Below are 63959 nucleotides of genomic sequence, written 5' to 3' on the forward strand. Positions count from 1 at the left end.
TAAACGTATTACGGTGGGGGCGTGGCCACCTTGTTTTAATGAGAAATAAACACATTTTGTTGTAATTAGATCAAGTCCAGTAACTAGAACAGATCCTGACAACATTTCCCAATTTCAAGTAATAAAGTTCACCTTAAGAAATCATTCTCTAACTAAACTCTTCCTCCTGCTGTCTTGATGCTTTCCTTAAGAAATCTCAGGCTGTCATAATGTCAGCCTGAGCTTTTAACAGCTCAACACTTTCTGAGCTTCTGCTTCAGCATCTCCCAGTAAGGCTTCCATGCTAACCTTATAACCTTAATAAGGTGTTTAATGACATCTATATAGACTGTGGAAGAACCTCAGTCACTGCAAAAACAATCTAGAAATAAGTAAATATTTCTTAAATTAAGTGTATTTATCCTTATTTTAAGTAGGTAAATGAGATAGTTTGCTAGTGGAATGAGTATTTTTACTCTTAAAATAAGATAATTAGATAAAATGCACTTGAAATAAGACAATGTAATTGTGTTTTCTTATTTTAAGTGTAAATTGTCTTGTTCCATTGGCAAAATGTCTCTTTTACCTCCTCAATCCAAGAACAAATGCACTTATTTAAAGAAAAAATTACTTATCTAGATTTCCATTTTCTCCAGTGACCTTAGTGCAGCATTTAAAACTGTTCATCACTCCATTTTATTAAAGGCAGGAAACACTGGGTTGGCCTTTCTAGAACTACGTAAAGGATAATTTTTTATCAGATAATTTCAAATCAGAGACCAGAAAATGACGTGTTGTCCCCGATGGTGAACCTTAGAGCCCCTTTTATAGGGCAGCTTTTAACTTAATGTTATTGTGCGGAGGATTGTGTGCAGATGTATAACTCAGTGGTGCTGATATTGCATCAACATTCTCCTGTTGCAACTTGCAGAACAATGTAGTTACCAAACAAAATGGAACACAGGCGATAGTTCACTAAAGACCCTATGAGGAATGTTCAAGAAGTAGCGTCACCCTCTCCATGTCACCAATCAATCACACGCCTCACAGGCAGGGGCGGATCTAGAAAAATATTTATGGGGTGGCAAGAGGGGGGCAGGAATTTTTTAGGGGTGGCAACATATGGCATTTGTTTACACTGAATTTAATCACAGTTATCACAGTTTGGTGAGAATAGTATGTACAGTACTAGTGTTTCATGTGAAACAGTTCATATTAATAATACATCGTACAATGTGATCTCACTTAATAGGAGATAGAAGAATGATAACACTACTTCTAGAGGGGCCTTATGATAGGAAAGGTATTAAGGTAAGACACAGGTGCTGAGTCGCAGATGTGTGAGATTGACTGTCAGAGGAGCAGCTTTGCAGCATTTGCACAAGAAGAAACGATAGAAAGAAAAAGTTTCCCATCAGAGATCTATGGACTGAGCTGGAACAAAGTGAGCAGAACTACACAGTAGAAATAAATGGGTCAAGGCACCCGAACAAGGTACCAGACATCTATGTAATGTTTACTCTGAACACACATTTACCCCATTTGTTCCTCAGTAACTTGACATACAGCAGTTAAGGCAACATGAAAGGGACATTTCATGCATGTAAATATGATGTAGATAGAGCTGGATATGGAGGACCAACTCTGCCATATTTAAAAATAAATACAGAAATAAATAAATGCTCAATAAATAAATAAGCATACAATTAATTGCCACCAAAAATACAATCAACAAATAAATGTAATTAGAAATTATATTATAATGGCAGGCAGAAATGTTAAAAGGGCAGGCAGAAAGAAATAGCGGCGAAGAAATAACTAGGGTAAAAAAATACAAAGGAAGAATAAAACAGACAGAAATATGATAACATGCACATAAATACTTAAAAATATAAGTAATTAAAAAATGAAGTTGAAGATAATAAATGACAAAAAAAATAAATAAGGTAAATATTAAAAAGGCAAAGAAATAAAGAAGCCAATTAAAAGAGTTATATACCTTTATGACTAGCTGTATAATTTAATTTCTACTTACATTTATTTGTTGTTTGTATTTTTGGTGGCAATTAATTGTATGCTTATTTATTTATTAAGCATTTATTTATTTCTGTATTTATTTTTAAATATGGCAGAGTTGGTCCTCCATACTGCTGTATCAACAAATCAACAAAAAGGCGGGTTCTGTATGTTACATCAAAATCTCCACAAATCTGAAAAGAAGCAACATAAAAAAACATTTTGCTTGTGAGTAGGTTCATACAGGTCATTTCTGGATAGTTTCATATTATATATACAAAAAAAGAAACAACAACACTGCTTCATATTAAGCAGGATTCACACCAGTATCACATTTTTAACTTTTAACACTTTTGGTTTTATTAAAGGAAAAATCAGATTTTCTCAGGTGCCAAAACAAAATGTAGCAGCTCTGTAAAGGCTCACCAGAGAGCATAACATAAAGTTAACATGACTATAACAGCTGAATGCAGTGATTTCCATGTTGCTCAGCAAAACGCTTCACAACTTTATTTAGATCCAATGCCTTTGTGCGTTTTGATTTGAGTACAACCAAACTTGATCGTCTCTTTTCTGACATAGTTGACCGCAAATATGTCTTTATGAGGCTGAGACTTCAGGCCTAACTAACATCATAGTTAGAGAAATAACGTTCTGCAACCTGATTTTTATCATCTCAAAATCAGCATTGCAGCTATGCTAGCAACATTGTGCTTTCATTATGATTTAAGTTCTCTATAGATAGTTAATCAATTTTTACCTGTTTCATCCCGTGTCTCCTCTCCCAATGACCCCTGGCTCCCTCGCTTTGCCCCATTCGGTTTTCAAAACAATCAGTCTCAGTCGCGTCATCTCGTGCTGCATTCACTGCAGTCCGACATTGGAAATTAGCTGTCGTAATTCTCAAATGATCCATAATTTATAAGCCTCGCCAGCCCTACCGCCAACTGGGGTGGCAGCTGGGGTGGCAGCTGGGGTGGCATAGGGTGGCATTTGCCACCCTATGCCACCCCAGTAGATCCGCCTATGCTCACAGGACAGACGGGAAAACAACAAACTCCACATATCCTCAGTTCTAAGGTTCATTTTGAGACAACAACGTTTCTGAAGAACCCAGGCATGCACAAAAAAACAAAAAAGGGTCAGGATTCAGATCCAGGACCTTCTTCCTGCAAAGCTACAGCAATAACAGCTGTTCCACCGTGCATCCTGAAAATGAACCAACACATCTGATTGTTTAAAAAAGAACGGAAGCTGCTTCTTTCAGTAAACATTATCAGACAAAAAAAAAGAAGGTAGAACATTTTCCAAAACCCTTGTTCCATTACACTGTTACAACCTAAGCCCTATGCAAAATGTATGTTTGGTGATCCATCTCTGCAGAAATGTGCTTTCATTTAATTCTTTTAATGCTACTGGATAAAACAAAAGCTTTCTGAAAGTATAAATATTGATAAAACATTGAGCTGGAAATTGACACCCAGCTGGGCTTGAAATCAATGATTTTTCTCCATGTCAGCCATTTTGCTTAGTGTTAGTGTTTCTGGCTGTAGGGTCATCGTCGAATTAAATTCTTGCTCACTGGATCCAGTCCTGACGCTGACATTATTTTGTGCTCCTTCAGACTGTTGCCCCTCAGTGACAGAAACAATGAGCTTCACTAGGCAGAGCTGTCGGCCTCCGGCAAACAGCCGCTACCAATCTGCAGCTCTGTGTTGTTCCTCAGCCGCCAGTCAGTGGCTAACAACCTCCTCCACAGCTCGCTTTGCTCTACACATCATGTTCACTCAGAAACACACACACATCATCACTCAGCAGCGCGGCGTGTTTGCACTGTTCTGATGAGAGACTGTTCAGGCAGAGGCTCCCTCTGCACCCTCAGCAGTCCACCATTATTTAGTTCAGGACCACAGAGCTTGTCACACCATGCAGAACCACAAAGCCTTGGTTGGATCATTTTCTGTCTGTACTCTATTCAGTCACTGCACTCCTTCAAATATCGTTAAAGTATCACAAGGCTTATGCTCATGGTAGAGAAATGCAATTATGATAGATACAGTTACAGTATGGATGAGATATACCAGGATAGTTCCTGGTGAAATAAACTGGCCACTGAATATATTGGTTTATTCACCGAAGGCTGCTTGGTAAGAACGACCTTGTTAAACTGATATTATAATCAAAGTTATTAGTGCAAGCAGACGGGTCGATGTTGGTTACTTTCTGTGTCTCTAGGAGCCCTGAAGGGTTTTCAGTTAGAAGCACAGGGATGCTAAAAAACTCTAGTTTGTTAAACATTTTTCTGTACTTTAACTTGTACCACGGTAGGTGTTTATCAAAGAATATACATCATAGTGTTAGTGAACATAAATTAAAGTAAAAGACAATAAGAACTTGCAGAACATTACATTTCTTAGAGTTATTCTCACTCTGTCATTGTCCTTTCTATTTATTCATATATTTTCATATTGTTTCTATTTATCCCATTTTGCTTTAAACTTCCCTTCCTGTACCTTCAACACATGTGAACAAATCAATGTCAAATATTTGCTCCACTGTTTTTAGCCATTGCCTCCCCCCCCTGTACGGGGCGCCTCTTTTTGCCAATGTCTTGTTATAGTTTTCCTGCTGGCTGCTAGTACTGTAGTAGAAATTAAAATTTCCACACATTCCTTGATGGTTCCTTGGCTGGTCCTTGGCTGGTCCTTGGCTGGTCTTTGGCTGGTTCTTGCTTGGTCCTTGGCTGGCCCTTGAATGGTCTTTGGCTGGTCCTTGGCTGGTCCTTGGCTGGTCTTTGGCTGGTCCTTGGCTGGCCCTTAAATGGTCTTTGGCTGGTCCTTGCTTGGTCCTTGGCTGGTCCATGCTTGGTCCTTGGCTGGCCCTTGCTTGGTCCTTGGCTGGCCCTTGCTTGGTCCTTGGCTGGCCCTTGGCTGGTCCTTGGCTGGCCCTTGAATGGTCTTTGGCTGGTCCTTGAATGGTCTTTGGCTGGCCCTTGGCTGGTCTTTGGCTGTTTCTTGAATGGTCTTTGGTTGGTCCTTGGCTGGTCTTTGGCTGTTTCTTGAATGGCCCTTGGCTGGTCCTTGGCTGGCCCTTGAATGGTCTTTGGCTGGCCCTTGAATGGTCTTTGGCTGTTTCTTGAATGGTCTTTGGCTGGCCCTTGGCTGGTCTTTGGCTGTTTCTTGAATGGTCTTTGGCTGGTCCTTGGCTGGTCTTTGGCTGGTCTCTGGCTGGCCCTTGGCTGGTCCTTGCTTGGTCCTTGGCTGGTCCTTGCTTGGTCCTTGGCTGGCCCTTGCTTGGACTTTGGCTGTACCTTGGCTGGTCCCCTACAATTCCTTTTTAAACATCAGTCTTTGTACTAAAATATTCTTTCTGTCATGATTTGTGGACATTAAGATCTAAAGAGAAGCGCCATCTCCTGATCAGACCCTGTAATTCAGTGAAAGGGTGTAAGAGTAAGAAAATATATGCAAGAGGGGGTCACTGCAGTGGCTAGAAGTTGGAGGGGATTTTGCTTGGAGTTGGAGGGAAGTGGGCTGCCATTCGGCTGCCGTTTGACTGGGAGGGGCCATTTTGAATGGCTTCTAGTATTGCTTTTACTAACTATCAAATCTAAATGCGCTTTCTTCTGTCAAATTCTCCAAATATAGGATAGAGCCTATGTTTTATACATATATTTATATTCTTGGACCTCCTTTAACGCTCGTCATTCTTCTTCTCAATATTACTTCAGCTTTGGGGTTTTGCCAGAAAATTTCTGCATGATCGTCCTTTGGCACATATTCTGTTTGGTGTTATATAAGAACAAATGATATATTATTATTATTGACCAATTTTCCGGGTGTCGTACTCTGCAAATGTTATTCCAATCTTCCTCTGTCATCTCAATTTCAATTTCTCTTTCCCGCTTTTCTTTTATATATAAGGTTGAATATCTATTACCCTGTTAAACATTTTCAAACACATTTGATTTGTCCAGGTTTGAGACAGAGCAAGATTTCAGCAGAAAACAGGAGGACTAATGTACGGAAGCCCAGAGCGGTCATGTCCTTCAGATACTTTTTCACAGTGGTTTTCTGGAGAAAACGAGTTAATTTTCTCATAATCTAAGGATAACGGAAGCAGTTTTCTGGTGATAATGAGATGGTTGGTGTTAAAACTGATTCCATCCTTCAGTCCCACAGCAGCAGCAGAGGATTAGAAGTCATGGCAGCCTGTGTGTAATCCTGTAAATAATCCTGTGTTTAACTTTTAGGTAACGAGACGTCGTTGTTGGTTTGATGATTTGCTTCTGCTCCATCAGCAGTCAGCCCTGTGCCTCCAGGTGTTTCTGAACAGCCCTGGTGTTACGCCTGGAACAGCTAGAAGATGCATTAACCCCCAAAATGAGTCCAGATGGAAGATTTTCATTAAAAAACAGTCAGAGTTGTTTCTACTGTATTCCATGCAATCCAATCATCCACCAACTTAAATGAGGGAAAAGAAAAAGGAAACTAAAAAACTGATTATTTTTGCAGACGAGGTACAGCGCCTGCAGAACTACGGGCCCCGCAGGCATGGATGGACTGGGAATCCAGACTGGGAATCCAGCCTCCTTCATTACTCAGACAGGTTCATCATCTCATTATCTCCAGAACAAGATAGTTATGTCATTATATCCAGAAGGCAAAGGGAAAAAATAAAGTCAATTGCTTCCGCTCTAGGCTTCCGTAGTAATGAGAGAGAGATTGGCAGTTTTCCTATTTTTTTATTAAAAGAGTTAAGATATTTACTTTCTTGAGAACAAACATAAAGACTGCTGCTTTTGAAATTCTAGCTGTTCTAATAATGTTACCCAGAGTTTCAGTTTCACCTGAACAATAAACTCAACTGGAGATGCAACTGTGAAGCAATCTAAAGGAGGGGACAAAGAACTTCTTAGGGAGCTTAGGTCCCTCAGTATTTGCAGAAAGATGCTGCATATCTTCTGTCTGAGAGTCTGATCTCTTCCTCCATCATCTGCTGGACTAACAGAGTCAGAGTTAATGACTGAAAGAAGCTCAACAAGCTGATAAAGAACTAAGTTTTAAGAACTCCTCTAGAGATGAACAAAGAATAATTCTTTATAAAATGAAAAATGACCGCTAAATACGGTCTTCAGTCAGATGCTTCTCCAGATCAGATGCAAGACAGGCTGCTATAGGAGACACTTCCTTCCTGCCTACAGGTTCCTGCCTACATCTACAATAACTCGTAAAAATAAAAGTCTGTGAGTAACTCAAACAATTAATTTTGCTTTTTAAATAAAAAAGAAATTGAATTGACTTGAATTTTATAATAATGCACAAAGAAACATGATAAAAACAACAGACAGAGAGACATGGCGTTAAAATGAAGCCCCAGTGGATACTGATCACTGACTGAGAGCCTAAATAGGAACAAATCAGGTGTGAAAAATAGATGAAATGAGCGACGCAGGTGCAACGAACAGCTAATTACCACAACGCTCTGACAGAGTGAGAAATGATTAGACAGGGTTAAATGCTTTAAAGAAACTTTAAAATCCTTAAGAAAGAAAAACTTTTTGAAGGAAAATACAGAAACTGTGATTAAAAAAAACACGAAACACAAGAAAACAAACAGAACGCCTGGCAAAAAGTAACTGAAATAATATGACAAACTGAAAATGGTAAAAATAGAGGAATAAAGGAAGCCATCATGAAAAGATAAAAGGCCTAACTTAAAACCTAAGTTAAACTAGATTTCACTTTAGCATCTGAGGTATATTTATTTGTTTTCTATGTCATGCAGACAAGTTTCTTAAACTCTTTTTCTTGATTAACTCCTTAAAACCACTCAGAATGTCTTAGTTCCTGATTCGCTCAGCAGAGTTATGTTGCACTTCTGTGTGAACAATTAAAGAATCAGTCACTAGGTCCGTTAAACACATTAGGTGTTAAACACACATACATTGCACGTCCTTTAGACCAGGATCCAATCGATAAAGAAGCAACATTCATTCCATTCAGTATTTTCTATTCCTTGGTTTATATATTCTTTCCATTTCATGCATCCTCACCTTATCTGTCCTCACATTTGCAGCATTAAACAGACTTCTTCAACAGGTAGCTGGGGATACAGAAGGAGGACATTAAAACAAACCGTTGCATATGAATTGCTCAGAACGACCCTCTCATGTTTACTAAGCATTTCTTTCTCAGAGTGTCAATCTGTGCGGTGGGAGTTGAAGGAGCCTCCTGCTGCTGCTCAGCCGCGCTCCGCTAACAGGGATGAGAATATGTTAATTCCACAGTGGAGGCTCCTCGCCTCCGTTAGTGATGGAGGTGCTGGACCGCTACCCATTTTATGGCCGAGAAAAGTCTTTGTTAGTTTAAATAAATATTAATATATAACAGAAGGTATCAGTGAGGGCGCATTGATGTGTGATAAAAGCATTATAGAAAACATCTGTACATCCAGACAGACACTTCCTATTCCTGTGGGTTGTTGGTTCTCCAAGGATAATGAAAGAAAAAGTGTGAAATCATACAAAAATATAAAACATTTTTAAAGCTTTTCAAGGTGTATCTAATTTTTTATCACTTCATTTATGTAAAGTTTTGTTGTGGACTCCAGAATATTCACCGACTTCTTTTTATTTGTGGGATTTAACCAAATCCATTTAAAAACCAATAGACTACCTGGAAGAGAGCAGCGATTACCTGAGATGGACACATTTGTTAGATAAACGTAAACTTGTCTGCAGACAGAGCCTTTTCTTTTTTTTTGAACTTGCTAATCAAAAGTATCAGGATTCTATGTTGATATCACATTTTTTATTTTTTTTATGCTCCACAAAGTAAAACCTACAAGATTCGATGTTACAGAGACAAAGCAGGACATGATTGCAGCAGATGGGTGAACGTGCTGCTCTCTGCCGCGTGTGGAGCCAATTAGGGCCGTTTGTGCTTTTAGTTTCAGTGCTGCTGAAAAGCCCTCAGAGGCTGAAATATCTGAGGCCCTGATCTTGTTTATTATTTGTTTGTCTAATTTTGTTTATTAATAAAAAGAAAACATGTTTTTTTTATTTCCAGAGTAATATTTTAAAACTAAAACCATCATATTTATACAAAATTGTGTCCTAAGAACCTAGAAGATGGAGGATCGTCTGCACGGAGACAAAGTTAAGATTTGATCCTCATGTTTTAGTCGCTTTGACTAAACGTTCTGTGCTGCTCTGAAGATTAACCTGATCCATCATTCCAAGGAGAAAAAAATACATTAGCTAGTATATTTTTGAGTTAAAGCTATAGAGGATCTTTTATTTCCGGGTGGATCATCTCAATCAGTGGTCCTCCTAGCTGTCAATCATTCTGGCGATGTGTTTACGTACGGACGTCCTACGCTCTCATATCTGTGGAGAGCTACAGTTTCAGACGGTCATTGAAGCTCACCTTTCTCACCGCCGTTCTTTGAAAATGACCAAAGGTCGGAAGAGAAAAAGTGTCTACGCAGTGGATGAGAAGAAAAGAAAGGCCTCAGAAGAGGCAGATATTTCCCAGAATGCTTTGCACGGAGAGCAAAGCATTCTGGGATTTGCTGTTACAGCGGCCCGCTGTCGCCACAGGCTGCCGCTACCCGACAGCGGTGAAGAATGACCAAGATGGCGCAGGCACCGCGTGGTGGAGGAGGAGGAGGAGGAGTTTAGTGACCAACGGAGCAAAAAGCAGTGATCATCTGTCTGAACGGTCAGTTAACTGAGTTCACTATAAAGTTCACTATAGAGTCCCCGCTCTATAGTGATGGAGGGATTTAGGGGTTAAGGTCAGACACAGTTAGCTTGTATGAGCGATGAGAACAGAAACTTTTAAACAGAGCGTGCATGAGGAGAAATGGGCTCTCTAACACGCTCTCGCACACGTTTTGGCGTTCCCTAAACGGGTACAGGGTTGTGCATGTGCATTTTATTTCTAAGGTGGAAAAGGTGTGTCTTAAAGGTATTGTGAAGGATTTTCATGATTTTTTTAAGTTTCAGAATTAGTTATTCAATGAGCAATTAATTACCATGATGGGACATCAGCCACATCCTAATCTCTGAGGGCTTTGGAAAGCTCTCAGAATAGTTGAGGTTGAAGATGCTCTGAATGTTCCCTCTCCAGCTCACTTTATTATACAAAGACAACTAGTCATGATTGGGCTGGGCGTACGAGAGAAGGGCAAAGTTTACTGTAGGAAATAAAACAGCTCAACCATCTTTTTAAACGAAACAGGAGGTAAGGGTTTCTAACTAACGTTATTCTTGTTTAAGGAAAAAAAAGACCTGTTTCAATAGAAAAAAATAGAATTCATATGGGCTTTAATTTTAGAGCAGTTTATACAGAAAGTTATAATTATATAATAAGATATTTTCTTGAATCTTTTTATTTTGTCAATGTTTAACAGCCTAATTCATTCAGTTGTACCAAATAAAACAGAACACTGCTATTTAATTCTGGCTTTCAAACCAAACCCACTATATGAGGCCCTCATAGCAAAGTTCAGCCAATAGAGCAGATTACAGACATTGAAAATACAAGTTTAAGAACCAACAGAGTCGCTCAGAACAATTGAGCTATTGGGACAGAACTTTGGCCTCATGCAGTGCGATAGATGGTGACCAATGAGGAGCCATTTCTCAGGAAATGACCTCTACCTGTTTGGTTGTTATGGAAAACCTTAAATTGTCTCTTTTAAGCATGCATTTCATTTGGCACTAGTGTGCATAAAACCTGAGGACAGACTTTAAGCTAACGGTAATAGAACAGACCCACCTTGATGGTACAGGTGTCTCTGAAAGGTGTTTCTTTCTGCTAACTAACATGAAGGACGGTCAGGTATGTTTTTGTTTTTTTAAGACTGATCGTTGCATCGATTTAACTGAATTTATTACCACCTGCTACATGATACTAACACAGACAGATACACAGAGGACACAGCTAAATGTCAAAGCTCATAAAACAATAAACTGACTCTGCTTGCTTCCTGCCTCAGCGCCACTATCATATTATCAGTCAGGGAAAATTAAAATCTTTCAGAGTCAAACCTGATTAGGACTAACAAAGGTCACTGAGGGAAAACAAACCAACTAATTCTCTAAATAAAGATTGACTTTTATTGCTTTACATTATTTTCCAGTTTTAATTTATTGCAATATTATACAGCTGCACAGGGACAAGGTTGTGTTTGATTGAATGTTTAAACATTATTTAAGAGCTTATTCCAGGGATCAGATGACTGTCACCTTGAGATTCACTAATGAAGAGAAAGTTAAAGGTTCAATCACCGTGAAACAGGAAGACATTAGTGGGAATATTTAACCTTGAAAGTAGATGTTTGACTTGGAAAAACTACAAATATGGAGGTGCACTTTCTGTTGAGCCTAAGTGCATTTATTTTAAGAAGAAAAAACAGTTTTTCATCCAAACAGGCAAGAGCTAAGTTCATGTAATGTATTTTTTCACAGATCTTTGCTTAAATAAGGACATTGTGACTTTGTTCTTTCTAATTATGTAAATAACAGAATATTGTAGCTTATGTTTGATGGCTGATTGTAGCAATCAATCATTCATAGCACCACCAACGATGACAACTGTATGACACACCTATTAAAATGACTATCTGCCTGAATAGTTGCTGAATGATTAATGATGGAACCAAAAAGCACAGACTGCTGAGGAAAAGGCTTTGGAGAAAAATCAGAAACCTGCAATTTATCTCTTCAACTCCCCGAATTATTAAAAATAAATTTTAAAAGTAGAGAGAACAGCAGTAAAAATCCCCCTCTAATTTAGCAAAACTGAATTTTAAATGGAGACCATTTAAATAAAGAACAATCCTTTTCAGTTTTTCCATACTTCTATTTTGTATAAGATCTTAAGTCAAGCCGTTAAATTAGAAATAAATGATTCTTATTGCTGTATATGCTGCCAATGGTTAATATAGGAAGGATCTAAAAGCTGCATTTTTCAAACATCATTTAGCTGCTGTTAAAACCAACCTTTGCTAATGCAGGTGGATCTGAGGACTGATTACTGAAAGAAGCTCTTAGCTCATTTTGTCAAATTCACTTTGTCTCTCACTGATAAAAAAGAAACACACAAAAAAACAACATTATAACAGTAAAGAATGACTGACCTGTTCAATCATTAGAGTAATGCTAGAATATATACATATATATATATATATATATATATATATCATATGCCCTTTTCCTATAGAAATTTCCTGCCAATTAACTCAACAGATTAAGTTTCAAATGTCAGGTTAGTTTAAGTGGTAAATGGTAAATGGCATGTACTTATATAGCGCCTTTATTCAAGTTAGGAGACTTGACCAAAGCGCTTTACACTACATTCATTCACCCATTCACATACACATGGTGGCAAGCTACATTGTAGCCACAGCTGCCCTGGGGCTCACTGACAGAAGCGAGGCTGCCGTACACTGGCGCCACCGGGCCCTCTGACCACCATCAGCCATCAGTAGACAATGCAGGTGAAGTGTCTTGCCCAAGGACACAACGACAATGGAAGTCGGAGTCGGGGCTTGAACCGTCAACCCTTCGATTAATTCAATTCAATTCAATTCAGTTTATTTATATAGCGCCACATTCACAACACATGTCATCTCAAGGCACTTTACAGTTCAACCAGATCATACAGTCAAATTGATTCAAAGTTTTCTATCTAAGGAAAACCAGTTGATTGCATTGACTCATTGACTCAAATACAATCCCCCACACTAAGCATGCTTGTAGCGACAGTGGAGAGGAAAAACTCCCTTTTAACAGGAAGAAACCTCCAGCAGAACCAGGCTCAGTGTGAGCGGCCATCTGCTGAGGCCCACTGGGGTTCAAGGAGACAGAAGCAGATATACAAAAAGCAGCTGTAAAAGGCGGCCCCGTCCAGGAAACACACAGCCAGGCAGACGAGCTCCAAGGCAGCTCCCATGCCAGAGGACGAAGAGAGCACATCCACTCAGTCACGGTCAGAGAAACAGGACCACACTGGAAAACAGGCCGATCTCCAACATCTATTAACAAGGGTGTTGATAGAAGCAGCACAGCTGATGTTTTTTTCCAGGATGACGTCACAGCCAAACAGGAACAGACGAGGCAAAGCTACTCTGAGGAAAAGCAGAGAGAGCAGAAGGTTAGAGATTGAACTAACAGATTCTGCAGAATAGGAGAACAGAGAGAGAATGAAGCAGAATGATGAAATGGGGGTCCCTATGTCCTCCAGCAGTCTAAGCCTATAGCAGCATAACTATAGAGATAGCTCAGGATAACCTGAGCCACCCTAACTATAAGCTTTATCAAAAAGGAAAGTTTTAAGCCTAGCCTTAAAAGTAGACAGGGTGTCTGCCTCACGGACTAAAACTGGTAGTTGGTTCCACAGGAGAGGAGCCTGATGACTAAAAGATCTGCCTCCCATTCTACTTTTAGAAATTCTAGGAACCACTAGTAAACCTGCAGATTGAGAGCGAAGTGCTCTGTTAGGAACATAAGGAACAATCAGATCTCTGATATCAGATGGAGCTTGGCCATTTAAGGCTTTATATGTGAGAAGGAGGATTTTAAATTCTATTCTTGATTTAACAGGAAGCCAATGAAGAGAAGCCAGGATAGGAGAGATATGATCTCTCTTTTTCATTTTCATTAGAACTCTGGCTGCAGCATTTTGGATCAGCTGAAGGCTTTTAACTACAGTTTGTGGACTTCCTGATAGTAAAGAATTACAATAGTCCAGCCTTGAAGTAACAAATGCATGGACTAGTTTCTCAGCATCACCCCTGGACAGGATATTTCTAATTTTTGCAATATTCCTCAGATGAAAGAAGGAAATTCTAGAAACCTCTTTGATATGGGATTTAAATGACAGGTCCTGATCAAAAATAACACCAAGATTTTTTACTTTATTATCTGAAATCAGTTTAATCCCATCCAAATGAAGTGACTGACTAATCAGTTTCTTTTTCAGAGACTCTGGTCCAAAGACTATAACTTCTGTTTTGTCTGCATTCAGAAGCAGAAAGTTAAGAGTCATCCAGGTTTTTCTGTCTTCAGACATGCCTGTAATCTATGTAATGGGTTAGCTTCATCTGGATTTATAGACAGATATAGCTGGGTATCATCAGCATAACAGTGGAAATTAATCCCATGCTGTCTAATAATTCTACCAATTGGGAGCATGTATAAAGTAAAGAGAATTGGTCCTAGCACTGATCCCTGTGGTACTCCACAGGTAACCTTTGAGCGTGTTGAAGATCTATCATTAACATGAACAAACTGAATTCGATCAGATAGATCAGATTTAAACCAGTCTAGAGCTGTTCCTTTAATTCCAACAAAATATTCAAGTCTTTCTAAAAGAATATTATGGTCAACTGTATCAAATGCAGCACTAAGATCCAACAGGACGAGCACAGATACAAGTCCATTATCTGAGGCCATGAGAATATCATTAGTGACTTTCACCAGAGCTGTTTCAGTGCTATGATGAGCTCTAAAGCCAGACTGAAACTCTTCAAAAAGTTCATTATGGTGGAAGTGATCGCAAACTTGTTTGGCAACTACTTTCTCAAGAATTTTGGATAAGAAAGGAAGATTGGATATAGGTCTATAATTGACCAAGTCATCTGGGTCAAGAGACGGTTTCTTAAGCAGAGGTTTAATTACAGCAATCTTAAAAGCTTTAGGTACATATCCCTGTAACAGAGATAGATTAATCACATCTAAAATGGAGGAGGAGATCAAAGGGAATACCTCCTTATTACAGGGCAAACTCCTCCATCCAACGCCACTGTTGCCCAGTTTAAGTGGGCAAGTGGTATTTTGCTCCCATTAAGACCATTTTTAATTGGTATGCTTTTCTGCAGCTTTTAGCAAGTTGCAAAAGGTCTAGTATAAGGGTCCGTTAGTTTAAGTTTGCAGGTCTGTGTTGCTTTTTGCAGCTTTAATTAGAGTTTATCAAACATTATGTCTTATCTGACAAATTTACCCTTAAAATGTTAAATAAAGGGAGTTTGGCAGAAAAATGCATCTTTGAATCTAATTGTTTCAGAAAAAAACAGGAAACTGAGGCTCTCAAAAAGGGGCGTTTTGTTACGAAGCCTTTATTAAAGCAAAAGTCGGTCAGCAAGAAATAATCAATGGATCATTATTTGTAACTAAAACTAAAACGCTCGCAGAGATTTAATAATTTAGTGTTAACCAGTAAAGAAAAATAAAACAATAACTTTCATCGCGATCACTGAGTCTGGGAGCGGCCATTTTTGCCCAAATACAGTAGCCCCTCCCTCCTGCCATCTTTCAGCAGTGACGTCACGGTGCGGTAAGCCTAGCGCCATTCTCCCCGCTTTACAAGCTAAATCAATGGGAACTACTAGACACATCTGCAATCAACAACAATTATTGAAGATTTCCAGAGGACTTCACCATTGAAATTCACCAGAGCTATAGTGAAACTGACAATGCCCACGTGCATGGCAGCTGGATGCTGGAATACATCGGGTAAAAGTGAAAAAAAGAGTTCTTCCACCTTTCTGATTCCTGATCCTCCACGGACGGGTTGGTCGTTGGATCGCCAACTTGAAGAGGGAGGATTTGCCATCGAACTTCTGGCCAGAGAAAAAACCCGTAATATGTGGCCAACATTTGGAAGAAGAATGTTTTCTAGATGACTTGGATAATAGCGCGTTGTGACAAACACCAGATACAGCACTGGGACTTGATCAACAGCCGATACCGCACCGTGACAATGTCACTAACCAGTAGGTGGCAGTAGTGTTCTTTGACAAACATGGATGCCTCCAGTAAAGCACATTCACATGAAAATTACTCTGAATTAAAAACACTGATCATTTATTGAACAGGATGGAATCATTTCAGATTTAAAGAACTTTCAGAAGTTTAAAATCTGACTATGAGTGAATTTATCCTTTAAAGCGGTTTAGCGATGTTCTAATAAAGGCTTCTTAAAATGAACAGTCACTTTAAAGTGTCTCAGTTTCCTGTTTTTTACGTGTTTGAAACTGATCCGTACACCGAAGAGCACCAAGAGGAAACCACCACAAATATATTTACATCCAAGTAGCACCTCTGCATGCTTTGATAATATTAGCCATGAGTTTGAATATTTGAACAGCTTAGTAAAAATGTGTAAATCTGTATTTATACAGTGTTATAAAAACTCTAACTAAATAAAACTATATAAAAATCTCTTCCCTTACAGGTTTTCTTCATAATTTTAAATCTATCCAGGCAAACCTGCCTCTAATACCCTGTTATTAAATCATGGCTCAATTCTTATTCATTCTTATTAATTATGAATTCTTATTTCACATTCTATGAAGCTAGTTTAGTTTAATTCACAATCAAACCTGGAATCTTTACTCATCCTTTAGTTGTGTATTTTCTGACTGCAAAGCAACAAGCCTTTGTTCCCATTATAGCTGAAGCAACTGTAGTCAAATAAAAGTAAAAATAAAGGCTCTGCCTTTTTTAATATTGGAGAAAATCTTGTTTTTGGGGGAGTGGATGTTGTCACAGAGATCTTATTCTGCTTTGATCAAACAGAACAGAAACAGAAACAGCTTCTCTCATCTAGAACTGCAATTCATTTTCTCTTGTGGTTCCCTGATTTCTCCCCAGAGATGAGATGCAATGTTTGGGTTTTTTATAAAGTCCAGCCAAGCTACTCATTATTACTTACTTCCCACTTTTCTCAGAAAAACAAATAGAAACTTTCAAGACACCAAATGAAAGCAGAATCGTCACTGAGTTATTTTCACTGTTCATTTATTTTGGATTTCAGGCTTAAAAACAACAAAAATAGCAGTTGTACTGGGAGTCAGAGGTGTACAGAGACAAACCCCCCCCGATGCAATTCTATACATTTGTGATTGTGAATGACTGTTCCACCCTCTTTAAAATCTTAAAAAAACTAACATTTTTGAGTCTCAAAACAATCTGCAGATGATAGATTATGCACCATTTGGAGCTTCGCCTGCTTCCACCTTTCTCTGTTTTTGAGTTAAAGGAGAAAAAGTATCAATTTATGTTTTAGCTTCTCTGATGACCAAGTACTGCTGCGATAAAAATATCAGATATCATGGAAATGATAAAACTTTGTGCCCCTGAAATATTAGCCTTATACATACACTATATTGCCAAAAGTATTTGCTCACCCATCCAAATTATTGGAATCAGGTGTTCCAATCACTTCCATGGCCACAGGTGTATAAATTCAAGCACCTAGGCATGCAGACTGTTTTTACAAACATTTGTGAAAGAATGGGTCGCTCTCAGGAGCTCAGTGAATTCCAGCGTGGAACTGTGATAGGATGCCACCTGTGCAACAAATCCAGTCGTGAAATTTCCTCGCTCCTAAATATTCCACAGTCAACTGTCAGCTGTATTATAAGAAAATGGAAGTGTTTGGGAACGACAGCAACTCAGCCACGAAGTGGTAGGCCACGTAAACTGACGGAGCGGGGTCAGCGGATGCTGACGCGCATAGTGCGAAGAGGTCGCCAACTTTCTGCAGAGTCAATCACTACAGACCTCCAAACTTCATGTGGCCTTCAGATTAGCTCAAGAACAGTGCGCAGAGAGCTTCATGGAATGGGTTTCCATGGTCGAGCAGCTGCATCCAAGCCATACATCACCAAGTGCAATGCAAAGCGTCGGATGCGGTGGTGTAAAGCACGCCGCCACTGGACTCTAGAGCAGTGGAGACGCGTTCTCTGGAGTGACGAATCGCGCTTCTCCATCTGGCAATCTGATGGACGGGTCTGGGTTTGGCGGTTGCCAGGAGAACGGTACTTGTCTGACTGCATTGTGCCAAGTGTAAAGTTTGGTGGAGGGGGGATTATGGTGTGGGGTTGTTTTTCAGGAGCTGGGCTTGGCCCCTTAGTTCCAGTGAAAGGAACTCTGAATGCTTCAGCATACCAAGACATTTTGGACAATTCCATGCTCCCAACTTTGTGGGAACAGTTTGGAGCTGGCCCCTTCCTCTTCCAACATGACTGTGCACCAGTGCACAAAGCAAGGTCCATAAAGACATGGATGACAGAGTCTGGTGTGGATGAACTTGACTGGCCTGCACAGAGTCCTGACCTCAACCCGATAGAACACCTTTGGGATGAATTAGAGCGGAGACTGAGAGCCAGGCCTTCTCGTCCAACATCAGTGTGCGACCTCACAAATGCGCTTCTGGAAGAATGGTCAAAAATTCCCATAAACACACTCCTAAACCTTGTGGACAGCCTTCCCAGAAGAGTTGAAGCTGTTCTAGCTGCAAAGGGTGGACCGACGTCATATTGAACCCTATGGATTAGGAACGGGATGTCACTTAAGCTCATATGTGAGTCAAGGCAGGTGAGCAAATACTTTTGGCAATATAGTGTATATTCTGTGCATACTTATAAAGCTTAATTAATTTTCTTTAAAAATTATTAAATCACTATACAGGTATAAAATCTGTATAATCTGGTATTGGTAAAGTATTTCAAACTAATTTGTAAGCCTTAAACTTCAGTGAGGACTTCCAAGTAATCAGATAATTATTCGCCAAATACGTTCAAAATTAAAGATGCCGCATGTTTTACTTCCACTTTGAGGCGATAAGCATCCTGAGGTGAGTAAAGCATATTTCTAGCATCAGGTAATGTCATTACTAGGCCATAGTTTTATCTACAGTATAGCTGAGGCACACATAGGCGTGATATAAAGCCTGTGATTACTGTAGTGGAACAGCCCTGTTATTTACTCCTGCTCATGCATATCTATCAAAATTAAATGCTCTGTTTCCTGCCGGGGTCTGAGCGCCAAAGACAAAGTAATTGTATCAGTAAATTTCTCCTAATTGTCTTTTCTTTTTGTGTGAGTTTTTCAGATTGAACTAGTGGTTCCTAGAATTTCTAAAAGTAGAATGGGAGGCAGATCTTTTAGTTCTCAGGCTCCTCTCCTGTGGAACCAACTACCAGTTTTAGTCCGTGAGGCAGACACCCTGTCTACTTTAAGGCTAGGCTTAAAACTTTCCTTTTTGATAAAGCTTATAGTTAGAGTGGCTCAGGTTATCCTGATCTATCTCTATAGTTCTGCTGCTATAGGCTTAGACTGCTGGAGGACATAGGGACCCCTTTTTCATCATTCTGCTTCATTCTATCTCTATTCTCCCGCTCTGCAGAATCTGTTAGTTCAATCTCTAACGTTCTGCTCTCTCTGCTTTTTCTCATAGTAGCTTCATCTGGTCTGTTCCTGTTTGGCTGTGACTCCATCCTGGAGAGAAATATCAGCTGTGCTGCTGCCATCAACACCTTTGTTTCTAGATGTTGGAGCTTGGCCTGTTTTCCAGTGTAGTCCTGTTTCTCTGACTGTGACTAACTGGATGTGCTCTCTTCATCCTCCGACATGGGAGCTGGCTCGGAGCTCGTCTGCCTGGCTGTGTGTTTCCTGGACGGGGCCGCCTGTGGAGCTGGTTGACAGTTGCCTTTTGTATCTATGCTTCTTTTTCTATGTCTGCTTCTGTCTCCTTGAACCCCAGTGGGCCTCAGCAGATGGCCGCTCACACTGAGCCTGGTTCTGCTGGAGGTTTCTTCCTGTTCAAAGGGAGTTTTTCCTCTCCACTGTCGCTACAAGCATGCTTAGTGTGAGGGATTGCTGAAGAGTCAATGAGTCGATGCAATCAGCTGGTTTTCCTTAGATAGAAAACTTTGAATCAATCTGACTGGATGATCTGGTGAACTGGAAAGTGACCTGAGATGACATGATGTGAATTGGAGCTATAGAAATAAACTGAATAGAATTGAATTGAATTACTATTTTGTCAGAAAAACTAAGCGGAATATTTTAATAGAAAGTGCAGAGATTTTTTTGAATAAATAATATGAAATAAATAAATGCCAGTTTGTACTTTCTAATTCAGCTTTTTGACATCAGAGGATAGACAAGGTTGAAAGGACAGGACTGCTGGATCAAGGTAAATCCCCTCCACATTCAGAGGTAACAGGGGTGCATACATAAATCATGTGGAAAGACGCTGAACAGATTGAATTGTCACAACTCGGGCTGGAACAGACAAGGTGAATGAGAAAGAAATGAGCTTCCGTCTTCCTCTCTGGCATTCAGAACAGGGATAGACAGCCATTAGAAAAATGTGGACACAACAGAGTAATATATGTTGGGCTCATGTGGGGAGAATAGAGCCGAGGTGTCGAGTCGCTGTATTAGGATTCACTCAGCTTATATTAGCCCTCCTTCAGGTTGCTGTTTAAGATGCAGGTCCTGAATTTTGCCCGCATATAGATGAGAGGTTAATATAAAACTGTTCATATGCTGGATTATTAATAAACCAGTTTATTAGACATCCCAGAATTACAGACGCTTCATAAAAGGAGAAGTCGCTCATATTCAGAATTCAAACGTCTGAAAGTTCCTTAAATCTGAAATGATTCCATCCTGTTCAATAAATGATCAGTGTTTTTAATTCAGAGTAATTTTCATGTGAATGTGCTTTACTGGAGGCATCCATGTTTGTCAAAGAACACTACTGCCACCTTCTGGTTAGTGACATTGTCACGGTGCGGTATCGGCTGTTGATCAAGTCCCAGTGCTGTATCTGGTGTTTGTCACAACGCGCTATTATCCAAGTCATCTTGAAAACATTCTTCTTCCAAATGTCGGCTACATATTACGGGTTTTTTCTCTGGCCAGAAGTTCGATGGCAAATCCTCCCTCTTCAAGTTGGCGATCCAACGACCAACCCGTCCGTGGAGGATCAGGAATCAGAAAGGTGAAATAACTCTTTTTTTCACTTTTACCCGATGTATTCCAGCATCCAGCTGCCATGCACGTGGGCATTGTCAGTTTCACTATAGCTCTGGTGAATTTCAATGGTGAAGTCCTCTGGAAATCTTCAATAATTGTTGTTGATTGCAGATGTGTCTAGTAGTTCCCATTGATTTAGCTTGGAAAGCGGGGAGAATGGCGCTAGGCTTACCGCACCGTGACGTCACTGCTGGAAGATGGCAGGAGGGAGGGGCTACTAGATTTGGACAAAAATGGCTGCTTTGATTTTTCTACCGATTAATGCTTAATTGATTAAATCACCGCAAAGTATTAGTTTTAGGTATAAATTATGATCCATTGATTATTCCTCACTGACCAGACTTTTCCTTTAATGACTTTAGGATCAAAAGACAAGTTAGATTTAAAACCAAATTCAGTATTTTACAGATTTTTTTAATCTTTCAAGTAACAAAACAAGCAATTATTTTAAGGAACCACATTGACCAGTTCAAATCAGATCTTTGATTTCACATCTGAAACTATCTGTTCTATTAAAGATAGAAATAATTCAGGAACTAAATATATTCTTAGAGCAAATTACATCTCTGCAGTTTTCAGGTCATTTGTCAGTGAACTATTCAGAATCACAGTTGGGCAAAAAGATAATTTCCCCAAACAATATATAGATGCAGCTTAATGGAATATTGTTGTTTTCTCTTGTAAAAAGCAACATCATTTGTGGTGAATATTTTACTGCAATTTAAAAATATGATGAATGATTTAGGCAATAAAATCTTAACCAGAAATTCATCTGATTGAAATTCAAATAAATTGAAGTTTATTCCTGTTATGGGAAAGAAGTGATATTTTCTAGAGGTAGGAATATTTATACAAGGTTATTTATCAAGTGAAACACTAGTGAGAGGTTTAATGTGTTAAAATATGTTGTTGTTTTCTATCAAAGTACTGACTGACTGTTTTCTGCTTGCAGACAAACAGAAACTCTGCAACAACTTGCAGGTAATAGAACTGCAGCACTCTGAACGAAGAGCACAGAGCAAATTGTTTGAATTACTGAGACAGCAGCCGCCGCCGCCTTCACCTAACATTTTCAATTTGCATATGACTATGCACCATCTGTCTGTTGAGTTGCCCTTTCCAAATGCCATAAAAGGTCAGAAAGCAATAAGTCAAAGTGCCACCCCACTTGGCGAGGAGGCTCCATTTCACATGATCAGTTATGCACAGAAAATTGTAAACAGAAAACATAACTCAGGAAATTGAACAAGAAAGAATCGTTATTCTATCCTTTAATTTCTAGTCCAATCTCAGATCCCTGACCTGTGCAGCTCGGTGTGACCCGATATCTCAGGTTTCATTACAGATAACAGCTTGAGGTGAAAATGATTAGTGGCTGCCTTACAACTATTGATGGTTCTGTCATTTTTATTATTATACATATTATTGTATTCTAATAAATGCATATTGAGATGATTTTGATGAGTAATCAGGTGTTCAGGTTGTGATTGCTTAAAGCTGAATGCGTCTGTGCCGGAAAACTCTCTGGAATACCTTCATCCTACAGATCAATGAACACTGGCTGTTGTTAGAATGGTCATAGAAATAGTTAATGTATCCCTAAATCAGAAACACTTTTCTGGAGTTATTTGTATTAAACTAAATTAAGTTTTAATTGAAAAACAAAAATCTCCATCCTGCAAAATAATATTTTAACCATAGATCAGAGAACTTAAAATGTGCTGCATGTGAAACAAGGTGGTCATCGTTTTTTATAAATACTCTGCATATCAGCATTGGTGCCCCGATGGAAATATGTTTTATATCATCCTTTTCTCTAAAAGGCAGGAGATCGTCTTCTCCAAAGGAGATGTTAGAGGAAACATCACAGTCGCGTCACCATATGCAATGGGCATGAACTGTTTGGTATGCATACAGCAGAGGTCACGGATTAGCGGACCGTGGTCCAGATCCGGACCCACCTGCTGGCTAATCTGGACCCAACCTGATTTAGAACATTTATAAATTACCGCATGTTGTCTGACAACAGTGTCCAATTTCACTTGCTCCTCTTCTCAAATGTTAATGCAAATGTTATTTATTTGTTGTCAAACATTTAATCTTTGTTCCATCTGTCCAAAGTTTGGGATTTCAGTTTTAACCTAATAGAATTTAAATAGGTCTCTCTTGTAAATAAAATCTTAGATCTCAGTCAGACAAACTGTATAAATAAAGTTAAAATATTTCATGTTTGATGGTGGAAAAGGATCAGAGGAGGGATGCTGATCTGCAACAAGCTAGGATGTCCACCAGGCTTATTGGCTTAAATGAAGGTCAGTGCTATCGACATACAATAATACTTTGTTTCTTTAATGAATAAATGTTTTTGTTTCATGTAATTTTTCAGTGTGAGCTTACACTACCGTAACATTTTGGCCGCTCACACTGAGCCTGGTTCTGCTGGAGGTTTCTTCCTGTTCAAAGGGAGTTTTTCCTCTCCACTGTCGCTACAAGCATGCTTAGTGTGAGGGATTGCTGAAGAGTCAATGAGTCGATGCAATCAGCTGGTTTTCCTTAGATAGAAAACTTTGAATCAATCTGACTGGATGATCTGGTGAACTGGAAAGTGACCTGAGATGACATGATGTGAATTGGAGATATAGAAATAAACTAAATAGAATTTATTTGTTTCGTTGAGCTGAAAAAAAACACATACATTCTTTTGCAGAATCTTTCCTTTCTCGTTTTTACCAGGGATGGCCACCAGTTTGACCAATTTGTGAGTCTTTTAAACTGAAATTCATCCATTTCATTCTACTGACCCAGAACGTATGCAGGTTTCTCTCCACTCACTTAGAGAAGAGCGAATTATTGCGTTCAGTCGCTCTTTTACTCTCAACAGGTGGACGGCGTGTCCACTTCCATTTCATGGAGAGTCAAACATGGAGACGTTGGAGGACATATTCTGCTCATTTTCTGTGACAGCCAGAATAATTGGCTCCAGCCACAGACGGTTTCCTGGAAAAGCAGGTGCTTTTCATTGGGTCCATTGACACATCAGCAAAAGATCGAGCAAGGTATGAAAAAGCCTGTGTGTGGAAGACGAAATGATTGTTCTAAAAGGTCCAGTTTATCTAGTTAGTCAGAAAATGATCTATCATGCTGCTGGTCTAGGAAAAAGTTTGTTCTCTGAAAAACAATAAAAAAATTAAAAAAACACATTACAAAAAGATTAAACCATGACTCCAAAATCTATTTGATGTATATCCAACTTATAAAGCATTTCAATCTAATGTTTACTTTGTTTGAGATTAATTTTTATTGTTTTCAACAATACATTTACAGTAACGTGACTAGCAAAAAAATAAATAAATAAAATTAGCCTATGAATCCATGATTTATCAAAATAAGCATTTTTAATAAATACTGTTGTAGACATTTTAAGGCATGATCTGTTAAATTTGCCTTTTTTTACCTTAGGTTTCTAGAGGATTCCTTGCTCTAGTGTGCCACCTAGTGTTCGTTTCAAAAAGATCTGCTGCATTTCAGACCTATCCTTTCTAAAACATAGAGCTTTAGACTTTCTGCATTAAAACATCTAAATCACTAAGTTATCACAATCTATTAATGCTTGGAGAACCATCATTTTGAGAAAGATTAAATATTCAAAATGAAGAACAATGTCCAGGACATCTCTAAAGAAAAACCTCCTTTTGATCAACCGCATCAGTCTTGTTTTCTTTCCTCATAATGCATTTTATGCAGTTCATCAGCCAAATGGAGAAGACAGAAGTTTGGAAAGAGACTGAATCCATTCTTCAACAGGTTTGGTTCAGAGGCTCAGCATGGTTCCCTCTCCTGCCCACAGTCACAGGGACCTCCTGCCCATATTTCACCCCAAGAGTCTCTGTTATACTCAAATGTTTCATCTTCTTCCACTGACTCTCCTGCTTCTATGAGTTTGTTATCAGCTAAATTAGGTGATGGTGCTGCTGCCTCCACCTTCCACCTGTCTGTCTCTAGAAGTCAGTAAAGAGGCAACTGGAGAGACTGGATGGTGATCAGTCAGCAGGTCCTGATGGTGTCAGAGTCCTGAAGGTCTGAGCAGAGCAGCTCTGTGGGATTCTACAGCACCTCTTAGTCTGACCCTGGAGACAGTTCCAGGGATGTGGAAGACCTCCTGCCTTGTTCCAGGACCAAAGAAGACTTAATTAAGCATATTGTGCAAAACAACAATACAAAAATAAACTCCTATCAGATTTATAGTCCCCCCCCCCCCAGATCTATTAGAATCTGTCCTTAAATTCCAGCCAAACCCATTTACACAGTAACAGATAAAAACCTTTAGATAAACCAAACATTACCGCCACATATCTGACTCAGTAACCATTAAAACAACTATTTTCATTCATCTCAGACGGAACTATTCACAGACTGGATTATATTAAACTGAACTTCCAATTTTCACCACTGTTCGGCGCCAAGTAACCTTTCCTCTGATCACGGAGCAGTCGGCTGGCTTGGTCTCACAATGAATTCTGGGTAAACCAAGGATAGCAAGGATACATCAGACCCGTCCTTCAAATCGGGCTAAAAGAAGGACGCATTTTAAGGCCGCATAACGAGGACTCTTGGAATCCGACCAGACCTCGGCGCCGTGCTATGATGTCACCGTCCTTCATATCTGGCCTTCAGAGGACGCAGCCCATGAATTCGAACAGGCCCATATTTCAGAGTTTAACTCAATATCAGAGTGGAGCTGTCGTAAAAACTGTTGCTGAAGCGTTTAGTATAAAAATATGACTGCTGAGATAGAAAAATATGGTTTTATTGGTTAAAAAAAACAAAAAACAACATTTTATTGCCCATCGGTGTAGTTGTCATCTTTGTGACGTCACAACAAGAGGATCTTGAGTTCAACATCTTTCTGTTGGGTTTCCATGTTCTCTCTGTGCCCTCATGGGTTTCCATAATCATTTATGGGTCATAACTTGGGAAGTCTGAGTCTTCCATGGATATATGGGTTTGTTGGTGTTTGTCTTGTTTGCTGATGGGCTTTCCAGGTTACAGCCTATTATAGGATTCTTCTGTCGAAACATTTCTGGCCTTTTTTCTACAGTAAAGATCGATCTGAGGTAGGAACTACAAGCTAATGCATGTCAGGTTTGTTTTATCACCACCTTAAATTGTTAGACAGGATCATCTACATACGTTATGATAGCCCTTCATAATAATCTTCTCTTCAAATAGACTCTTTGGGCATGTTTTAATCCATTTTCACTTTAATCATCTTAGTGATTGAATGTGCTAAAACACGTTTTTTCAAAATGTTAATGTCATAATCATTTCTGCTTCCCACACAGAAGCTGGCAGAGATTTCAGGCAGCAGTGATTTACTCATCAGTGAATATAGCTCCTCAGCACGGCCCATTTCCTGGAGTCTCCTGGGACATCGTAATGCTCAGCCTGTCGCTGCTTCGCCCAGATTGAGGTGCGACGACAACTTTGAATACACTGAGAGCCACTTTATGTCTTATTGGCTCTTAGAGACCTCTCCCTGATGATAGCAATATGAGAAACCTGGTAATGTTACACTACCCCATCATCTGCCACTTTCCACATCCATCAGTCAATGGACAATCTGCACCCCCCCCTCCCTTCCAGGAGATGCACCATGTTACATTCCTGCTCTCTCAGCTATTAATATTCCTTAAAAAACTATTTAGCATGTCATTTTTCAAAAAAAATGAAACGACATCGAAATTTCTTTAGCTCTTTTGCTGCTTTGTTATTGTCTGACCTGGTACATTATTTTACAACTGCCTGTATTTGTAACAGTAGGGTGGAGGTTTGACAGGAGGACCCAAACGCAGACTGAAGCTTATTTATTATCCAAAAAGGTTCAAAAGAAGCAAAAATCACAAAACATAAATCCACAAAAACTGAGAACCAGGAATCTTCACAACAAGGAGTGAAGAAATGATGACAAACCAGCAACAGTGACTGAGCAGGAGGTGCATCTATGGGAGAGAGACAAAGACCAGGCTAATCAGCACACTGGGAGCAGGTGTGAACAGAGGAGTCTAGAAGGGAGCTAGGAGGAGGAGACAGATACAAGATGGCAAACAAGAAATATCTAAGAACTCAAAAATACAATCAAAACTTACTAGAATAACACAAAATGGAAATAAAACCGATGAAAACTCAGAGAGAACCAAAACCATGACATTATTAAATATGTTTTCTCATTTTGCCATCAGCTCAGCATGATGAGGCAGTTTTTAAGATGAGAGCAAATATCCCATCAAACAAATGACAACAAAATAACCCTTGTAAACAAAAGCAATAGCTTTTAAGATCTCTCCCTTGAAGCAGCCTTTAGTCTTCTGGAGAAGCTTTTACAGCATTTTGCTTCCATTTCCTTTGACGGGTGACTTGGGTGTTCGATGTGTCTGAGATAGGACAAATGTTTTTAACAAAAAGCAAGCTGAGAAAACTTTTCTTGTATGTCACTCAGTGCAAATGGATCATTTAAAGCACATTGTTTTCCTACAGTTCAAAACTCTCATAAAATAAACACATGGTTAATATTAAAATGGATGAGATTACTGGATCAGAGCTTTGACCCCAACAAGGCAGGAAGCATTTAGCTCAGAATCTATGCACCATTTTTCACAAAGTACCCTTGCATTAGAGATGGATTAGTTGCACTCCTGTAGGACAGATATCTATCTGCAAACATTTCCCATTTTTATAGTTTTGCTAAAAAAATAAATGTGTCCTAGATTTGCAGCATTGTTGGAAGCAAATAAACTCCAAAATCATTTATTCCAGAAAAAAAAGGTATTTTTTGGCTCTAGGAACTATGAGGTAAGAGTCCATTTGGATTTAAATTGAGATTAGGATAGACTTCCACTATGTAAGGAGTTTAGCAGACATCTTGCTATGCAGGAGCAGCCGTTTAGCCAATGATAGAGGAGACAGCCAAATGAATAAGCTGACTGATGGAGGATGCAACAAAAGGTGTGTGCGGGGAGACAATCAATGGGCAAAAGATCCGTTTCTCAAGAATGGCTTTTACCTGACTTGCATTAAACAACTGAAAAATTCACTGATTTACTTGGATCATGTTTGGAGAAGCAAGACCTACTGCACTTTAATATGTATCTTATGTTAAATGAAACAACAGAACATGCCTTTAGAATGAGCTGCTTTTATTTTCCCCGCATTTTTTTTTCTATATTTTTTTTATGTGTGGTGGGTGTGGCCATGTATCAGGTATTCACGCTAATTCATCAGGAAAATGCTGCTTTAGGATGACTTAACATTATTTATGTTACACTATCATAACTTATGGGGATCAATCAACTGGAATCAACATAAGGAAAAGTTATCTTCCTTATATACCGTATAGTTATCTTCGACTGTTCTAGTTAAACAGTTCAACTAAAACATATTTTCTTTAAATTAATCATTTCAAAAGCATTACCATTAGTATAATAATAAAGAATATACATACAAAATAAAAGATAACTTTTCTTTTTGGGGAGCAGAAAGGCAGTTCAGGTTTTGTTCCACCTGTGAACCAAAAGACCTCACATAGGAACGCGAGGCTCTCTCTAAGACTGAGAGGAAGGTTGTAGGTGCCACCAGAAGGCACTTAATTTTACTGAGACGTCGGTAATCTAGAGTGGAATCCCCCCCAGTTATCCAGGTTGGCACCAGAGGATTGGTGTGTATCGGGCAGAGTTAAATTACCTGTAGATAATGGGAAAGGTTTTGCAGTTCTATGGTAGTAGAACAAAAGGCAAGGTTCTGGTGAATTGTCAACTGCCCAAGGAGAAATTTTTGATCAAATGCTAACCCAACTGTTTTTAATTTTTTTTCCTACTTGCTTTGATTCTGTTTTATCTTCCTGTATTTTAATCATGTAAATCACTTTGCATTGTCTTTGTACTGAATTGTGCTATACAAATAAATTTGCCTTGCCTTGCCTTATAGACCTCATTCCACCAAATGTCTGTTCCTCCAGGGGCATGGAAACTAAACACATACAGACTGGTAAAAAAAAACATCTGAAGAAGTTTATTGAGTTTGCTATGAACGCCTCTAAATGTAAGTCCTCTAGAGAAGGCATCCCCAAACCTCGGTCCTAAAGGCTCGTTGTTTACAGAGCTTTTCTTTGCTCCAGCACAGCTGATTTAATTGAAAGCTGATTACCAGGCTTTTGGTCTACTGCAATCATTAATATCAGCTGTGCTGAAGCAGGGAAACCTCTAAAACCTGCAGGACAGCGGGCCTCCAGGACTGAGGTTGGGGAAGCCTGCACTAGAGCTCAGTGAGAAGGAATCTGTATGGCAGGTGAATGGTGGACTAATCCGTTCTCACTAAGCACGGCAACAAGTCTACAACAGCATATAAAAAAGAAAGGAATCAAATGCCACAAGAGCCCAGAGTTCAAAGTTGACACCTTGACAGTGAGTGAACTAATATCTGGAGCTTCAGTTAAATGAAGGAGGGATTTGAAAGCGAATGTTATATAATCTGGCCCAGTAACCTGAGTGACTGGTTTATGCATCCTAGTTTGGTATATAAACTGAAGAATTTAAGAAAAATAAAAAATGGCTTTAAACGCATATTACAAAACCTATGTATTAAAAACTTTTTAGCAGGATACATTTGAATCCTTGTCAGGATGTCAAAGATGTGAACAGGTTTTGGTACAAAGATTTAACAGAGAAAAATCACGCCCCCTTTTTTTCCCCCAAAAGAATTTACGAGGTTTTGTCTCCATCGTGTGGTGTCTTGCAGTATTGCACTGTGAATCTGTTGGGAATAAAAGTCAATAGTCATGCTGTGAATTATAGAAAGAATTTCAGAAACGGTGCTTTATCACATTTAGCAGACTTTAAAGTTTAATATCTAAAAAAGCAGAGATATGATTTGTAATTCTTAAGGTGGCGTCATATGAGGCACATTGAGGCATCTATCTATCTATCTATCTATCTATCTATCTATCTATCTATCTATCTATCTATCTATCTATCTATCTATCTATCTATCTATCTATCTATCTATCTATCTATCTATCTATCTATCTATCTATCTATCTATCTATCTATCTATCTATCTATCTATCTATCTATCCTTGGTGAGGAAAAAGGCATTTAACTGTCTATGACGCCACATTTAACGCCTTTTCGTAGTAGAAAACTGTGTGAGACTGATGTTTGCTCCAGCCAATAGGAACATAGGTTTTGGACCTTAGGCACGCCTCCGGGGGAAAGTGAGCCAATCAGCGTCCAGGACAGGAACTTCCGCCACACGGACGGAGCATGTTCCATTGTACCGAGCAGTCTTCAAAGAGTGTCGCAGTTGTGGGGCTGCAAACTGTTAGAATCGGTTAAAGTTATTTTTCCTTCTTCTGATCAGTTGCCGCTTGTTGGGGAGGAAATCACAGCGGGCGGTTAGCGGCACAGTAACGGGCGGCTGCAGGGACAGGGTGCGCTGGTTCTCACCGGAGGAATTCCAGGCTGAGCGGCGGCTCCTCCAGCTCGTTCCGCCGGTTAGCAAAGTATCGGTAACCGCGGGTTTATTTTCCGGTTTAACAGATGAATGGACTGTTTTTGAGCCGCGGGGGTCTGGGTTCAGGTCGGTCACATTCAAACGGTGAAGGCTGCTAGCTCCGGGATTAGCCGCTAACCTGAGCTAGCTGCTCCGCTAGCTGCTCCGCTAGCTAGCTGCCGGCTGTCCAACAACAAAAAGATCAACAGGAAGTGGGATTTGGCCTGAAACGCTGCTGCGCTGCGGATCCTCCGATCAGAGCAGAAGGTGAACCGGCGGCTGGAAGGATGAACGGCTTCAGCACCGAGGAGGACAGCCATGACGGCCCGCCGCCTCCTCCCTTCTACGGCCAGAGCTGCTGCCTGATCGAGGACGGGGAGCGCTGCGGCCGCTCGGCGGGGAACGCCTCCTTCAGCAAGAGGATCCAGAAAAGCATCTCCCAGAAGAAACTCAAGCTGGACATCGATAAGAGCGTAAGACCAGCTTTATTCCTCTGGAACTGATCTGGAAGATTAAGATTAATTCAAACTACGCAGCAGCCGATGAGCGGAATCCCACAGAACTGATCTAGAACCGATCATCTAGAACTGAGAGCATATAGACTTAAAATATAAGATTGTTTACAATATAGAATTGATCCATTTAAGCGTTTATTGATTTAAACAAAACCTTTTTAATTTTCCTCCTTTTCAAACACGTGTAATATATGATGAACACATGAATTATTTAGGATGTCTGTTAAGATCTTTTCATGCAGTTTTGTTCATCATGTCGTTTTAGAGACTTTGTTCGTCACAGCATCTAATACAGATCATCCTTCTGCTTTACCTTGTTGCGACTGAAGGAGTTAGACTTGATATAAACATTGTAAAAAAAAAAATCTGAAGGTGAATTATGAACACAGGTATGCAGCTACTTTATATTGTTTATTAATTAAGTTTATATTTACAGCAAAAAGAAAGCGTTGGGTTTGAAGAGCACTTTGTTGGTGGAATGTTGATGCTCTTGTAGAAAGTGGAAAAAAGTTAGACAAACTGTTTGTTTTGCTTGAAATTTGTGGGGAAATTGCAATGCTAATGTTTCAGCCAGCTGACAGGCAGTGTGTTGTGAAGGACTGTGAATGCTTCCTGTAAGGACACTCCATTCCCTCGCATTCAGAGAAAATGGCAGCCGCTCCAAGAAAAGGACCGTAAGCCATGGAATGATTGACATGTTGGCAGTTTAAAAGCTATAGTGAAGGATTTTCACCAATATCTGAATAGACCCGCCCACTTAAAAAAATTAATGAACAACCCTGTACGCGCTGCCAAGAGGGAACCCCTATTAAACGTGAGCCAGAGCGTGCACAAGTCCATTATCCTTGTGATCGCACTGTTTATAAAAGTTACTGTTAGCGTCGCTCATACAAGCTAACTTTCCAAAAGATTTCCACCATGTCAGACTCACCAGAGGAAACGGGGAGGAGCATGAAGGACACCTGAATGATTGACAGTTAGGAGGACCACTGATTGAGATGATTCACCTGGAACAACAACAGCCTCCATTAAAGCTTTAAATCGACACAAAACTGTAGAGTTTTAGAAAAATTTTGCTCTATCTTTAGTCCAAGCCGTGACCAAAGCTAAACGCATTATTTCATTCATGGTTTCTGGTCGTTTTGATATACGTAAAAATCTAAGAGGTTTATCTTGTCAGTCAGGGTCACAGCGATCTGGAACATTCCTGATCGACAAGATAAATGAGTCTATGAGTTATCATTTTAAATTAGCAGATAATTTATCTAACATTGACTTAATTTAATTAATTGTCCTACTCTTTATCTACTAAATAATTGGTGTTTATTCGCCTTTTAAGGAGCGTCTGTGATGAAGCATTAGTCAGTCTGCAACGTTTTCCAATCAGCAGGTTTCATTTTCAACAGCTTCAAACGAACACAGTCAAGGCTGGATGGTGAAAATATTTTCTAGGAGCTTAAGAGGTTTTATGTTTGTCTTGGCCTTCTAGGTGCGGCATCTCTACATCTGTGATTTCCACAAGAATTTTATCCAGAGCGTCCGCAACAAGAGGAAGAGAAAGACCAGCGATGATGGCGGCGAGTCCCCGGATCACGATGTGGACGTTCCTGAGGTGAGAGGAGCTGAAAACAACCTGGGAGCTGCTCCCTTCTCTAAAGGTTGCTTCATTATATCACTAAACCGTAGGTAAGCTGAGTAACGGGAATTTATGTGAAACACCGTGAAGCTGCCATCAGGAAGTAATAAAAAGATTTAGTTACTTTTGGTAACATTTAAAAAGCTACCTGGGCTTTAATTTCTAGTAGTTTATAGGCAAAGGCAGCTTCTTTAAATGTTCACTTAGAAATCCACAGTGTTAATATTTATTCAACATGAAAAAAGCAAAAACAATCTTTGAGGAGTTTGAAACAAACAGGATTAATAAATTATAGAAATAATCGTGAACTAATTTTTTAATCGATTAATCGTTAACTGCAAAGACTGTAAAAGATGCCTTTAGCTGACAGAACTAATCACTTCCAAAAATATATATAAACATTTAAGATAAAATGTGTGACAGAGACCAAAACCAGTGGAGCAAAGAAGGCTCACATGTTTGCACTAAATATGATGTAAAAACATTTATGGGGAGAAAATCGTTAACATCTGAACTGACTGGAAATGAGGCAAATAATTCTTGATCAGATCAAGAAGCTGCGCAGCTATTAGCACGTTAGCAAACGCTGTTTGCAAGGAGGAAGCCTCTTCAGGGTTCATCCAGATGATAGCGTCCTTTGAAGAGGAGAAACTGCTGTGGTTATTGATCTACAGCAGCGTGATGATGTCTGGAAACGAGCAAACCCAGAATGTCGACTCGACTAACTCTCACAGCCGTCCGTTTTTACATCACATTTCTTCTGCATCAAAGAGTGAAACTGCAGCATATTATACCTCTTTAGAATCAAGCAATCCTACAGAAAATGACCATCAACTCAAAAATCAGTAACTAATAATTCATCATCAGCTTAAAGTTTATAATTTTCAGATCCTATTTTTTTTTCTGTTCTGGTGATCCGAACCACAGCCGATCATACCCATCAGCTAGACGCTAATCCTAAACTAGATGTTTGGATGAAAATGTGTGTTAATCTCAAGATAGAAATTAGTTTTTTTTCTGGTCAAAATGGTCATAAGATTAAACTAAAGCAGTTTGGAACATTTGCTCCATTTTTTGCACAATTGGACCTTTTACATAAAAACGGTCAGTTTCACGTTGCTTCTGAATAGAGATGTGAAATTTGACACGTTTGTTGTTCCAACATGAAGAACAAGTTTATAAAGTAGGAGAAATCAACCATAAATGATACGAAAGATGTAACAAAATAAATATAGCATTTTTTAATTGAGGGGAATATTTTGACGTGTTTTGAAGTTTATAAAACCATCAGATTCTGTTCTCTATAAACCAGAAGGTCTCAGCTTTCCATCCTGGGGGATTTCTAATGTTCTCTAACTGGCTGATGGTATTTCAGGTGTGTCATACGCTGCTGCAGCAGCTGTGAGGAGGTGTTTTTCCAGGTGGATTCTCATGGCCTGCTTGGTATTTTCAGGTGGATCTGTTCCAGCTGCAGGTGAACACTTTGAGACGCTACAAGCGACACTACAAGCTGCAGACCAGACCTGGGCTTAACAAGGCTCAGCTGGCAGAGGTAACGCAGCTCACCCCTCTACTTCACCGCTGTTTCTATTCAGCTGAATACCGTTTCAATCTATCAGTCTCCTACTGAGTGATTTAGTTTTATTTTCTAAATGTTGTGGTGAATCAGACACGCTGCCCTGTGATTGGTGGAGTCGGTTGGAGCTGCATGAAAACCTGCAGCTAGTTCCCACAGAGCCCAACACTGAAAACATCCATCAGTCTTTTTGGTTTGTTTGTTTAAAACCAGCGAGGATCGAATTGTTTGTTGTAATTTACCACTTAATCCAGCAGGGGGGGCTCTTCTTCTACCGTATTGATGACTTAATGATCCCTTCATGAATTCATCCTTTATCCACAGCAGAGAAATGATCCCAATAGTTCATCTCCAGGCTTCTGTGTTCAGAATAAACTGAAGCGTCACGTTCTGATAAGTTTGGATGAGAGCTAAACGCGTTTTTCCTTTTCCTGTTTTGAAGCAGAGAATCCCAAAGTAAAGATGACTAAGCAACAGTTTCCTAACTTTAAATATTTTAACGCAGCTTTAATTTCTGTGTTTCATCTGGATTATGTTTGCTTCTAATGCTCCTATATGTTTAGTCTCTGCTAGATTAGAGACAGTTGGAGTTTTTATTCGCGACCTTATCGGCTAAATGATGCAGGTTTCTCTCCATAAACAAACCTAAAAAAAGCTCCATGTTAACGTTGCACATGTTCTTTTGGTGAAATAATTATTGTATAATTTATAGGTAGAATATGATGGAAGGAATTAGTTTCAGTGGAGATTACTGTTTTAATGAGGATAATAATTTTATCTTTATTTTAAGCAACTTAAAGCAGGGATGTTTAGACGTTTGCAGGAAATCAGGTGGATTAAGCAACAGACTCGATAAGGTTTTAGTTTTTTTATTGGAACAGATTATCAGTGATTGAATGATGAGAGATCAACTTTCTTTGGTTTTTGTTTTGCTTTTCCCAGTTAAATTTAGCTCTTTAATCCTGCAGTGCTCGCTGTGAACCTGCAGCCCAGATTGATTGATTGATTGATCATTTCTGGTCTCTCTCCACAGACTGTGAGTCGTCATTTCAGGAATATTCCTGTAAACGAGAAGGAGACCCTCACCTACTTCATCTACATGGTGAAGAGTAGCAAGAGCCGCCTGGACCAGAAGGGCGACGGAGGTAAACCGCTGGACTAAAGTTCCCCCCGCCAGCATCAGCTCCACGCCAGATCCACACGCCTCCATCAGCAGCAGCTCCTTCCTCTGTGGGACCAGAACCTGCCGTCCTCTCAGGACGTTAAACTGGAGGAGACATGGAAGGAGGAGGAGTCTGCTGGATTTGGTTTCTTGCTGTCGCTGCCGTCTGCAGCAGAACTCACAGCAGAGATTCATCGTAATACTGTAGAAAATCCAGAGCCAGATGGGAAATAAATCAGCTAAATGCAAATATACTAAATGGCTGCCTTAAGAGTTTAGAAAAGGGAGGGACAGAAACTAAACTTTGTGGTGTGTGTGTTTTTCTTTCTCTAGCTGGTGAATAAAGTTTAATCACTTTCAGAGGAACGAGGTGGTTATCAGCCAGAGGCCAACGATGCTGGAAAGGGTTAAAAAGTTCAGACTCAGGTTCAGTTTAAGATCCAATCAAACCATCGCTAATAATGTCTAACAGGAAACGGATCACTTTATTGGTGTCCTGTGTTCAGACGGGATGTAAAGATAGGAGGAAAGAAGATGAGCCGCCGTTTCTTCCTGTCGCTAACGTTCAGCTTCTCGCTTCGCCGACAAATTCAACAATGAATTAAAAACCCAGAAACTTTCTAGCAGTTTGTCTGCTGCTATATGAGGATTTATCCCGACTTTTTCCTCCATATTTCTCTGATTTAATTACTTTGAAATGTTCCTCTTGATGTTTTTTTCTTTTTGTCATTTAATTGTTCAGGTTTTGATGTTTTGATCCTGCTGATAATCATCAAACGGAGGAAACTAGTTACCATCTGGAAGGAAACGCTCTGCTGAGGCCTTCAGACGTTCTCACCGTCCTCCTGCAGATCTCTGCTTTCTGTTCCCTTTTATTTTCAGTCTTTTGTACTTTTTACTTTTCCTTGTAGATTTCTTAGTGTCATGTAGAAAACATGGGTCTTTATTAACACAGGTCATGCCTCATTATACTGACTGCTCTATTAAAAAGAGAGAAAATTCATATTTAAGTATGGCTGCATACTGCTCCTAATATTAATAAATGTATTGTCTGGGCAGATGAATGGATCTGGGGATGTTTTATTCACTACTAACTACTGATGATCACTTCTTCCATGTTGCTCTATGGAAAGCAGTGTTGGTATAAAATCATTGCTCATCTTTTATACCAATGATTAATTGTCTTCCTGCGTATTTAAAGCCATCCATCCTCTGCTCGTCCAGGCGCTCATCTCTTGCGCTCTATAGGTGAATGTTACGGGTTACTTCCTGGACCAGTCAAACGCACTGCAGAAACATACAAACACTCCTTTTACAAAAAAATCTATATATTTTTTTTGTCCTTTGCATGAAGCGTTCTTTAAAAAGCTACTTAAATTAAATGCCGGGTTGAAACCCCTGATCAAACAAAAATGGCTCTAAGGAGTATTGTGACCATAATTTTGTAAAGTTGATACAATTAGTCGATTAAAACTGAATTATCTGCAGTTAAAAGACCTAAAGGTCTGTTGACAAACAGACCAGATTTAAAATGTGGCAAAAATAGCTTTTTGAACCAGAAAACTGCGGCTATGGAGCGGAGGATAACTGAGACGTATTCTACTTTTAATGAAACTGTTTCAGATCCAGTAAATTTAACAGTTTGTGAAATCCACTAATAATTCTCTTCAGTTTAGTTCCTTAGAATGAGATTAATTGGCTGTAGAACGCTGGAGATGACGGACGGAAATTAAAGGAACTAACCTGACAGAGCAGCTGTTGCTTTTAGACCTTCTGGGAGATTATTTATTTTTACATTTAGATTTGTTTACATCCTTAATCCAAACTATACTAATACTAATATTTTGTTCAAACTGAACTCAGGATTATTTTTGTCTTCATAACACATGAGAATCAACCTTTAGAGAGCCGGCAGCACGGATTGGCCAATCAGGGTGCAGAGTTTTACTTTAATTTCTAACAGTCTTAATTGAACTTTTTTACCTCGCTGCTCATTTGGAAAAAGGATGAAAAATAATGAAACAGCAAAGAGCCGAGCTGTGAAAACATCCAGCATTAATGCTGCACATTAACAAGCAGCTCATGTTTGATTCATCATGTGAATGAATGAGGATCAGGTTCCACTCTGACTGCTCACCTTCATAGCAGCCGTTCACCACTAGGTGTCCCCATTGCTCCTACAGCGGATTTATTCCACTTTGTTTCATCACTGGAAACTTTATTAGTTATTATTATTAAATATGTTTCCTGAACAAAAACCAACTGAAATAAATCCACCATCCAGGAAAGTTTAAGTGTGTTCAGTTCATGGAAACCAGGAGAGATTAATTAAAAGATTAATAATCTGAGTGTTTCTGAACCTTTTTGGTTTGATTTCTGTTCATGAAAATCTGCTTTGAAAAGAAAGTTTAAAAAATAAATAAGCTTCTGGTGAGGCTTAATGAAAGGTAATTATGAAGCGCAAATTATGCTTTAATTCTTCAAAATAATTTAATAATGGATTAATGGCTGCCCGTGGTTCACATCATCATTCACATATCAGGCGTTTCAGAAGTAATGTGTCATAAAATCCTCCATTTATTAATGGAACCAAATACACCTTAACATCTAACGCACAGTAATTACATTTTTATTTCCATCTGTAGTTTGAGCGTTTTTACGCGTCGGAGTGAAAAGCTGCGTTAATGTTCACTAATGTCTCACTCTGCTTTTTATTGTGACATTTATTTCAAATACTGAGGTAGATTCAATCAGTTTAACATTAATAATCAGAGTTTCTAGAGCTGCTTCTCACATTCTGACTGCGGATCAAAGAAATTCACCACTTCCACGTGAATTTTCCTGATTAGTGAACAATAGTGTCTAAACCTCCATCTGGCTGCTTTACAGAAATAGAGCCCATAGATTGGTTGTTTTGTTAAAATTGTCACAAAATAAAAAATGTGTTCGTGAACCGGTGGAGAAAAAGAAGCCAAAAAAAAGTCTTATTTCATACCTTCTTAATATTTACAGTAATAAACAGATTTAAACGCAATGAAAAGTGACCCTGTTGTAGAAATGAACCATGTAGATCAGGTGAAAACAGGCAGTTTCTGTTTGTTTGCTTTGGCAGCAGGAGAGTGAAGCCCAAAGAAATAAACAGTTAAAATATCACAAATATTATTATTATTATTATTATTGTGGGAAAGACGCGCTGCTGCAGCTCCTCCTCCAGGCTCTCATTTCAGTCTCTGCATTTTAGCGCATCAGTGGGGGGGTGGGGGGGTCACTGGTTGAGCTCCAGGGCCCAGACCTGCTGCGGCCATCCAGTCCGGCCCTTCACCTTCTTCTCGCCTCCAAAAGACTCCTGCAGTCCGTCGGTCTGTGGAGGAGGAAGAAGCACAAGAAGCAGACCGCCATCAACATCTGCAGCAACATCTGCAGCAACATCTGCAGCAGCAGCTGCACTATTTTAGTCTCTTGCTTGTGATCAGCTTTGGATATTTAATTCAGATCAAAATAAATTAAAAATACGTAAAAACATCTAATCGCTTTATAATGGTGTTAAATACATCTTTATACAAAGAGTTCTACATCTATACCGCTTTGTAACTATTGTCAAAAAATTACTTCTTTTTGTTTAAAGTTTTTTTAATTCTAATTTATGTTAACAGAATTAACTGCCCGATTAAGTATATTTTTATTAAAGTCATGCTATAAAAAAACAACACAGTTTCTCTTCTCTAAACGCAGTGAAACTAAACAGTTGAAGTTAATTAAACCCTGAAACATTAATATTTGATCCATTTCAATAAGTTCAGTTATGAGGCGGATTCAACTTTTAAATAATAATTTTAGTTTTATTCCATCTGTGATGAAACTTTTAAAATCTTAATTCTGCCTCAGTTTGAGCAAATGTTCAATAACATGTTTACAATATTTTATAGCTGTCAGATGCATCATACCAAAACAAATGTTTCATTAATCTGAGTGGATATTTTTTTAAATCATGACGTCATCTGATGGCGAAATGTGGTTGAAAACTTTTTCAGACGAATTAAAATGTTTGGACTAAATGCTGAAAGAACAAACTGTTCCGAGATTATTATTATTATTATTATTATTATTATTATTATTATTATTATTATTATTATTATTATCACTGTTTGCTTATTATTATACAAGTTTTACTGATTTTGAAATTAGTTTTTATTTGCTAATATTTTGACTGAAGATGGAAGTTTTAATAATGTCTGCAAAATGGGATGAAATAAAAAAATGTATGATAAATTATTGATTAAATAAATATTTAGACATTAGAACAGCAAATCTAATAAAGATAATATTTGCCAACCAGACAGTCAATATAACTGGCTGATTTTTTACAAAACTGGGCGGAGTCTGCGTTGGCATGACCTTTATGATTGGTCTGAACTGGATTTTATCTGTGTGTGTGTGTGTGTCATCCAATCAGATAGATAGATAGATAGATAGATAGATAGATAGATAGATAGATAGATAGATAGATAGATAGATGGATAGATAGATAGATAGATAGATAGATAGATAGATAGATAGATAGATAGATAGATAGATAGATAGATAGATAGATAGATAGATAGATAGATAGATAGATAGATAGATAGATAGATGGATAGATAGATAGATAGATAGATAGATAGATAGATAGATAGATAGATAGATAGATAGATAGATAGATAGATAGATAGATGGATAGATGGATAGATAGATAGATCAATGTGCCTCATATGATGCCACCTTAAGAATTACAAATCAGAAATACTTTAATAATCCCAGAGGCCTAAACATCTTTTTGATTTTTTAAAATCTTTATCAGGTTTTTTTTTAAAACTTTTAGATTAAATTGTTATTTCTACTGAAACTCTTGCACTACTAATCCCTGTGGGATTAAAGGCGCTTTCTTTATTGATGCATAATGTCCAGAAACGGATTTTTTCCTGCATGCATTCCTTCTCAAACATTGGGTTAAATAACTTTGCAGATTGGAAAGTTAACAGATTTATTTTCGTTTTAGGCCAAATGATAAATAAACACGGACAGATTTCCTAGATTAGAAAATGTTTGCGCTGGAGGAAGAATTGAAGGTTGGGTCCATCTTTAATGTGAAATCAGAGTTAATCCTAACCCCGAGGTAGCGGCCTGGATTATTCTGCCAATGGAACATTTTGCTTTGGTTTCACATCTGAGGTTTATTTAGAAAAGCTGCGTCTAACTTGTTTTACAGACTTGTTAATAGTTTGTATATTTTTCAGTTTAATCTGCGTTATTCCTGCCATGCAGAGTCGATCTGGAACAACTTGTTCTATATTATGAAAATAAAGCTGACTTTATTACCACTTCGGACTATGAGTGGGCTAATAACCTTAACCCCATATAATCTCTAATCTCATCCTGAAAAGGAAGTTTGCTGCCAGATGCATATTTTAGAATAAAACCCAACATTAAACTGGACCTAATTGCAGGTTTAGAAGTTAGAACCAGAGTTAAATAAACTGTTTAATGATGAAAATATAGTTTTAATGCATTTCTGAAAACATGTTTTATTTTTCTGATTTGCTGAAAGCAAATGGAATCAGATGTGATTCTAGAAAAGGATAAAAGTTATTTTTTATTTCTGAATGTATTTATTTTGCGTTAAACGTTAAGCAGAAGTGACCAGAAATAAACAGGTTTAATAAATATTTATGTATTTTTAGTTAATTTTATTTTACTGAATAATCTGTTTGTTAGTTAAACTAGATTTTCTCTCGTTTTAAGTCTTATGATAAAACATTTTGAAAAAATTTGGTTTATTATTTTTTTCCTATTTTTGGAATTTCTGTTAACATTTTTGGCATAAGTGAAATGAGGGACAAAAATGCTTAGTTTGTTTTTAATCTTTAGTTTTATCCATTTTCTTCTTTTCTTTTCTTTTTTCCAGTGTTTAGTTCTTCATGAACATTTTGGGTCATAGATGCGTAAATAACTCCGCATTTGAAGGTAGAAAATGTTTGGGATTGCGGATAATTTGCACATTTATGCAAAGAAAACTCACCAGCTCCCGTTTCCTTTTCAAATCCCGCGTTTCAAATTTCTTAATCTCGGCCTTAAAGCCCTCCGTCTCTCCGGAATCCTTGGCCAGCACGTCCATCAGATACGCGATGTAACTGGTCGCTAGGCGCAGAGTTTTGATTTTGGACAGTTTGGTGTCTGCAGGAACGTTGGGAATACACTCCCGGAGCTCAGCGAAGGCCGTGTTGATGCTCTCCGTCCTGCGGCGCTCCTTCTTCGGCCCGGACGCCCTCCTCTTCCCGATGCCGCTCTGCAGAGCCTCCAGCCGGCCGTCGTGCGCCGTCCCATGCGCTCCCAGCTCCGCGGACGGCGTGTAGGGCGCCTGGATCTGGAAGTCCGCGGGCACCTCGCCGTGGTTCACCACCCAACTCTGGAAATACGGTGCGTCCTGGTGGCACCGCTGGACAAACGGGAAGGGTTCGTGCATGAGGTGGTGGTGGTGATGATGCTGATAGCCCCCGATGAGGTTCATGCTGAGCCGGGAAGAAAATAAACTCGTTCGGCCCCAAAACCGTCTCTGCTCGAGGATCAGCAGCGAGCAGAACGATGAGTCTCCTAACTGTGGTCACAAGTTAATAATAATCTATTCATTTTACACCATCCTCATGATCGGAGACGTTCAGCAGCAAAATAATATTCCTGAGATGTTGGCGATGCGCCGCAGTTCCACCGAATTCTACTTTCCAGAAGAAGACAGAGATCTGCAGGAGTAATTTGAGCCATGAGAAGGTGAGAGGCCCCAGGTTTATATGAGCTGGATGTGAGCGAAACCAACAGGCAGCCAATGGAGGAGATGGGAGGAGAGTTTGGAACAACATGGTGCCAGAATGCAGCGACCAAAACATCTGCCTGACTGGCATCACATGAGCAGAGGAGAAAGTAGATCTGCTTTCCTTTTCTTCTACATTTCACATTTTTATTTGGGTAGTTTCGCGGTTTATTACGCGCAGAACTTTACGCACCGATCAATTGGAGACGCGCTTTTAAGGAGGTGATGACAGACTGCAGAGCTTTCTTTCTTTCTTTCTTTCTTTCTTTCTTTCTTTCTTTCTTTCTTTCTTTCTTTCTTTCTTTCTTTCTTTCTTTCTTTCTTTCTTTCTTTCTTTCTTTCTTTCTTTCTTTCGTTCTTTCTTTCTTTCTTTCTTTCTTTCTTTCTTTCTTTCTTTCTTTCTTTCTTTACTTGCTAAATATTCTTTCTAAATTAATTAAATTGATGTAAAATAATAAAAAAAATGTTTTTATTATTTAATCCGTCTTTTAAAAATCAATTTGGAACTTATTTTTACTCATGTTTTCTTCTATCAACATGTTTTTAGTTGTATCCTTGAAACAGCAAATAAAATAAAATCATTTAGCCGATGAAAAACGTTCCTAATTTAAAGCATTTTAAATTATATTTCTCTTTCCTTTTAATGTGTTTCATTTACAAATTTTTCTGTGTCACTATAATTCTACTTAAAGCAGCATTAAAACTGTTTTAATGTTTTTTTTTAACTTAATTATCGTTTTCTGACTGAAATTCCGTGTTTTAATCACTGTTGTCAACCTTAAACCCCTAAAGAATAATCTATACAGCAGCATTGGTGTTATTTTTATTATAATTAGTATAAAAATGATCATTTTCTGTTTTTAGAGTCTAAACAGAATAAAGGAGCGGCCTGCTGCCCTCCGCCTCAAACATAATCTTATCGCCATCGCCCCCAAAAACATTATCCCATTACATTACGTGACCTTGACGCTATTTGGAAACCATTTACTGCGGCGTCTTATCTAAATACAGCCAATAATCAGGACATGTCATCCTGCTGCTGGGGCACAACTAACTATTCCATAAAAGCTCTCCTGGCCTCTGTTTACAGCGCGCCATGTTTGCGCATATTTCACCTTCCAATAAATAATCTCTGTTTCACACAGAGAGCAAGAAAGACCTGCAGGAAAAATCCACATCCAGCAGCCAGAGAGCTCAGAGCGCATTTCACTTTCCAACTTTCAGACCTGGAGAGTTTATTTCAGGTTTAAAGGCCTGATAGCAGCAGCAGAAGAAACGATCATCTAAAGATTTTAAAGGTTTTTAATAAAACTTTTTATACAAAACATGCAGAAAAAGAAAATGAGCAACATTAGTGATATTTACAGCTCAGTTTCAGATTGTAACTTTTGTTTTATTAGATGCAGCTTTAATGATTAGCATATATATATATATATATATATATATATATATATATATATATATATATATATATATATATATATATATATATATATATATATATATATATATATATATATATATATATATATATATTCATACACACACATATATGATATTTTTTTACAATTCCTACTGAACTCCAATGAATATTTTTTAGCAAATGCAAAAATTAAAACCCTATTTATTAATTTCTAAATAAAAATTCTGCAGCCATTTCTAAAGGTGGGATATTTGCACTCATTTTTATTTCTTCTTTTTTTTATTGCATATATTTTACTGGTTTTGTCTTGTAAGTTTTTACTGTTGTGCAGTAGCGCTCTCCTTATATTGTGCAAACTTTCTCACAGACATAAAGACCTTTCATTTCACTGAAGTGAAAATATAAAAAAATAAAGCTCTTATTTTTGAATTTTCTTGTTTTTTTTTGCTTTTTACAAACAGAATTATTTTGTTGCATCGCTGCATGACCAGTGTGAATACTTGAATGCAGCATCTGAGCAGAATGAAGACGCTCCGTCTTCTTCTAAAAATGTTGCCTGTTGCCTTCGCTGTCACTGTGAAGAAGCGCATGCAGCCCCAGAAACCAAACCTGACACTGTTGATTAAGACGTCCACTATGCAGGGATGAAATACAACCCTGCCTTTATGCACCCAGCCCCCCCCCACCCTTCATCTCTGCATCACTTTCTCCTTTTCCTTTCTGCCAGAGGCCTTTGTCTGCGTCCATCTCTAACCTGAAATTTCCTCTCTTGTTTTCTTTGCTTGCTATCAGGTGCTGAAGGACCTGGGCAGCAGTATTAGGCTCTTCTTTCTTTCTGTGCTTTCGGCCCAACATGCTCCAAACATCTCTTGGCCTGCAGGACGCTGCTGCTGCTCTGCCAGAGGAAACATCCAAAATAGGTTGCAGAGCCATCTTGGCCCTGTTCTGGATTCTCCTCATAATTGTTTGTGTCATGGTGCAGATTTTTCAATAGACACTGCTTCCACTCCTCTTCAGAGTGCTTACCCTCCAGTCCACATTTCCAAACAAATATTTCCCCTCTCTGATTCACAGTCAAGACGGAAAGCGCTGCAGAGTCAGTCTCCTCTGCATCATGCCAAGGCTCTCATATATATATATATATATATATATATATATATATATATATATATATATATATATATATATATATATATATATATATATATATATATATATATATATATATATATATATATATATATATATGCAGCTCCTGCATTAAAGCAAACCAGCAGAGCTAATGAAGCTTCTCTGGTTTAAATGGACGTGACAGCTCCTTCTCATTTCGGGAGATGTGGGCAAACTGGGAGATGGCGAGGCAGGCGGAGCTGTTGGAATAAGTAACTGGAATTATGTGGATGGCTGGAAAACAAGCAGGTCCAAAAGATGCAAAAGAAAATAGACCAACTTGAACATTTTTATTGTTGGATAGAAAGTTGTGCTTAGAAGGACTTCATGAGGCCACCGCAGCGTTACAATCAGAAGAACAAGCAACACTGTAACCGCCGGCTTTAAAAAACACACAACAGACTGAACAGTGAACTTCCAACATGTCATGAATTTAAAGTAACCCAGAAAGAATCCTTAGGTGTTCAAATGGTGCATACTGGTGAACATGTTTGTTCACTGGGATTCCAAGAGATGTTGGAAAACCAGGATGAGTCGAACTGGCAACCAGCTGAACCAAATTTCATCTGGGATTAGAGGATTAGAGCGGATTAGGATTTAGGACCAACAAGTTCAAAACATGATCGACTACATTCATCTGTTTTACTGTCTGCAATGAAACTAAGTTTAACATCAACATGAATTAAGAGATTAATAATCATTTGGCAGAAAAAAAAACAGTTCCAGATTCAAAGTGAGATTTGAAAGATGCTGATGTGGATAAAATGGATGATTTGTATTAAAATCTTTATCAGGATCTGGACTCACAGCGATATGTGACATTTAAACCTATGGCGGTGGAAGCATCATGCTGTGGGATTGTCCTGAACCTTGTGAAAATTAAATGGGAGAACGAAGGACAAAATGCAGGAAAAGTTCCTCTGAATTAGTCATCATCACCTTAAACGTCTGCTTATTTGTAGAAAGATTAAAAAATATCTAATTTCTGACCAAATGTTTTCAGTTTTGGGAGAAATTCATTGTTTTTTTAAAGCATTATCTTTATGTTCTTTATAATCAGGTGTTTATCTTTAAGGCTTTATTTTTTGTGGAATTCGCCTTTAAACTGTTTAATCTTGGTTAATTTTTACTGAAAAGGAAAACTTCAGTTACATATCTAATAGTAAATCATTGAGGTAATATTTTATTTATTTATTCTGACGATGAAGGGCTGTAATGAGGGAAACAGAACCTGAAATATTTCTGAAACTTTCTCAGTCAGAGACTATTGGGCTAAATGAAATATGCAGCTCTAAACAACAAGTGTCCTAAGAAAAAAACCATAGAAATGGGGGCAAAGCTTTATAAGTAGAATCCATTTTTTTTCCTAATTTCTCAGCTGAGAAGGATTGGAAAAGTTTTATAGATAAAAAGACACCATTTTTATTTATTTGTGCAAAGACAGTCGGTCCAGCAGCATTATGAGGAACATTTAGTTTGGAGGAAACATCAAGAAGTAACGGTAAAGTATAACTAGAGAAAAGAGGGAATCATCAAAATAAACAGAACAGCAGAAAATATTTATTTCTAACTTCCGAACATCTAATTTGAATTGAACTCAAGATGAAGTGAAACAGGAAGGCAAATGTGATTGGTTCCTCTTCGCTGGAACCAGGATTCACCAGGAACTGGAGTTAAAAAAACTCACAGATGATTGAAAAGTATCGATAGGAAGCAGGTTTGTTCTGAGTTTAATTTGCACCAGAAAACATCTTTTATCTGAGTCTTTATTTCTATATTACGTGTGATTATACAGTAAATTAATAACTATGTCCGATTAGAGTTGATATTTGATTGAACTATTATTTTCAGTAAAACTTGAACAGAAATCACACAGATTAAATCCTCCAAATCCAGCAGAAATAAATGTATTAAATAAACAGAATTCTCATGAAAAGAAGCGTTTGCATAAAAACTAGAGCTGCTGCTGTTTTCCTAAATATTAATTTATATTCTTAACCTTCTTAAGTATTAAAACTTTTTTGTTTTCTGATGACTCGTCTTATTATATTGCATCAATTGATTCCTGTTGTAAATGAAAACAAAAAGATTTGATGCCATAAATTTGGATGAAATGCAAGAAAGAAAAGTAAAAGAAAAACCCTCAAAGTCTGTTTGCATGTCAGTGATTCCTAAAGTCTAATATTTAAGAGCTGATATTGCATGAAGCAGATGAAGCAGATGAAGCAGATGAAGCAGATGAAGCAGATGAAGCAGATGAAGCAGATGAAGCAGATGAAGCAGATCATCCTGAAAGACAAATAGAGATTTAGTTCTCATAATTCAAGTCGGAGTTTTTCCATAAAAAGGTCTTTTTAACATTTTCTAATCCTTCTTGTTGCGTCTTTCTTTTGCTTTGAACCAGTTTCTGCAGCATCTGCCTGTTTTCTGCCTTTTAGATTCACAGTTTGGAGGATTTTCAAAGAATCTTTAGACCGACTGAGTCTTTGATCTTTTTATGAAACTTAGCAATAGTTTCCTTTGAGCTTCTGCATTTAGGACCGAGCAAAATAAAATATGAACCAAAGCTCCCGGTTCATATCTCCATCGCTGTTTATTTACATGCAAACCCATTTGTTCTAATGTTTTATTTATTTATTTTAGTTTTCAAATTTTGTTTAACGTTATTCATTCACATTATTTTTGTATTTCGACTGGTTAAAATCAGTGTTTTAAGTCTTTTTTTTATTTTCATAAATTCTAATTAAAACTTTTGTGGTTTGGTTGGAATAAATGGTGATATTGTTTTTATTTAATATGAAAAAACAAAATAAAACAACTTATTTTTTTGACTTAGAGTGTTGATGGAAATAATGTATTGTTAAAATGTTTTCTCTCATCCAGCAGTTAGACTTTATTATGGGATGTAAACCTTTTAGCAACCATTGAACTTTACACTCTGTGGAAAAACGACATGCAGGACGTTATTTCAAAATGTAATTATTAGATTTATACCAGTGTGTCCAAACTTCTTTTACATTTTGTGTTCATTCACACAGGATGAGGAGAACATGCAAAAAAGGGTTTCCACTTCTACTTGGTAAAATCTACAGGAAGACAGCTTTAAATACATTTAAATTGAAAATTTTAACTACTTTAAAAACAATCTCTATTGTTTTTAAAGTAGTTTGTTGAGTAGCTCCTTTTTTCTTTTAAACTTATATTGTTTGTTTTTCTGGCACCAACAAATTGTTATCCAGTCTTTAAATGAGCTACCGATGCTAATAAAGGCAAAATAAAAAAGGAAAGAATAGAAACTAAGTCCTGTTCCTCGGAGTAGATTTAGTGTCTCCTCATATCAGCTTCAGTCTGAAGAGTTGAGATAAAGTCTCTGCTGGAATCCTCCTCTGATCTGAACCCAGCTTTCAGGCAACTCTGTGTCATTTATGCAATTATACAAACTTTTATGCATCTCCCTTTAGTTTTAATTGTGACATTTATTTATTTTTTATTTTTTAACAGCGTCCTGTCTGGCGATGTGGCAAGAATAATAATAATAAGTTTAATAATAAGTAAAGTCTAACCTCCTCTGAACAGAAGTTTTTTTTGTGCGTGGAGAAGCTAGTTTATTTCTCTGAGCACCTTTTTGGAATTTTATATCTGCATAATTTAAACAGATCATTTATTTTTATTACTAAGCTTTAACTACAGTCTCTTGGTTTTTCTGTTAAATCTTAGATCATGATGTGTGAAGCTACTATACTCGGATCTCCTTGATTTTCTGTCGTTCGTCGCTGACGTCTGATTAACTTCCTAACCAGAATCTGTGCTCCAACGTGGGGCAATTCTCCCCATCCTCAGCCAATAAAGATAAGAGCAGGAAGGCTGGAATGTGGAGCAGGGAGGTGACAGTGATGAGCTGAAGGGACATAAAAATGGCCTCACACCAAAGTCTAACCTTTCTAGCTTCTATCAGGAAAAACATGCTTGATATTTGCAGTTCATGGTTAAATTCACACATATTATACAATGATTAGCAAAAATATTTATTCCTGAAATTTGTCACATTTTGAAACAATAATTTATTCAATAAACTTCCTATCAAATCATATAACAGGGAAAATAAAATGATGTATTTTTATTCTTTTTGAGTTTTTAAGGCACTAGTGGCTCATTTTTTATGGACAGCAGGCTGACAGGAAGGGTGGTGAGAGAGAAGGAGAGACATGCAGGAAAGGACCAGAGGTCGGATTCAAACCCTGGTCGGACGTGTCGAGGACTATGGCCTCCATCGTGGGTCGTGCGCGCTAACCACTGCACCACCTGCACGCCCAAAATGATTTATTTTATTAATCTTCAACGGTTTGGTTTTGTATATCAACCCCCTCATGAGGTTTTACTCTGATTGATCCTGTTTCTCTCTAATAATAGCAGAAGCTCTTTAGGATTCGGCTCAATTAAACTGTTTGATTTAACTCAGACTGGATGGAGAATATCTAAGAATAGCAGTTTTCTAGTCTTCACACTGAGTCTTACCTGGATTTAGGTCTCCAAGCCCCAATATTATTACAACATAGTGAATTAATGATTATGTCTGCTGTTAGCTTTTAGCTAAAATAGCATTTTGGATGTCAATAATAAAGTTAACATTTTTATCTTATGGTTTATGTGTCCAGGGAGTTATACTTTAAAATTCCCCCCTGCATCATTCAAGGCTTACAGAAATATGAATTCTTTTGGCGTTTTTATGTTCAAAGATGGCGTCCTTCCTGCCGATCTACCATGAAGTCCATCAGATTGATGCAAAGCTAAAAGTTCTGCCATCGACAGATTCGCTCATCCAAGCTGTGGATCTCTACAGCTCCTCCAAAGTTATTATTATTGCCATTATTTCTAAAACTGCTTCTTTAGTCCGTTAGTCTAACTGGCCTTTCTGAGGAGGTTTTGCTGTATATTGAATGAAGGATGGAGATTGCTGTGTAAGAAGTTTAAAGCTTGGGATATTGCTTAATAAACAAGTCTTTCCTTAACATTCTGTAAAATGGATCCCTGAGCTGCTTGTTCATTATGATGCCGTTTAAAAAACTGAATTTCTTTTTACCAAAATAAAATGTCTTACTTTTTTGCACTGGAATTTAATTCACCAAATACTTTTTTTGACAGTCTTTTCGTATGATGTGAAAATCGTACAAAAAGGTTTATCAGTCACTTTGCAAACACATATGTTCTACTTCTATTGTTCAACATATTAATGTTTGCAGTTTTAATTCCAGCAGAATGAGGTGAGATTTATTGCATCAATACGTTTTTAAGCAGATAACTCAGAGCGTAGCTAAATGAAGCTGCCTTCTCAGGTAAAATACAGAATCATTCAAGTCATGAACAAAAAGCATTCCTGTGTCAGTCCTCCTGGGGCCCCTGCTTTCTGGGGCCCTTTGCTTTTTATTCAGTCTGCATCTGACCGCTGGAGGAAAAGTCTGAAAAAAACCTACCTTAGTGAGGACATTCACACATATAAACAAAGGTGTTTGGATCCACAGATGTAGAGATAGAGATGTAGAGATGCATACAGTAGATAGATGAACATAGATATACAGATAAACTCTATATTTAGCTCTGGCTTCTTCTGTCCAAAGAGCCATTTTGGATGAATAAAAGCCTTTCTGAATGTTGGATGACTTTTTCATAAAACAGTTTTTGTTGAATATCTGCTGAACGACAACTGGTGCCGCCTTTTAGCTTTTAAAAACAGGAAAAAGATGAAATACTGAAGAAAGATAGGATGGATTTTGTTTTATAGGTTATTATTTGATGTTAAAAAAAGATAATAATAATTATAAAACACATCATTTCAAAGCTAATTAAAAGAAAAATGGCTCTAAAAACATTTTTCTGATGCTTTTATTGTCATTCTTGTGAAAATTCAATTAAACATAAGTAACCGGTATTTGTTATTCCAGGACATTAGTTAGTTCTTTATCTCATTTTTAGCAGCTAGGAGCCACAGTAGAGGGTCCAAAGAGCCAGATGAGGCTCCGGAGCCGCAGGTTGCTGATAGTCATGTTGTATATTAGTTTGTGCTGCATGTTTGCTCCTGTTACAGTTTTTATGTTTGTTATGTTGTTGTTTCTCGTTCTCTCAGCAGGAGTAGGATCAGGCTTTCAGGATATTATCTTTGTTCTTCTTCTCATTTTTTCTTTCCTTTCTTCTTATTTCCTCCTTTTAACTTTTAGCCAAATCTCCCTCTCTTCCTTTTTTTCTTTCGTTTCTCCATGTTTCATTAAATGAAACATGGAGATAGAATAATGTCTAACAAGGTTTATACTTATGCCTGTAAATAAATATATAAATAGTAAAGCCTATGATTGCTACTTTTCTTGCAAATATTATTACCAAGTACCTAAAAAATGATCTGGGAGGAAGTTTTTCCGTGATAAACCTGCTTCTCTGTGAGTCTGACCCGGTGTTAGAGGCTCCCGGACCACCGGCGGTTTGGCCTCCATTGCTTTGACTGAAGGAGCTGATTTAACAGGGGGGGGGGGGGCTGCTCTGTGTCACGCGACCTCGAAAGGTTTCAGCAGTGCTGACAGTCAAAACATGAGCAAAAAAATGGTTTGACCCTAAGATATGCGGAGGTGGAGATGAGTTAGAAATGCAGCTGAGAAGGAAACATGTTTTAATGGAGCTGAAATAGTTTGAGTTCATTTATTCCTGCAGACTTTGACTCAGATGAGAGTCTCAGAGTCAGATCTCTCTCTCTCTGTTCTTTTTATTAGTTATATTCTTCTTAAAGGGCCGTTTACTCTTTCAGGCCTAATTCTGCTGGTTGGATCAAATCTCCAGATAAATGTGGGATTAAAAATGCAAGTTAATGTTTTCAGTAGAAAAGTGTCTCTGTAAACAAACCTGCTTAAAATAACAGTTTTTTTTTAATTTCCCTAATTCCTCATCAGTCTTTTATTTAAATGATCTATTTTTCTTTGCTTTTGTTAATTTCATATTTTCTCTTATTAACAGAATAAATTTGATGCTGAAATTGAAGTTTGACCTTAAATGAAAGATCAATCCTCTTTAATGGGAGTACTGGTTTTTCCATTCTTTCTAAATTAAATATTTTGTACCTTTCCAGTCAGAGGGAATTAAAGGCTGCCGTGCTGCGAAGGCTAACTTTGCAGTTGTGTTTGGGTCATTGTGAGCCTAATTACCTCACAGGCTCCTAATGGTGAAGTCAGCTAGTTAAAGTCCCTGCTTGTCCATTCATACCCTGCGCCTCATTCTGCTCATTAAAACAGCCAATAGGCCACAGATGTGGAGTCAGCCATTAGTTTCTACCTGGAAGGGGCTTTGGGTGGGAGGGGTGACATTAAGGAAGTTAAACATCAGGCCAATGGCTTGGTTTCCTCCACCGAGGCCACCCAGGTTAGAAAGGTCTGCTGTTTTTATAGTACCTGCTCCAGGTGGAGAAACTTTGCCTTTCTGCTGTTCATTCTGCTGGTTTTGTTTCTACCGTCTGTGAAACGCTTTCAGTCCAACCTGCTTCTCTCTGATTCTCACAAAGGTTTCTTCTGGGAACCCGTTATCCAACCGCATGTTTTTGATCAGCAGAAAACTGAAGGTTCCAGGAACCCAGTTTACCGACCAGTTGCTCCTCCATACGTCTAATCTATTATTAAAGCAGAATCTAGAAGGTTTAAATCTGTGACTCAAGACTAAAGGATGAAGTTCCAGTTAAGGTACCAGTAGAGTTTAGCAGATGCCATGTTGGTGTCACATTCTGACTGCTGCAGCTCTAGATCTTTCACATTCTGACTGCTGCAGCTCTAGATCTGTCACATTCTGACTGCTGCAGCTCTAGATCTGTCACATTCTGACTGCTGCAGCTCTAGATCTTTCACATTCTGACTGCTGCAGCTCTAGATCTGTCACATTCTGACTGCTGCAGCTCTAGATCTTTCACATTCTGACTGCTGCAGCTCTAGATCTGTCACATTCTGACTGCTGCAGCTCTAGATCTGTCACATTCTGACTGCTGCAGCTCTAGATCTTTCACATTCTGACTGCTGCAGCTCTAGATCTTTCACATTCTGACTGCTGCAGCTCTAGGTCTGTCACATTCTGACTGCTGCAGCTCTAGATCTTTCACATTCTGACTGCTGCAGCTCTAGATCTTTCACATTCTGACTGCTGCAGCTCTAGGTCTGTCACATTCTGACTGCTGAGGCTCTAGATCTTTCACATTCTGACTGCTGCAGCTCTAGATCTTTCACATTCTGACTGCTGCAGCTCTAGGTCTGTCACATTCTGACTGCTGAGGCTCTAGATCTTTCACATTCTGACTGCTGCAGCTCTAGATCTGTCACATTCTGACTGCTGCAGCTCTAGGTCTGTCACATTCTGACTGCTGAGGCTCTAGATCTTTCACATTCTGACTGCTGCAGCTCTAGATCTGTCACATTCTGACTGCTGCAGCTCTAGGTCTGTCACATTCTGACTGCTGAGGCTCTAGATCTTTCACATTCTGACTGCTGCAGCTCTAGGTCTGTCACATTCTGACTGCTGAGGCTCTAGATCTTTCACATTCTGACTGCTGCAGCTCTAGATCTTTCACATTCTGACTGCTGCAGCTCTAGATCTTTCACATTCTGACTGCTGCAGCTCTAGGTCTGTCACATTCTGACTGCTGCAGCTCTAGATCTGTCACATTCTGACTGCTGCAGCTCTAGATCTTTCACATTCTGACTGCTGCAGCTCTAGATCTGTCACATTCTGACTGCTGCAGCTCTAGATCTTTCACATTCTGACTGCTGCAGCTCTAGATCTTTCACATTCTGACTGCTGCAGCTCTAGGTCTGTCACATTCTGACTGCTGAGGCTCTAGATCTTTCACATTCTGACTGCTGCAGCTCTAGATCTGTCACATTCTGACTGCTGCAGCTCTAGGTCTGTCACATTCTGACTGCTGAGGCTCTAGATCTTTCACATTCTGACTGCTGCAGCTCTAGATCTGTCACATTCTGACTGCTGCAGCTCTAGGTCTGTCACATTCTGACTGCTGAGGCTCTAGATCTTTCACATTCTGACTGCTGCAGCTCTAGGTCTGTCACATTCTGACTGCTGAGGCTCTAGATCTTTCACATTCTGACTGCTGCAGCTCTAGATCTGTCACATTCTGACTGCTGCAGCTCTAGGTCTGTCACATTCTGACTGCTGCAGCTCTAGATCTGTCACATTCTGACTGCTGCAGCTCTAGATCTGTCACATTCTGACTGCTGCAGCTCTAGATCTTTCACATTCTGACTGCTGCAGCTCTAGATCTTTCACATTCTGACTGCTGCAGCTCTAGGTCTGTCACATTCTGACTGCTGCAGCTCTAGATCTGTCACATTCTGACTGCTGCAGCTCTAGATCTGTCACATTCTGACTGCTGCAGCTCTAGATCTGTCACATTCTGACTGCTGCAGCTCTAGATCTTTCACATTCTGACTGCTGCAGCTCTAGATCTTTCACATTCTGACTGCTGCAGCTCTAGGTCTGTCACATTCTGACTGCTGCAGCTCTAGATCTGTCACATTCTGACTGCTGCAGCTCTAGATCTTTCACATTCTGACTGCTGCAGCTCTAGATCTGTCACATTCTGACTGCTGCAGCTCTAGATCTGTCACATTCTGACTGCTGCAGCTCTAGATATTTCACATTCTGACTGCTGCAGCTCTAGATCTTTCACATTCTGACTGCTGCAGCTCTAGGTCTGTCACATTCTGACTGCTGAGGCTCTAGATCTTTCACATTCTGACTGCTGCAGCTCTAGATCTTTCACATTCTGACTGCTGCAGCTCTAGATCTTTCACATTCTGACTGCTGCAGCTCTAGGTCTGTCACATTCTGACTGCTGAGGCTCTAGATCTTTCACATTCTGACTGCTGCAGCTCTAGATCTTTCACATTCTGACTGCTGCAGCTCTAGATCTTTCACATTCTGACTGCTGCAGCTCTAGATCTTTCACATTCTGACTGCTGCAGCTCTAGATCTGTCACATTCTGACTGCTGCAGCTCTAGATCTTTCACATTCTGACTGCTGCAGCTCTAGATCTGTCACATTCTGACTGCTGCAGCTCTAGATCTTTCACATTCTGACTGCTGCAGCTCTAGATCTTTCACATTCTGAGTGCTGCAGCTCTAGATCTGTCACATTCTGACTGCTGCAGCTCTAGATCTTTCACATTCTGACTGCTGCAGCTCTAGATCTGTCACAGTCTGACTGCTGCAGCTTTAGATCTGTCTAGATCTGTCACATTCTGACTGCTGCAGCTCTAGATCTTTCACATTCTGACTGCTGCAGCTCTAGGTCTGTCACATTCTGACTGCTGCAGCTCTAGATCTTTCACATTCTGACTGCTGCAGCTCTAGATCTGTCACATTCTGACTGCTGCAGCTCTAGATTGTTCACATTCTGACTGCTGCAGCTCTAGGTCTGTCACATTCTGACTGCTGCAGCTCTAGGTCTTTCACATTCTGACTGCTGAGGCTCTAGATCTTTCACATTCTGACTGCTGCAGCTCTAGGTCTGTCACATTCTGACTGCTGAGGCTCTAGATCTGTCACATTCTGACTGCTGCAGCTCTAGATCTTTCACATTCTGACTGCTGCAGCTCTAGGTCTGTCACATTCTGACTGCTGAGGCTCTAGATCTGTCACATTCTGACTGCTGCAGCTCTAGATCTTTCACATTCTGACTGCTGCAGCTCTAGATCTGTCACATTCTGACTGCTGCAGCTCTAGATTGTTCACATTCTGACTGCTGCAGCTCTAGGTCTGTCACATTCTGACTGCTGCAGCTCTAGGTCTTTCACATTCTGACTGCTGAGGCTCTAGATCTTTCACATTCTGACTGCTGCAGCTCTAGGTCTGTCACATTCTGACTGCTGAGGCTCTAGATCTGTCACATTCTGACTGCTGCAGCTCTAGATCTTTCACATTCTGACTGCTGCAGCTCTAGGTCTGTCACATTCTGACTGCTGAGGCTCTAGATCTGTCACATTCTGACTGCTGCAGCTCTAGATCTTTCACATTCTGACTGCTGCAGATCTAGATCTTTCACATTCTGACTGCTGCAGCTCTAGATCTGTCACATTCTGACTGCTGCAGCTCTAGATCTGTCACATTCTGACTGCTGCAGCTCTAGATTGTTCACATTCTGACTGCTGCAGCTCTAGGTCTGTCACATTCTGACTGCTGCAGCTCTAGGTCTTTCACATTCTGACTGCTGCAGCTCTAGATCTGTCTAGATCTGTCACATTCTGACTGCTGCAGCTCTAGATCTTTCACATTCTGACTGCTGCAGCTCTAGATCTGTCACATATTGACTGCTGCAGCTCTAGATCTGTCTAGATCTGTCACATTCTGACTGCTGCAGCTCTAGGTCTTTCACATTCTGACTGCTGAGGCTCTAGATCTTTCACATTCTGACTGCTGCAGCTCTAGATCTTTCACATTCTGACTGCTGCAGCTCTAGATTGTTCACATTCTGACTGCTGCAGCTCTAGGTCTGTCACATTCTGACTGCTGCAGCTCTAGATCTTTCACATTCTGACTGCTGCAGCTCTAGATCTTTCACATTCTGACTGCTGCAGCTCTAGATCTGTCACATTCTGACTGCTGCAGCTCTAGATCTGTCACATTCTGACTGCTGCAGCTCTAGATCTTTCACATTCTGGCTGCTGCAGATCTAGATCTTTCACATTCTGACTGCTGCAGCTCTAGATCTGTCACATTCTGACTGCTGCGGCTCTAGATCTTTCACATTCTGACTGCTGCAGCTCTAGATCTGTCACATTCTGACTGCTGCAGCTCTAGATCTGTCTAGATCTGTCACATTCTGACTGCTGCAGCTCTAGATCTTTCACATTCTGACTGCTGCACCTCTAGATCTGTCACATTCTGACTGCTGCAGCTCTAGATCTTTCACATTCTGACTGCTGCAGCTCTAGATCTTTCACATTCTGACTGCTGCAGCTCTAGATCTTTCACATTCTGACTGCTGCAGATCTAGATCTTTCACATTCTGACTGCTGCAGCTCTAGATCTGTCACATTCTGACTGCTGCAGCTCTAGATCTGTCTAGATCTGTCACATTCTGACTGCTGCAGCTCTAGATCTTTCACATTCTGACTGCTGCAGCTCTAGATCTGTCACATTCTGACTGCTGCAGCTCTAGATCTTTCACATTCTGACTGCTGCAGCTCTAGATCTTTCACATTCTGACTGCTGAAGCTCTAGATCTTTCACATTCTGACTGCTGCAGCTCTAGATCTGTCACATTCTGACTGCTGCAGCTCTAGATCTGTCACATTCTGACTGCTGCAGCTCTAGATTGTTCACATTCTGACTGCTGCAGCTCTAGATCTTTCACATTCTGACTGCTGCAGCTCTAGGTCTGTCACATTCTGACTGCTGCAGCTCTAGATCTGTCACATTCTGACTGCTGCAGCTCTAGATCTTTCACATTCTGACTGCTGCAGCTCTAGATCTGTCACATTCTGACTGCTGCAGCTCTAGATCTGTCACATTCTGACTGCTGCAGCTCTAGATATTTCACATTCTGACTGCTGCAGCTCTAGATCTTTCACATTCTGACTGCTGCAGCTCTAGGTCTGTCACATTCTGACTGCTGAGGCTCTAGATCTTTCACATTCTGACTGCTGCAGCTCTAGATCTTTCACATTCTGACTGCTGCAGCTCTAGATCTTTCACATTCTGACTGCTGCAGCTCTAGGTCTGTCACATTCTGACTGCTGAGGCTCTAGATCTTTCACATTCTGACTGCTGCAGCTCTAGATCTTTCACATTCTGACTGCTGCAGCTCTAGATCTTTCACATTCTGACTGCTGCAGCTCTAGATCTTTCACATTCTGACTGCTGCAGCTCTAGATCTGTCACATTCTGACTGCTGCAGCTCTAGATCTTTCACATTCTGACTGCTGCAGCTCTAGATCTGTCACATTCTGACTGCTGCAGCTCTAGATCTTTCACATTCTGACTGCTGCAGCTCTAGATCTTTCACATTCTGAGTGCTGCAGCTCTAGATCTGTCACATTCTGACTGCTGCAGCTCTAGATCTGTCACATTCTGACTGCTGCAGCTCTAGATCTGTCTAGATCTGTCACATTCTGACTGCTGCAGCTCTAGATCTTTCACATTCTGACTGCTGCAGCTCTAGATCTGTCACATTCTGACTGCTGCAGCTCTAGATCTTTCACATTCTGACTGCTGCAGCTCTAGATCTTTCACATTCTGACTGCTGAAGCTCTAGATCTGTCACATTCTGACTGCTGCAGCTCTAGATCTTTCACATTCTGACTGCTGCAGCTCTAGATCTTTCACATTCTGACTGCTGCAGCTCTAGATCTGTCACATTCTGACTGCTGCAGCTCTAGATCTTTCACATTCTGACTGCTGCAGCTCTAGATCTTTCACATTCTGACTGCTGCAGCTCTAGATCTTTCACATTCTGACTGCTGCAGCTCTAGATCTGTCACATTCTGACTGCTGCAGCTCTAGATCTTTCACATTCTGACTGCTGCAGCTCTAGATCTTTCACATTCTGACTGCTGCAGCTCTAGATCTGTGAGCTTTGAGTTTCTTCAGACTGTCATTATTTCTCTGGCAATGGAAATGAACAAACTTTGACAAACTGATTAATAGAGATTAATGCACTCTTTGTTCGCTCTGCTTTGTTTGGGGCGACAGTGGCGTTGGATGTAGGAGTTTGCCCTGAAATCGAAGGGTTGATGGTTCAATCCCCGACTCCGACTTTCAGTGTCGTTGTGTCCTTGGGCAAGACACTTCACCTGCATTGTCTACTGATGGTGGTCAGAGGGTGGCGCCAGTGTACGGTGAGCCCCAGGGCAGCTGTGGCTACAATGTAGCTTGCCATCATCAGTGTGTGTGTGAATGGGTGAATGAATGTAGTGTAAAGCGCTTTGGTCAAGTCTCCTAACTTGAATAAAGGCGCTATATAAGTACAGGATATTTACCATTTAACATGCATCTTCAGAATTTGTTTCAGCTCTAATCTATACAGCTGACAATCCGAGATTAAAGCCTGAAGTTATTTTAATATTTTATTCCTTGAGTAAAATTAACAGTTTGTTAATTTGGGTTTCACTGAATTGATGGAATCTTTTTATTTTCGTTCCTCTGTATTTTTCTGTCGGTATTGCTGATATGTATTTCTTTTTTTCTTTTTTTCTTTTTTTACAGTGTCGTTTCTGGCAAAGTGGCAATAAGAATAATTGTCTTGATGCCAAAAAATGGCCCAACAAGTGGATCAGTACGGCTATCGCCATAGTGTTCAGCTTGATTTATGCACATAAATAGCTTTATTATAATTCATTCAGGAAGTATTACAGATTATACGGACACTGCAATGTAAATAGAACAGAAGAGGAAAAGCTGGAAAAAGGAGAAAAGATGAAAGAAAGAGGAGATAAAAGCGAGATAATGATAAAACACCTTCAGTCTGCTTCGTCACCTGCAGAGAGATGGAAAAAGAACAGCTGATGTGCATTTTAAGAATTTATCAGATTTTAATCTTGGCAATCTTTTTTTTGGAATAACATAAAAACACACAAAGTTGTATTTTTTCTGGGTTTCTGTGCCAAATACTCCTGCTTCTCCTCATCAATCTAAAATATGTTTGTTAAAATCCAGCTAATTATTTATATATAATCTTGGTTGTTTAGATGCTGTAAATTTATTTGCATCTTTTCTATTTGCTTTTATAATATTTTGCTTGTGCATTTCTACAGTGTGCACCATTCTATGTATATGAACACCTTAGATCAGGAGTCATCAATCAGAAACCATCGGGGTCCGAATAAAGAAAATCATCAACCAGTAAAGGTCCGGAGATATATTTAATGCATCCATGTTATACATTGACTTTTTAAATAAAGATATTTAAAAAAGGAAAATTTTTCCATTTTAAAATCTAAATTGTTTTTGAAGTAGAGAACAACAATCGTTCAGTTTGGTTTATAGATAATTTCCTGATTCCCATATTTTCTCAAACCCCTGAACTGATGGTTTGTTATTTTCTTTATTTTTTCTGTCTTAATGTTGGCAGTGGGCTTTAGGCTGCCCTGCAAGGCTTTAAACCTGGGTTTAACCGGAGACTAAGCCATTCTCAAGCACATATCAAGGAGCTCATTTTGAGCCTGGATCCAGATTTATTGTTGATTCTGTTCATGGTGGAGAATCCTGCTTCACAGCAGCAGGTTGAGCCAAACATCCTCTAAATGTGCAGGGTCATCTTTGAGCACGCCATTTCACTTTTCTTTCACCAGTTCACCACAGTTCTTCCAGCAGTCCACACTTTCTCTGCTCTCTTTTTCTCATGGTCTTCTCCTTCTTTCCCATCGCCCGGCTTGCCACAGGTTTGCCTGCTGTGTCTAAAAGTAGCAGCAGCAGCAACCCAGACTGACAGCTCATTGGCTCATTTGGATCACGTGCAGCCTGGAGCCGGACGCTCCCCAGGGCTTTACCGTATTAACAGGAGAAGAGGCGCAAGGGAAGGTAGACACTGTCGCTGGACAACATGCGGTAATTTATAAATGTTTTAAATCCAGTTGGGTCCGGATTAGCCAGCAGGTGGGTCTGGATCTGGACCGCTGTCCGCCAATCCATGACCTCTGGAATAGAAAGACCATCCACACCCAAAGCTGGTGTCTGTCTCCAGTGTTTATTGAATTAACTGAGTTTGACTCTTGTTGATCCCTTTGATCCCAAATTGTTTTTTTTTTTTTAGGACATAAACACATTTTGACCTCTATATTTTCTGAAACCTGCAAATGGAGATTTTAATCTGATATCCAGCCATATCTACCCTGTAATCCGTGAATTGCACCATAATCTCAGATTTCATCATTATTAGGTAAATTTTTCTTATTTACACTTCAGTGAAACACTATTTTATGTGGGACAGAAATGTTAAGAGCAGTGATTTATTCCATCGATAGAAGGAAACATTTGAAATGTTTTCATATCATTAAATATTAATATCTAGTGCATATATCTTCTATTAAACCTTTTTTACTGTCAAAATGGAATATATCAGTTCAGTAGTTAAAAATGCAATGTTAATATGTTTATAATATATACAGTATTAACAAAACTCCATTTTGTTTTTACCATGGTGTAACTTTATTTATTGCTAAGGTGTAACAACAAAAGTTTTCTAGGTTTCCCTACTTACAGCTTTGTTGTTTCTATTTAAGTCGGGTTTAAATAATTATAATCTCATTAATAATCCCTCTGAGAAGAACATAAATGTGTGCAGCAAAAAAATTTATTAAAACAGTAAAAATAAATGGAGAGAAGAATAGATTCCCATTCAGTTTAGAGCTCTATTAAATACTCACATACACACATGAGTTTAGTCTTAACCTAAAATAGATCAATATCTATTTGTAGATAACTATATATCGCTGCTTTAGGTAGATTTATTTTAACCCTTTCCTTAATTCAATTGAAGTTTGGAAATATTTTTTCTGGTTTTCTCTGAGCACTTCCTTCTATCTACAAAGAACCTTAAATAGCCCCTCGGCTGTGTGTCCTAGCTGGCATTAGGCCTCATGATGGTGTCAGATCGGCCGTGGAATGCAGCGACAAGCTCTCACACTCAGATTGGATGCTTATCATGTCAGTGTGCGCTCTGATTGGATGCTTATCCTGTCAGAGTGCGCTCTGATTGGATGCTTATCAGAAAACACAGCCTGTTGCAGGGTGACAGAATGACCTTTACAGTATCAGGCGTGGGAATGCCATGGAAGTTACTGGACTTTCCCTGAAGTTTTTTGACACCTCTGGGGTTAATCTCTAGCCCCTCAGAAGGAGCATGTGCTGTGACGTCATTCAGAATGTTTACGTCATCGTGATAGACTGAGAAGTTGCTGTAGTTTGAACGGTTGCTTCAATTAAAGGACTTTGGTTAATTTCCATTTGGAAGGTATTTGGTATCAGAAGAATGTTTCATTTGATGTTCTGTAACTATATTATACAAATAAGTTTGTTTTGCAAAGCAGATGAGTTAAAAAGTTGTAATGTCTAAAACTGTTCAAGTTCACCATCAAAGCAACACTGTGTAACTTTTAGCCAGTAGGGGCGCATGCCCTGTAACTTCCAGGTTTAGCTCCCCTGAAGGCCACTGGGACCAGTATGACGTCTACCTCTGTTATCTGGTAGCAGATCACTTTGGATCCGGGGGTTAATGGAGTTACAGGTAAATCCATGGCCACATTCACTCCTCATGAATAATACTTGATCAGGTAAGTGTTTTAACTACTTTGTTGCCTAACAACAACTTTAATTACAGTAGTTGCGTTAGTTCTTGTGTTCCAGGGGAGCTCAGACTGCCAGAAAGCGGCGGTATGGGTCACATGATTCATTCAGCAATAGGGTTCAAATTAATTCATCATCTAGTATCTATAACTGCTTATACCTGCAGTAGGGAGCTACATAAATAGACATTATGCGATGCTAGAGCAGCTGCCCTTTTTCTTATGGACAAAAAATTGCCCTAGTGAAATCGTCTAAATGTATAATATGGCTCTTGACGTCCACGTCATTTTGGTAAATTCTTGCCTATTCTGCATACACAAATGGAAATGCTAATAACTAGGAACTGTAAGCCCAAATTACATGTGCAATACATTATTTAATAGCTAATATGAAAATTGGGTGAGTAGAACACAGACCAAGCTGCATCAGTTCAAACATGACTCAAAGTTGTTTTCTTTATTCTCTAAAATGATAGGTCTTTTTGAACAGCAGTAATAAAAACATTCTCGAGAAAAGGCCGGTTTTATTGTATTATATTTATTCTACATTATATTAACCATGAATGCAGAAACTTTCAGACCTCTAGCTGCAACATTTCCAGAGCTGTGGGGCTTTGAACTGTTGGTGTCACCAGCGTCTCCAAATCTCTCCAAATTGTACCAAAAGCTTTGATTATGCTTTGCTTTATTGACCCACAGAATAAAACTGAAACAGTTCATGGCCACAAAACATTTATAAAGCAAGTTTTTTTTCCTCAAGATTTTTTAAGAATCAGTGTATATAACAAAATGTAAAATTTTTACACCTACAGTAACATTGTAAAAGGCTATATTTAGTTTGTTTTTTCAGCCTTAAAGGAATAGTACACCCAAAACATGATCAGCCTTCATTTTCTACTCCCCCCCATGCTGAACAACACTCTGGAGTACTTTTTTGAAATCTCAAATGCATCTGGAGATCTGGGAGGCTTCTTGCTGTCTGCTGACATTCAAATAATGGAGGTCTATGGCGCCCGAGGCAGAAAGGTCCATAAAAGTCCACAAAAAACGTGTCAATATTCCTCCATACTGCTCGTCCAATGTATTCCAAGTGTCCTGAGTGGGTAGCGTCCAGAATTTACTCGAAACGAAGTCATTTAGAATGTTTTTAGAGCATAAACAGTAGTGTATAGGATTTCCTGAAAGCGCGTTCACGAGTCTACGGAAGCCGCGGCAGACCAAACCAGATGAAAGTGCGCATTCAGCGTCTGCTCTGCCGATAATGCAAGCGTAGAAGAAGAAATGTGATGTTTACCTGTGCAAAGAAAGAAAAAAACAAAAGAAAGAAAAATGTCTGAGGACTTCAGTGTTGAGGAAGAGCATGAGTTCTTTGCCGAGCTGAATGCGCACTTTCATCTGGTTTGGTCTGCTGCGGTTTCCGTAGACTCGTGAACGCGCTTTCAGGAAATCACTGGTTCCCTACTGGACCCCCTCCTTTGCAAACCAGTTGGCAGAGTCAGTTTAGGGGCTACACTTCTTCCTGTAGCAACTCAGAATCCTGTTGGTAGACTCTTTGTTTAGTTGGATTTCTCAAGATGTTTATGAAAAACTGAATCGGAGTGAGAGCGGTGCCGGCATCTAAGGCAGGAACCTCTGTGGTTGGAGACAGCTGGTTAGTCACCATGACTTTCTGAAATGATAACGAACGTGTGAATCACTAACCCGTTCTTAAAGTTCAGTCAGAATCCAGATGGTGAGGATGGTTCCAAATGGCCGTAGAGAGAGTTCCAAATGCTGATGTATCGGTGGTCGGAGAACAGGCTGGACATCAGAACCGAGCAGACCAAGGCAGGCAGGATAATCCAGAGGGTGAAGCTAAAGCTGAAAGTTGGTGATGAGCTCAGTTGTCAGAGCCAGGAGGTCAGAGATCCGGTGAGGTGCCGAGGGGGAATCCAGGAGG

General features: G+C 39.2%; 2 protein-coding genes across 2 annotated transcripts; one reads left to right on the top strand and one right to left on the bottom strand.

The window, feature by feature from the left end:
* Positions 1 to 30118: 30118 nt before the first annotated feature.
* Positions 30119 to 36335, top strand: sap30l (sap30-like). Its single transcript, XM_038275586.1, has 4 exons — positions 30119 to 30855; positions 32387 to 32509; positions 33987 to 34085; positions 35143 to 36335. The coding sequence occupies exons 1-4, from the start codon at positions 30670 to 30672 to the stop codon at positions 35269 to 35271; spliced, it is 537 nt and encodes a 178-aa protein (XP_038131514.1). The 5' UTR covers positions 30119 to 30669; the 3' UTR covers positions 35272 to 36335.
* Positions 36336 to 38253: 1918 nt separating this feature from the next.
* LOC119776926 (heart- and neural crest derivatives-expressed protein 1-like) lies at positions 38254 to 42083 on the bottom strand. The gene is made up of 2 exons (XM_038275585.1): positions 41327 to 42083; positions 38254 to 38632 (listed from the first exon to the last, which is right to left on the bottom strand). The coding sequence occupies exons 1-2, from the start codon at positions 41813 to 41815 to the stop codon at positions 38537 to 38539; spliced, it is 585 nt and encodes a 194-aa protein (XP_038131513.1). The 5' UTR covers positions 41816 to 42083; the 3' UTR covers positions 38254 to 38536.
* Positions 42084 to 63959: the final 21876 nt, after the last annotated feature.

This window comes from Cyprinodon tularosa, unplaced genomic scaffold (assembly GCF_016077235.1).
Source record: "Cyprinodon tularosa strain WSP-4 unplaced genomic scaffold, ASM1607723v1 ctg969, whole genome shotgun sequence".
In the NCBI taxonomy this organism is placed as follows: domain Eukaryota; kingdom Metazoa; phylum Chordata; class Actinopteri; order Cyprinodontiformes; family Cyprinodontidae; genus Cyprinodon; species Cyprinodon tularosa.

What these genes read in the sequence shown, in the direction of transcription:
- sap30l (XM_038275586.1), top strand. Translation starts at nt 30,670, where the DNA reads ATGAACGGCTTCAGCACCGAGGAGGACAGCCATGACGGCCCGCCGCCT. An exon ending in AGCTGGACATCGATAAGAGC is followed by an intron (nt 30,856 to 32,386) that starts GTAAGACCAGCT and finishes TTGGCCTTCTAG; the next exon opens with GTGCGGCATCTCTACATCTG. An exon ending in ACGATGTGGACGTTCCTGAG is followed by an intron (nt 32,510 to 33,986) that starts GTGAGAGGAGCT and finishes TGGTATTTTCAG; the next exon opens with GTGGATCTGTTCCAGCTGCA.
- LOC119776926 (XM_038275585.1), bottom strand. Translation starts at nt 41,815, where the DNA reads ATGAACCTCATCGGGGGCTATCAGCATCATCACCACCACCACCTCATG. An exon ending in TGAAAAGGAAACGGGAGCTG is followed by an intron (nt 38,633 to 41,326) that starts GTGAGTTTTCTT and finishes CCTCCTCCACAG; the next exon opens with ACCGACGGACTGCAGGAGTC.